The sequence below is a fragment of the Xiphophorus maculatus genome, chromosome 9, assembly GCF_002775205.1.
Source record: "Xiphophorus maculatus strain JP 163 A chromosome 9, X_maculatus-5.0-male, whole genome shotgun sequence".
Classification (NCBI taxonomy): Eukaryota; Metazoa; Chordata; class Actinopteri; order Cyprinodontiformes; family Poeciliidae; genus Xiphophorus; species Xiphophorus maculatus.
Window position 1 is genome coordinate 7,503,050 of NC_036451.1, and position 72,089 is coordinate 7,575,138.

The following is a 72,089-nucleotide window of genomic DNA, read 5'->3' on the forward strand; positions in this document are numbered from 1 at the left end:
GATAAACCTAGGGTAGGAATTGTTTTCCATCAAGCTGTAGACTTTCTTCTGTGCAGCATGGAAGCTCGTGGCAGTGGGTGCATGTAAGCATTGCTCAATAGCATTTCTTGTGTTGAAATCCAGATTTATCTGTGGCAAAAAACCCCAAAATATTAAACATTTGATATTCTCAAAACCACAGAGAAAATAATATAAGGTTAAAATAACTTCCCAAAGAGCAAATGTTCTTACCTCCTTTGGAGCTTCACTTTTAATGAACTCCTCATAGATGCGGTTGGCCTTGGATGTCAGCGCTTTTTGTGACGTGAGGGACTTGAAGTTCTCACAAGCCGTCCAAAACTCGACGTTTTCCTCACAGAACTCGGACTTCAAAAAGATATGGAAGGCAGCTTTCCCATCTGTGGGAGGAAGAAACAGAGCATGAGGATTGCGAGATGTTCCCTTGCGTCCTTCTCAGGCTCTTTGCCCATTAATGGAAGGTAAAGTGAGTGCAAAGCTATTACGAGCTTTGGTTTATTGAGGCCAATAAAATTCCTTTATTCAGCTCCCAGTTACAGTGTGACCTTTGAGACGCTTTTATGTAAGACTGCTGCAGCAGCGGGATGAATGATACTTACATTTATGGCCGAGTAGTTTGTCAAGTGACTGTGCCCATTGATTCACGTCATCAACACTTGGCCTGAGGGTAGAGAACAGAGCTCTCGTAAGAGGTAATTATAGCTGAGACAACTACCACTTTTTACGCCACTGTAAATCCTTGCAATTGATTACAGCTAAAATAGTATTACAATCGACTGGCTAGCTTTTCACTAGACTTGACTACATAGCCTTACTTTCTTTTTGCAGTTTGTTCTGCTACACTGCTTTCACTTTGACTATATTCAGTCCTTTTGACAGTAGGCTGTATCAAAATATAGTTATGCGGATAAAAGTCCTCAAACCTAATTTAATACAATGTATCAACCACATACATATACAGTATGTGCATATATAAAAATTGCCATCCTACCTGTATGACTTATTTTTCATTGGATGCAGAATCGACTTGGAAGAGTTTGTCCACAGAAATCTTATTCTGTTTCTCCAGTTCTTTCTCCTGTTAAAAAGTATAAGATCCATTAATCACTTCTTATTTTAAGTAAAATTTCATTAAGAACATCAAAAGATCTTTGAATAAGACTTACTTTATCCCCCTTTTCTCTGCAGACAGGTCACTGGGTTTCATGCAGTCAGGAAGAGCCATGTTTTGTGACGACATGCTGCTGAGGTTCTCTCTCATGGTTTAGTCTAGTCTCTTTCTCCCTCTTGGCTTGTGAGGCTGCTTTATACTTTTTGCTCTGGAAGTCATGGATGACGTATAGGAGGGCGGTCCAACCAGACTCTGAATGGACTCTGGTATGCCTCTGCCTGTGACTTTGCCTGAGGCAGAAGAGAGGCTGTCACTGCATAAACATTCCCTCCCTGAAAATGCTGCTGGTTTTCAAAATTAAGAGTGAGGTGAAATATATGGCAAACATTGTTTATATGTTTTATAAAGTTTACATGCACTCCTGCTAACTCCTGTTTCCAGGTTGATTTTAGTTTTTTATCTCAGTGTATCTTTTTTCAACTGATTTTGAAAGGAAAAACAAAACCTGAAATGTTAGCAGGTTTTGTCAAAAATAAATAATTTTTTCTGGTTCCTTTGTGTCGTTCTTCTTCATTCTCTATTTGTCCTGAACAATAGAGTCATTCTAACACCGGAAACATGGCTGGATGTTTAATGTTTATTAAATTAGTCATAAAGGGTGTGTGAGCATGAAGCATCTTGACACTTTTGTCATCATGGCATGTTTGTCATCATGGCATGTTGGCACAGATATGATGATGTAATATCCACTCACCTTTCAAGGTGGGATGGATAAAAAAAAGACAGGTCAGCTTTAGGCAGGAGACAACTTCACATTTCTTAGATCACATCAGAACATCAGATAAGATCAGACTCTTATGTTAAGGAATTCTCTATTTTTAGAAGGTTACACAGTTTGATTTAGTGGATAAGGTTTCAGCCTACTCTGCAAGCTCTCAGGAGGATCTCATCTGAACTGTGAAGCTTCTCTAGGAACTGATACTCCTTTGGCAAACACAAACTCAAATATTACAACCCATTTAAGTCAACATTGAAAATTTAAACCCAACAGGATTAGGAGTGGTTCATGCTTGTTTAAAAAAACATAACCCACCACACACACCAGCGAGCCTACGGTTATCTGGGAATATATCTGGCTGTCAGTGGTCAGCTGACGGAAGATGATAGAGATAGTGTCGGATGTGGTTGATAGAAATCAAATTATGCAAGTTCTAAATTTGAGATGTGAAGTTATTTTGGAGCTCAAGCTATATCAATGCCTCTTTCATCAATAAACTGATAAAAACCTTGCCTGCTTTGAATATGATTAAATTAGTCTTGGTTAATTAGGGATTAGAAAAAAGGAGCATGTTGTTTTGACTTGGATTTGCTCTTTTTAGTCATAAAACATGCTGTTCTATAGCTGCTCAGCTGTTCAGTATTGTTTATGAGCTAAATGTTGATTTTCTCCTCTGTTTCTCCTTCTGTGTATTTTTCTGTGCCTTTTGATAGTCATGGAGACTACAATAATGTGGTACAAGTAATTTTCTAAATTGCAGTGGGTAAATGAGATATTTTTTTTAACTGAGAGCCAGGCTTATTACATTGTTAGAGAGATGTTAGAGAAACATGGGCGATCTGAAGACCTGACAATGGCCTAAATGAAAGGATAGTGGATGCTGTGGGTTTAAACGTAAACATACATTTCCACATTTTGTCACGTTAAATCCACAAGCTTGAATGTATTTTATTTGAATTTTAAGTGAGATTTTGACCAATATAATAATGGCAAAGTGTACAGAAAATGATACATACTGTAGTCTCGATGTACAAATAAAACTTTACCTAATCTAGAGTAAGACTTTTCCTCTTTGCAGTGTGTTACTAACACTTTTGCACATGTGATGACTCATCAGATGTGCTGAAGAAAAGCATGTTTCAAAGTAGAGATGGTGTGTACAACTCTTATACAGACTAAACAATGCTCTGTGAGATGTTCAAAGTGTGGGGTATTGTTTTATACAATCTTTATGCAGTCTTACTAAAACACATTCAAATTTTGCTGTTGTGCTATGACACAATGTAGAAAGGTTCAACGCATTTGAGTACATTTGCAAGTTACTCCATACATATAATGAACAGCGTTTCCTCAGCTTTTCAGTGTCCATTCATTGTTTATAGTCGCTTGTCTTTGCAGGGTGACCTGGGCTGGTACCAAAACCTAACAGTCATTAGGCGAGAGGCGGGGTACACCCTGGACAGGTCGCCAGTCCATTAGAGAAAACCAGAGATACACACACTCATACCAGACAGTATCCCAGAGAGAACCCGCACACAGGGAAAACATGCAAACTCCACACAGAAAGATCTCAGGCTGTGTGGAGTTTGCATCTTGTTGCAAATCTTGCATCTTGTTTTCTCAACTAGATGACAAAAAAGACTTACAATGATGATGCAGCTTCAAGTGAGGGAATGAATTATGTTTATATTACATATCTTTTCAAGGGCTTATTAACTTAAATTGTATGTTTTTGTATAACTTCCCAACTTGCACATATGGACCTGCAACATTTCATAGTAACATTAAAAACAGGTTAACTGAGTTCACTGTAGCAAGGAATGGGACAAATCATGTCAAATTTAACCTGCAGGTACTGCATGTATACACAGCTGGTGAATAACCCACATCATCTTTGTTAAACACAAACTGCTGTCTTTTTATTCCATTTATGCCTTTCTTTAAAACTCTGGTCCTTAAATCTCTTTTTCATAAAAACAGAAGATGGAAAAAGTTAATCAGAACTGAAATTATTTTTTATGATCTTAAACAGTAAAGATTTAGAGCAATGTTATTAGCAAGAAGAGGGACTTAACAGGCACAGTAAAACCTTTGCCAGTAAGATTATGGGATTCTTTATGACATCACATCCCCACAGAACTGAAAGGTCAAATCCACTTTGGAGCACAACATGCTTATATGTAGAATTATCGCATTTTGTTCTATGTTATCAGTGCAATAGTGTATCTGCGTCACCTGTTGTACACTGTTGCGGTTAGCCTTGGCCTCCCCCCTGCTTTCGCACGGGTTTAAAGCTATGCTTTGTGAAAACATGGTGTTCACCTCTTCTGCTTATTATGATGTGCAGACTGTGTGTAAGCAGATGTCTGTTTATAAGTGGATGGAGAGCAGAGCCAAGTTTCCACTAAAGCACTCGTTTTATCTGCAGTCTTAAACAGAAGGCAATTCCCATCATTGCTTTGCACCACGTGTCCTTTTTGTGTTTTTGGAAGTTGCAGAAAGGACGTGTGCACTCTAAATCTTCATTTGGGGGTTTCTGCTCAGACTGATAGCACAGAGCAACAAAATAAAAGGTCAACGTTCAGCATGACGCTTCAAAGGCTTAAAAGATGTGCTCTGGTCCATGAGCACAGCAATCAGTACAACACATTCTCTTTTTGTTTCAAACAACCTGGCAGTCAAACAATATAAAATAATAATAATAATAATAATAATAATAATAATAATAATAATAATAATAATAATAATAATAATAAAACAAGAATTAGTATTGAACTGACTTTCTATTTTGTCTATAGCTTACAAAATAGACAACCTGTTCAACCAACAGGTTGGTAATGAAATCAGCTGAGTTACATTTTCTCTTTTGCTGGAACTTTGGGCAAAACAAACACAACATTTAACACCACAAAAACAGGCTTATTAAGTAAGAGTAAATAACTTAAACAGAGTTTTGCTTGTTTGTCTTTGCTTAAAAATATCATAAACTGTCTATAGATTCAGGCTAAGTTTACAAAGCATTTTTAGGTAAAGTTAAACTTGACAGAATTGTTTTCTTTTTCCTGTGATAGGATGTAATTTAAAATTACCATAGTTTTTACAAAATATTGTGTTGCATTATGTTTTATTTTTGCATTGCTGCTTAAGTACATTTTTGTAAACATTAACAGTTTTACCAACAGAACAAACATTTTATGGGTTCCTTCGACTACATAAAGTAGGATTGTTTGACAGGTGAGACACACACCTTCACGTACAAGTGCTTCAGCGATGACTTATCTCTCTTGGCTTCTAAATAGAGATTTCATTATTAGGAACATTTTAGTTGGACATGCCTGAACATTTGCCCTAATGAATGTAAATAGTGTTTACTTATGGCAGTGGCCCTTTTATGACATAAGAATGATTCGAAATGTCAATTACTGTGTCTTATAAGCCATATATTGTGATTCTATAATGTTTTCTTTTTAGCTGTATTTGGGCCTGTAGATCATGATATTCATTTATTTAATTTCTCATTCGAAGTGGAGGGGAAAAACAAACAAAAAAAACAACAGATAGTTACACAAAACACATGTAGACCAGAGAAGCATATTGACATGTGAGGGTAAAAAACTTCTCCATTATTTCACAGCCAGGATGAAAGTCACATCGCTTCTCATCAATCCGAGGTTCGACAATCAGTTGGAGCCTCTTCTCCAACACCTGAGAGGCTGAGAAGGATGTAAATGTCTGAGGCTTAAATAGGGAACACCTACTTCAAAATGCTGAGCAGGAATGTTGTCTTAATTTTAAATTGATCTGATTTACCTAAGTGGGCAATTCCAAATGTATTTTTCATCAGAAATTGCTTGTATTATATTTTAGAAACATTTTATGTGGTTTCTTTTTTTTTAGATTTACATAGACCTCTTATTGTTAAAAGTTTCACTGAATATCAAATTGTTGAAATGTGTTTAAGAAAAGGAAAATGTAGAAAAACTCAGCATTAGGTGGGTGGTTAACATTCATAGATGATAATTTTTTTTATTCCAGCAAAAGTTTTGCCTTTAAATGGTAAATGAGTCCAAGCTTAATACCTGGCCATGCTGAGGTGTTGGGAAATAGTGTGGTGACAGTTTATGACTTAATTGTGACATTTTTCTTGCATATTGTAATGTTGAACAGGTCACAACCAGCACAGAGGTCTGTGTTTTTGTTTTTCGCAACAATAGGTACTCAGTTGGCAACACGTCTCCATGGCGCTGATCGTCCTTTGTTTTGGCATCATAACTAGACAAACGGGTTGAAGAATTACTTCGGTGTGACTTAAAGAAAGATACACTGGCAGACTGTGATGACACCAATTAAAAAAAATACCTACAGTCTAAACAAGGACAATGTAAAATGTAAATTAGTCTTTTACATCAAATTTTATCTATGCTACTTGAATTAAAAGATTATTCCTGTAGCTTACACTGGTTTATAGTTAGCAAGGAGGCAGCTGGTATAGTACTTTAAAGACGTTACTGGAGAGCTGGAGAAAGGAGTCTATTCATCTGCTTATTTCAGCGAGGATGTTAGAAATAGCTATACTTTTTTGTAAAGACGGCACCTTTATAAAGTGGGAGTTATTTCTGGCAACAAATTTATGACACACAGTTCCACAACTTCTTCTTCCATAGGTATGTAGATGCTATGTACTTAACCAACTGTTCGTCATTCCAGTTGGAATCTGCGGTCATTAATGTGTTCGTACACACTGTACACATTTTTCAAGTAGGGGTGTTTTGTCAAAACACCCCTGCCTATTTGCAAAAACACACACAAATTTTATGACAAATAATATTTGATGCAATATTTATTGCAGTTTAATTCACTTGACTTGCATACAAGTTTAACAATGTTTTCTGTATTAAGTACTATGGTATATGTATGCCTTGTGTTTCAGCACTTGAACCACACAGCAACAGAAGCAACGTTTTCTTGTCTATGTCTCAATGACGCAGCAATATTTGTGTATGTATAAACATAATAGTTTGTACCAATGTCTGTAGGATTAAAAAAAAAGGAAACAAACCCACGAGAACAATCTATCTGCTTATATTAACACAAATTTGAAGTTTTCTTTAACCAGAAGAAGTGAGAGACAAAAGTGCCTCCAAGGGATTTGATCCTACTCTTCACTTGGTTTCACTTCAATAGGCACACCTTTGCAAAAGGACAAAAATAGGTTGTGAGTGTTAAAAAAGGTCAAACATGTGACACTCGGCATGTGCCGATTGATTGAAGTCTATCTGGTTTGAGGGACAGGAAAGTCACAGACATCAAAACACTTCTGAAAGCACTCCCTTCCTTTCAAGTTCTCCAACATCCTATCTGACAGAATTTGTTCCTATTTTTACTCACATGATAAAGGATTGATTGGTTGCTTCTTTTACTGCTTCTCTGACAAAAAAATAGAGGCATATATTTGTGTAGTGGTCTTGTAGCAGACCATAGTGTCGAATAACCATGTAAAATAAGTATAACATTAATAATAAAACATTCATAATAAGTTTTTATTTAGTGTGGATCAGTGGAACAATTTTGGTTTGGAAAAACAGAAAATTTTGATCTGTCAGTAAAGCTTCCTTTTTCGCACTACCTTAACTTAAGACAAGTGACAAAGTAGCTCTTATTTGTTAAATGGTTGCAAACTTAAAACTTGCCATGTCTCTAATTTTTACATTAAGAAGTCAAAACCTTTAAAGTGATCATGTGGATTTTTCTCATTTGGGGTTTTGTAGAGTTGTTATCAGCAGTTAGTATCTTGCGTGCAGCTGAAAGCCTTTTGAGTGGGCTCAGTTTGAGGAAACCGAGCTTCTCATAGTATGGTTGAGCTAGCAGTTTGTCAGAATGAGGCGACTCCACAAGCAGATTAACCACAAGTGAAATATTTCACAATGAGTCAGGCAATGAGTGTCAACACTATCATGGAATTTTGCATTTCAGTTACTTAGTCTGTAAAGCTTGTTGTTATATAAGCTGAAAATAGGGAAGGTCAGAGGTCCATTATCAGTGGTGCTTTTTATAAAACATGTTCCCGAATGCAAAATGACTTCTTAGAAATAATTGCAAAAGCGTTTTACCCAGTTAAAACTGCAAACTTCAATGTATTTTAACAGGGTTTTAAATGATATAGCAACATATAGTTACATAATTGTCATGTTAATGCAAAATAAAATGTAAACATTTTTTAAATTATGTTTTGCAAATAAAATTCAAAACAATGTGGAATTTTCAGTCAGCCTTCGAGAGTCAGTTACAACTTCTTTGTGTAAAGACAGTTGCAGGACCTTTGGTGTATGTTTTCACCAGCCTGTAAAGTGATTGAAATGTTTGTCAATTCTTCCTTTTAAAGTCTAGATAAATAGTCTAGAAATATTTTCAATTGGACTTATGTCTGCACTATGGCGTTGCCTGTTATTATTAAAGTTGTTTGTGTTTTTTTTGTGTGTTTTCCTTTCTGATCATTTCTTGGTTATTATTACCATTTAGGTTATGCCATGTGCAGTTTGTTCATTGATGTTCTTATTGTCTTATTAGTTCATTAGATATTTCATTTTTGTTTAGTTTCTTACTTATTCCAGGTGTTATTTTCTTTATGCCTTTTAATGTATTTCCTTATGTTAGTTTTAAGACTTTTCCTTTTTATGCATATCCTTTTGGGTCTTGATACAGCTCCTTTTTTAAAAATTATTCCACCTCTCTCAGTTTCCCTGCTTTCATCCTACCGCTCACCTGGATCTTTGTCATTTTCCTCTCCTTCCTCAGTATTTAAGCTCCTGGTTTTTTCATAGCTCCTTGGTGGACTCCTCTATTACTCTCATGTCAGTTCCATGTCCTGTTCTCCTCATGCCAGAGTCCTCAGTTGAGGTCTTCATTTGTCATCATTAAAATTCAACTGACCTCTGCTTATACCTGTGTCTTGGTTAAATTGACAACAAACATAACAATGCCTCCCATCTGAATATATTTCAAACAATTGAATTGATAGGGCCATAATGTAAAATTCTGGTCTTCATATTTTCTTGTTATGTCTCCCTTAACTTTTACTCTTGTAAGTATCGATAGTTTTACTTGAGTAAAAATCCTCACCACTGTGAGTAACTTCACTGAATGAAAAACAAACTTGTAAAAATGCACAGAATACAGTAAGTCAGAGCTATTGTTTACACACGTTTTGTTTTGTTGTTTTAATGTTATTGCAGCCTTTATCCGATTGCTATATCTATATTATGACGTGAATGCAATATTATGTCTCCACATTCTCCCATTTGATTTATGAAACTATGCAGCTCCTCCACAGTTAGCATTAGTGTTTTGGCTGCTTCTCTCATTTGTTTCTTTTTTTTTTTCAAAACAGATATTTTCCAGTTCAAGTGGCCTTTGTTTTACAGTGGTCTGACAGGAAAGTAGGTTATGAGAGAGGGGGAAGACATGTGGCAAGTGTCAACCCGTACGCCACAGCCACGCCCCAGGCTGCTTCCCTTATTAATGCGTTCCTCGCTTGGTGTTTCAGTTTATCTTGGCAGCCAGGCGTTGCTAAGGTTACAGTTGCACCATATGTTCTCTATTCTCATATAAAACTAACTTGTGAGATATTCAAAGCTTGGAATATTGTGATATAACCTAACACTGCTTTGACTTTCCCTATTTTTTTTTCTTAAAACGTTCTGAAGATTAAAGAGATTTAACTGGCCCTGACGGGTCTTTGTAAAATTCAGATGGAAAAATTGTCACATTTCTTGTTTATTTTCAAGGAGTGCAAATAAAAATTCTATGAAAATGTGTCCACGTTTTCCAGCCACATTTGCAACTTGCAAAGCAAAATGTTCAAATAACCCATAAGGAAGAGTTCAGTCTTGTAAAACAGGAAAGAAATAATGTAGATGATGGCAATTTGAATGAATGAAAACATAGATGCAAATAAACATGGCTGCATGTGTAGATTACATATGAGCATGCAATATTTTCCATCTGTCCTGTTGTCACCACTTTTTTTTTCTTCCTGTATTTTTTGAAGTACTTTATCCTCAATATTTGCATGGTGGCTGTGAGTGGAAAGCACACAAATTTGCATTTTCCATTTACAATTGTCTTTAATCCTGGATGGAAAAATCTGCCATTGACACAGAATGTAAACACGGATGTTCCTGGTATGTTTAATCAAAAAAGGAATATTTTTAAAATCATTACACAAACTTTCAAGATTAATGTTAAAGTTGTCTTAAGATTTTAAGCCTTCTAAATATTTTTGGTGTTTCTGTGGAAAAATGAAGTGATGTAGTCAATTATGAGGCCAAAATTACTCAATGTTAACTTGCAACTTGAACAGTGAGTGTGCGTGGTGGTAGGCACAATGAGCGCATTGAAGAGGGAAACTTGCACCTCCCACTTCTACAGACAGCTACTTTAAACCATAATTACCAGTGAAAAATATGAAAGAAGATTAAAACACATTAGGGAGGATTTATCTGTGGCCATCTTGGCCACACCTCCATAAGTGACAAAGAGTAAAGAATGTAGAGCTTTTTCTTTTTAAAATGGAATTTATGTGCAACATTTGCAGCACTTTTACTTTATAGTTTGATCTGATACTGGAAGTATTGTCCCTGTTTAATGACAAACCTGTATGAAGTCAAAAGATCGATTTGTCTACTTGTAAAATAAGAACACGAAAGAGACAAGACTGTTGGACGGGGTCAGTTTAATAATTCACAACCCATAAAGCATACTGCTGCAGAGTCAAACATTTTTTTGAGGCAATCAGCAAGCACCAGGATGATTACCTCCTGCAATTTATCTTTCAGAAGTAAAAGAAAAAGTCAAGTGGGTAATGTCTCATCACTTTTTCCAATATTCCAATGTTAGGATTCTGTCACAGCAGTCTCTTTAGAATAACAAAAAGCTTCAGTGTCTTGTGCTTTTGCTGGTACATTTTGTATTGCTTGAACTTCCGGCATCGGGTTTACACACGAGATGTAAGATCTCATCAAATGTACCTTATTTTGTGAGTTTTCTGTGCCATCATTGCCTCATTGAGAAGTTTTGAGTGGCTGTTACCCTGTAGACTAACTTCAAATATGTCAGCTTCACCTTTTCTCTTGTGCTTCGATGTCCTCTGTTTGTAGAGATGATCATATCTTTATGGGAACTTCAGAAGCAGTTACTGTGCGCTACAAATGATTCACAACCTTTGAACCTTCTTACATTTTGTCACCTTAATGTATTTAATGTATTTTATTACTTATTATAGTTTACGTGATACAACATCACAAAATGGCATATAATTGTGGAGTGATGCGTAATTTATGAAGGCCAAAATAACTTTTTAACTGGTTGTCATCTGACCAGAGGACACACCTTCTACCGTTTGCTGCACTCTGAGATGTTTAAAGCTGCAAAACATTGTTTTCCAACCTAATTGTCCTTTATAACAGACCTGTTTGCCATGTTTCTTGGTCTTCATGGTGCTGCAGAGTTAGTACTAGCAGGACTGTGCCAGGTATGGCACCAAAGTGATTTGATAGACAGCCGGGTGGATTCATTGATTGGCTCGTGATTTACATCACTGAAGACTCCAAACAACATTAGAGTTTAGCTGTGGACTGTGGACATGCTGTCTGCTATCAGAGAGCTGTTCAGTATGGAGGAGCAATTATGAGTTATTTTAGCATGAATGATTTAGCAATGCTGATGGGGCTGCAGTTTTGAGCCGACAGTAGGAAACACCGGAGCTGCATAATATTAGCTCGTGATGTGAATTTTATTTTTCCTTTGGTTTTAGAGAAATAAATAAACAATAAAAAAGTTCCAACGTGGCTATTTGTTTACATCTTTTTACTGCACTAGCTAAATTGAAAAGGTTGGACATTTAAAAAATTATAAAAATTATATTTATATAAATAAATACTCAGCTGATCTGAGTCTATATTGCTATGTTTGGGCAAGCAATGAATTTCTATGAGACAAAATTAAGTATCTGGGTTTGAGAACCAGAACCTTGAAATTCTCCATTGTTGAGTGTTGCTGCAAACATAAGCAGAGCGTTGACCACATCTGCTGAGTGATCAAGTCCTGCCCATAATAGCGAAGAACAGAGCACATAATGGAAAAGCTCACTACACGGGGCAAAACCGAACAAATTTTAGGTTTTTTTTTAAACATTGTCTTATCATTTATGGTTTTCCTTGCAATTCTTACGTATGTATTACATTATAAGTTACATAAAATCTGTGACAGTGATTGAAAACAAATTGTGAAAATTCTCAGAACACTCGAAGTGTAGTAAAATCTGTTGTTTCTACTACAAGCTGAATAACAAAGTTTGGTGAACTCGCAATAGTTTGTTTACCCAAGGTCAAATCTCTGTTGCACTTAGACACATTTGGGCCTGCAGATAAAAGGATGGCACAAAATAAAATGGAGGAGATCTCATTTCTCTCACCTCTTGATTTCTCAAGAAACTGGAAGTCCAAGCCTTCCGGTTTGTCAAATCCACATGTCACTTGTGTGTCAAAAATGCTTTTCATTGACTTCAGACCACAAAGCAGTAGGGGAACACTAACCACCCCTGTTGGATTTATTGAAAAGGTAATGTTCTTGGTCATTATTTTTAAAAAAACAAGGAAACAAAAAAACTGTAATATCTGTGCTCATTTGAAAGAAGTTGGATTTTTAAACTACCACTACTTCTTTCGATTTCTTATTATAATTTTCATAATTTCCAACATAAACAATGCGTGACACTTTAAATAAAATGAATTAAATATTTAAATTAAAGAGACTCAGAAGCATTTAGCACATGTTCATAAAAACTGCTGACTTTTTTTTAATGCTTCTAGGACGTATTATTGTGCAATACCACAGACTGTTACGTGCCAACATCACTTGAGCTTATGGCGCAATCTTTTAAGATCAGCCTTTTTCCAAAAGTGTGCTGTCTTCTTTAAACATATTTAGGACTGAGAAAGGTCAGGATGACGAGATTAAATCCATGTGATACAGGAAAATAAAGTCTTCTCTTTTTTTGAAGCGGTTCAAATAATTTAATATCATTTAAATCCACCAGCAGTTAAAGAAGCACTTCAACTCTACAACAAACTTTGCACTCAAATTGTGACAGAACAGTAAGCAATAAATAATACAATGTTAAAATTTTAAGTTAATTTAACTATTAAACTCCTAACAAGCGTTTATTCACTCTTATTCATGCTTTGACAATCAGTAATAAGGCCCAGTCCCAGAATATATAGGTTTAACCACATTTTCATGCTGTGTAATAGTAGTCCTAATTCTATTATCAAATGCAAAACTCATTATGCTTCAGTGCTGTAAGATGTCGGTTTGAGTTTTGGCAAGCCATTGGCCAAGTGACGAATTAAATGTGACGTAGGCTGTCTCAAAATGGGAAGTTCTTGGTTTCAGTTATGCAACTATTTGTCAAGATTCCACAAAGAAGTTTAGAAAGTGTGCATGATTTTGTTTTCTTTGTACATATCAGTTTAAAGACAATACTTGCAAAAGATATTCTGACAATAATCAATGCTAAAGAAGTTCAAAGAAAAGGGGAAAAAAGGGGACAAAAAACTTCTCTATGGGCCACCATTGAATAAAAAATATACATGCATTTCTAACCCAATTTAGATTAAAGAAATAAAGATGCTTTAAAATAGTTCTCTATTTTAAGGACAGATCATTATTAAATCCTCAGCCTGCGATGGATTTTCTGTCTCTTAGTGCTCTGATTTATTGACCAGCTCTTTGGCTACAGCTTATTCTGAGTAAATTATATTTAAGTGCCATCATAAAATTCTACTTTTTTTATTTCACTTTGTGTCTCTTTTTTTCCCCTCTCTAACACACACAAGTGAGAGAGTGGGAGTTAAGCAGTTGTGACTGTTGTATCTTTTATCTTCTATCTGCACAGGAAACACCTCTCCAAAGAAGGCCAGAAGGCAACTAGTGCATTCTTTGCATATGTTGCAGCTTTACTGTTGCAGAAGTCCGTCACCTTACTAATTCGTTCACCGCGAAAGGCGTCCAGTTGTCCTGTACAGTCTTCATCCTGTGACAACGGGGTCTACGGGGTCATTATTGGGAAAATTTGCTTCAGAAAAAGTCTTCAGGTGTGTGGTGCTAAATGTAGGGATCCGCTCCTTTATTAGTGTAGAGCAGGAGTGGCATCGCCGATGTGCGCGGGCCGCTGATTGTGTCCTAGTTCCACACTGGATGACCCTCCTTCCTTTTCGTTTTCAGTTCCTCCGCCTGAAGGAGCCTCAAAGATTCCAGTTATGGGTTTTCTTCTCCTTCCTCTCTCCTCCTGACCGTGCTTTCATCCCGTTGTGGCGTCAGTAGCGAGGCTTTCCAGGAGTGTTCTATAAATGTCCGAGCGGAGGAACCGCGGGTACGAGTCTCTTTCCATCAGCCCGTAAACTATCTTCTGAGCTTCGTCAAAGCAGTGCATGGTGGGAGTCTTGACGTTTCTTTTGATCTGCTCTCGAGTGTGATAGTCAATGTTGATCTGGAATGAGGCACACAGATAGGTATGAGGGGGATTTGAGCCAAGAGTGAGAGATGGGAGATTCAACATTTGAGCTGCTGTTTTTTTCACTAACACATAGAGCTTAAAATGTAAAACAGAAACTGTATGGGTGCGTGTGGGCGTGTGTGTCTGAATGGAAAGACATCTCCCAACTTGCTTTACCTCTTTAGGTGATTCTGCTTTGATGAACTGCTCATATATCTTCTTAGCTCTCGAGGACAATTTAAATGAAGACTTAATCTTCTTGTAGTCCTCACAAGTGAGCCAAAATTCAATATTCTCATCACTATATTCTGATTTGAGGAAGTTACGAAAGGTGGCCAGTCCATCTGACGGAGGAACAAACAACAGCAGGCTTAGCCACACTTAAGGCACAAATAGCATTTCTTTTGAACTGTTCTGTAAGTCAGTTATTGCATGCAAACTTTCATTTTCTTTAACCTAATTTACTGCCTTAGCAGCATTTTAATTCTGAAGAGGAAAACAACTTACATTTAGATTCAAGAAGCCTTTCCAGAGACTGTGACCATTGTTGGGTGTCTTCTAAACTTAGCCCGCTGGGAGAGAAAACAAGTTGGATTACTTAACCAGAATCAAATTTGAGTGAAGTAAATCTACAAGGACAGAAAAGGCTCTGAGGCATTTAGGCCAAGAAGGCCTTTGCAGATGTGATCAAGTTCATACAGAAATGTTGAACCCTGGGATTAGCTGGCACTAGCATGTATCGTTCCAAAGCAAACACTGTGCTGCTAGATCATTTGAATCCTTTCGTGATGCCATAGATGGAGATGATTGTAGCAGGCCGGCTCTTTTAAAACTGAAATGTATGCAAAACAGTATATAAGATTCCTCACCTCTCTGAGCATTGAGGCGTCTGTGAGAACATGCACTGGAGTCGACACATAAAGTTCTTTCCACTGTGTAGAAATAAGAAATACATGAGTTCATCCTTCACTGATTTGCTGTTCTTAAATAATTCTCTAGTGAGTGTGTGTGAAAGCATGAAGAGAATGTAAGTAAATAAAAAGGAAGAACTTAACATTCAAAATGTAATCACAATGTTATTTTGTCCTCCAAAAAGACATATTTTATTACCATTCCCTGTTTTTCTAAAATTTCATATTTTTCCAGCGTTAACAAGTTAATCAAGAGTTAAAACAAATCAAAATCTTTCAGATAAATCATGTGGTTAACAAATATCTTAAAATATTACCAAGGCAGCATATCTACAACACATCCCATTTTAAAAGTACTTACAGCGTGTTGTTTCTGTTCCTGTCATCTCGGTCCATGATGAAGTGATGAGTGCTGGGTGGTTTGGCTTTTATGCTGGGCATTGTTTTGTTAGGTCCACACTCTCAGGCTCTTGGTCCTGGTCATGCTGTGTCTAAGAGGTACTCAGGAGGGTTCCCCCTGCGATGCAGCTTTTTATACGAAGGTTTCCTGTCGCCACAGCCTGGGGCTGCTGGGATACCTCAGCAGCTCTACTCAGACTAAAGAGGAAGTACCCCTTCCTCCTCCTCCCGCCTGCTGAGCTTCTCCTCCTACTTCACAGTTCGAAACAACACATGCAGTGCCTGAATGCCTTCCTCCTCCTGATGCCTTCCTCCCTATTATGTCTCGCTGATTCTTCTCCTTTCCCGTCTGCTGTTGCTTTTCAGACTCTCCTCCTTGCTGGTCTAACCAAACAAACAGCAGTCTCTTAGGCTGAAAGCATGCAGTGTTTGAATTATTTTTAGTCTGGCTGCGCAGATGCAAATGACAGCAACAGAGAGTGTGATAGGCAAATTTCCAACCATCTCGTGCAGTATGTTAAGCAGCTCATGAGATGAGACTAACTTCTGATCTCATGATAACGCAAATGGAAAGGCTGTTCTTCACAACAAATTACACAGCAAGAAACTTACATCTTCGTTTATCCCACAAAAAAGAAAGAATTTGCAAAAAAACAAAACAAAAAAACATGCAATGTGAGGTCACAGCCTTTTGTAAGAAAGAGGAAACACCAGAGTGATTGCAACAGAGACCGAGCAAAGGGACAGGAAGTAAGAGAGACGGCCAGGACGTCACATTGTGACCAGTCTCATTTGGAAACCACCAAGTTGGTGTCTAAAATGTTTAGCTTGGACAAACTGAAATCTTTAAAATTGTGGTGAGAATAGAAAAAATACTCGTGGACCAACACGGCAGAGACCAACAAAAAAACAGAGCACCAACAAAACAGAAAACAATAGCACTAGCATAAAATAACAGAGCAATAAAAAACATTCATACAACAAAATGCACCAACAGCCTTATCTGTAATAATGATATCCTTCAAAGCAAAGAAACTTTAGCATCTAAATATCTAGACAAGCATGAATGATTTTGCCAAAGGAAGCAGATTCTTTTTTACTTGAAGGAGCACAGATATTTATCAGTTCACCCTGTTAGCAATTCAACAAATTGGGAGCTGACAGGAGTAAAGAGACTCAGAGTCAGTGCCAGAAATCCACTTGCTGTGTGGGAACTTGAAGTGAACTGGACAGTGTCTTGGCATGAGGCTAGCTATAACTGATATTAGCATTTGTGGTGCTGACCGCTGACGTTTGAGGTTGTCTTCAGATCAGCTGTGATCAGTCCCAGACACTTTGGCTTGTGCCTTAGCAGATACTGAAAACTGAAACACAGTGTTGGGAATTTACGTGTCGACATTTCATCATGAACTGCATGTTGTCCTGTAGAAATACAGACGTTATCCTGGAAAGCATTTAAGTACAATGCATCAAACATCCGATTGCTGTGTATTTGATTTAGTTTGAGAAAGTAAAGAGGTTTTCTGGAAAATGGAAACCACTTTAATATGTGTTTGGTTAGTGATACATTTCTCGTGTGCAAATAGCAATGTAGTGAAATAAAAAAGGATAGTTTCACAGCTAATATGTTACTTAATTTTCACATGAAAAGCATTCATCTTTTCTCAGTGTAAAAATACTGCTGCAGGATGTCCACAAATCTCTCTGGAGATGACATTAAATGCATTATGACCTCTAAAACCTTTTCCTGACCTAGTGCAGGATGATGACTGGTTGTAAACCATTTTGCATTTGCCATAACCCTTTGAGTTTTGGCTACTGAATGTCATCCATGAGCTAACAAGTAGTAATTTCTCAGCCTCCAATAAAGCCATTGTTGTCAACACCAGTACTGTTAGAAAAGTATTTGCCACTTTTTAGAGTTGTTTATGTGTTTCCTTTATTTAACATGATTCTATATTTTAAATCATTGACCATTTTTACATTTTAAACAACTATAACCAGAGTAAGCACAAAAAGCAAGCAAATTATGATTTAATTTATCATGGGAAAATAATTCTCAAACTAGCCAGTCCCTATGTGAACACACAACAGGCCAAGCCCCCTTCGTTATATCAAAACCAGTGGTCTACCACATTTTTAAACCACATTTTCAATAAAAAAATTTCTAGTGGTGAGACTTGATAAAAAACATTTCATTGAATTAATAGCAAGATCTGTACTTAAAAACCATTAACCATATTTAATCAACAACAATATATATTCAAAATAAGCAACATTTTCAATTGAAAAACCCTTCCAACCCTTTCAAGTGTTTCAGGAACCCATACAACTCGCTACATGGAACACCTTTGAAAAACTACTTCTTTAGAAATGTGGACTGTGAATGCTGGCATTCTAGATGAGTTAGGTGATTGGCTGATTCACTCTTTTGTTGAAAAGAAATTGAGCACGTGTCCAGTATAAAGTGGACAATAAGTCTATATAATGAGGAAAGAACTTCCACTGATACAACTGTGAAATTTTGAGATTTTAGGCTTGCTCAGTGAACGACAACCAGTTCTGCTTGCTTGAGACTCAGTGGAGAGTAGTGTTGCAACCTGTCATACCGCTATTGACTAAAAATCTCTACAGTAAAGAGATAAAGCAAACAACTTTCAAATTTTAGAAACTCAGTTTATTCAGCCCACAATTTTAGAGATTAGAAATATATATTTTTTTAAATAATTTCTTTTGAGACATGCTAAAACGAATTTTAGCATGTTTGAGGTTGCATGACTGCTTGCTAAGCTCTGCTATTACATAACCTAAGAATGAGATTGGGTTTGCTAGTGGCCACAGCACTTACCGCTTCCTGAATGCTAGCACACACTGAACATGCCAATTTATGCCTGCAGCATAGGAGATAGAGTGATGGGGTTTTGGTAGTTTCTCTGAACAATCGACACTCCCACCTTAGGGTGAATTGATCGAGCTATTCACTCTTTGGAATATCGGCATGATAGTACTTCAAGCTTTTTGGGAACTACCTTACAAGTCTCAGGTTCACATGCTGCAATAATTGCTTTTCTCTTTTTTGGATTGTATTCACACAAATGTGCATGTGCCTGACCAACAAATTGACAAATAGTCTATTTTTATAAAAGTTTTCACAGTTACTGATGATAAATTAATCAAATGCACTTGAAGGCACCTGGCTACTAATTCCCTCATTCGTCTTGTGAAATCAAGGAGGTAATACTTAGTTTTTCTAATGAGTAAATTAGTCGTCCATTTGTTCATGAAATTCTTGTAAGTTAAAACATCTGCTTCAGTCCATTTCATTCTATTGCTTGAAAGAAAACAGGAAGTTGTGCATTCAGCCTTTGACTTCCCTGATGAAATTTTACACAAGAAGATTAAGTTGTTTTTTCTGGTATTAATATTAATTCTCATCCATTACATTTATTGGTATGTAGTCCATTTGTAAATGTGCTTTTTTTTTCTTTTTTTTACATTTTGAAGGCAATTACCATTGAAAAAGCCCTATTGAAATATGTGCTCTATTACAGCCTGTCCTTTAGTTTGGCTTCACTGATGCTGCTTTCCCTCTTTTGCCCAAACATGGCTGTAAGCAGTGAGCCGTTACATAGAGATGCTAAATATTGAATTGATTGCACATTTACACAAAAGTGTTGCACCTCATGTGGATATAGATTCATTTAGGATTTCTAGCACTTTGATAAGTCACAATTGGGACAACTGTAACACAATGCCATTGACACTACTCACTTCCTTTTAGCTACCATGGTAACAGAACTGGGCAAAGAGAAAACAGTGGCAGCTTGTGTGTGAGGAACAGCAAGCCGTGTAATGGAGATCCGAGAACTGTGTGATTTAGCAGGAACAACCCCTGACACCCCAGTGCACTCACGTTTACTGACGTAGAGCTTTGAAATAAATTCTGCCGCTCATAAATAACTGTCCATTAAAACACTTATTTATTTTGGTCATTGCCAGTTTTTAATCCAGTAGTCATAAATGGAATGAATGTCCTACAAACTTTCAGCATGCAGCAGACAAGAACACTGAGTTTGTGATTTCAGATTGGACCAGTTTCACTTCAGCCATGAAACACAATGTTTTTTTTTTTTTGTAAACTATGATTTTAACAAAGCTGCATGTTTTGTCATAATCAATAATGTCTCATGAATGTATAAACCTTAGCACGCATGCAATTCAGGATAGAAAAAAGTCTTGTCTCGAATGACATTCAAACATTACTGGCAATACGGTGCGTAAACAGTGATGCAAATGTCGAAACTCCACTGGCTGTGTTGGGACAGAGGTGTGTTTTTCTTTTTCCAAAATCGAAAACATACTATTAGTTTCTGGTGTAATGACAGAGAGAGAAACTCTTAAAACAAAGGTCTTGTCTTCTAGTGCATTTCTGGGCTTGTGGTAGATTTTATGGATTTTATGCTTTATGCTGAAATAGTTAAGATTTTGCACCAAAATCAGTATAAATAATATGTAGCTTGTCTTTAAAACTTTCTTTTCAGAGAGAACTTGCTGGTTCTCATGATACTGGACTGTTAAAGTTAGCAAATAACATTATTTTTTACCAGGACAGCAGTATGTCTCCTCTCATCTAAGAGCCTAAAATGCAACCAAGCGTCATTTCTAAAGAGTCAGACTCTCTGGTTTTGTTAAAGCAGGTACAACTTACAGATTGCCTTTAGAGCAGGCTTTAATGTTTGCTGTTGCAATGTTTGATGCTTTTACTTGCAAAAAGTGAGTTTGCACTCACTCTTTGCAATCTTAATAAGCAAAACTGATGCAGTGTTCAAAATAAATAAGTTGAGTTGGGACATATTATATAAAATAAATATATTTAGTTAGGTTTAGCTCAGAATACAGTTATATATGTCTTTCAAATAAGAGAAAAATATTTTAATATGGATGTTAAATAAGCGGACTTCTTTTTCCAAGGCAAATATGCATATTTTATTTTAATGTTAAGCTGTAACTGTAAAATAAATAATGTTAAGTGGTGTTTTTTTAAATATATTTTACAATCAAATCCTCTAACTAACTGCCATTTCTTGCCTTCATTCTATGCTGACATTTTAAGTATTTTAGCTTTTTGAATTATTTATGAGAATGAAAAGTTATCTCACTTTGAGTTAGAGGGTAAACAGAACATTTAAGATAAATGTGTGCAGCTGATAAGTTATATAAAAGCAAATTCTTTAAGTATTCTGAGTTTTTTAAAAACTTGTTTAAACCAAAGACCCTTTATTTCTTCCTAACTCCCGCCACTGTCTCTTTTTCTAAGTTAAGCACTTGTATTTCTGACCCATCATTGTCTGTGCGGTGATGAGATTATTCCCCTAACAAGGCAGTATATTCTGACTGTTACGCTTCAGGTTGTCTGATGACTCCAGCAGTGTTGTCGTTTAAGCTGCTGACTTATTTTTAGCTGCCTCAGTATTCCTTTTTAGGCTCATTTTTTCGGAAGAAAGCCTTGTTCAGAACGGAGTATGATTAAAGGTCACAGAAGGATTGCTTTTTTTTCCAGTTTGGTAAACCCTGTAACTTGTGTATGGAATCATCCCTGAACCTAATTAGAGAACGTATCAGGCATAAGACCAAAGACAGAATCTTTGTTCTGAGAAGTGGAAACTCTTCTCCTATTTTGTGGTTCCTGAGCATCTCTAAGTCTGCACTTAGTCATTTATTCATATAGAAATTATGACCACTGGGGAAATATGCAAAAGCAGACACTCATAGAGAATAAATAAAAATCAACACAATAGTGTAGTTACAGAATGTAACAAGTGATTTCAAGTTGAAGTCAAATCGCAAGTTTCTATTATTTATAGTTAACATTTTAACTTTAAATGGATACTGTCTAGCTGCCTGAACCTTGGCTTGATTATCAACTCTAATCATCATCAATACAATTAATGTAGAAGACAAACATTTAACTTTTTCATGTTTTGAGGATTCAATTTGACATGTAAAAAAGACAACCGGTTGTGAACTCCCTCTTAGCTTACCAGTAAATGTCAAGTTTCTGGATTAATATAACAGGAAGTTTTTTCACTTTGAAAGAACATTATTGTTTTTATATTTACATAGTGGACACACATTAATCCTTATATTCAAAGTATCCACTAGTTTACAGAGCATCAAAACTTGTTTAAAGGTTCTTTTCTCCTCACTGTAATTCAATAGATTAGCAAAAAATATTTGGAAATCATTTACTAAATCTACACTTAAAGGTGTTGTTTTCATGTCTGCACAGTAGTTATAATAGGACATCATAAAAAATATTAAGAACAAGGTCCAAGATTGTGAATGAATAAAGAGAGAATATTTAATTTCTGGAATAGAATCAGTTTTATTTTTGAAGAACTTGGAGGCTTTTGTTTTTTTAAATTACTCTCCCTTACTTGCAAAAGAATAAAATGAAAGTAAGTTAAATTATTATTTTTTAAAGATGCAAAGTGATCTACTTTAAAGTTTAGTTTGAATTATTAATCTCCCACAGCCCAGTACTTTCTGCCTAACAAATCAAACTCACCCTTTTATACAAAAATGAGCGCATCTTAGCCAAAGTTATCTTACTGTGAACATTGAATTAAAACAAATTAACTTAGAAGCTGCAACTAACTACTTTAGATTTTATGTATTGTTAACAATACATAATTATGCTTAATCTGTCCTTAAATACATTCAGAAAACTGCAAAACAGCTGAAACACTGAGTTCCTCTAAATCCAGACTAAACACTCACCTGTTTAGAGTTGCCTATGAATCATAATAACTGGAAGATATATCAATATGATGGCATTGGAGATGTTGAGTTGACTAAATGTAATTTTTATTGCTGTTTTATAATTAGTTACTGTATTATGTTTTTATGGTATAAAGCTGATTGAACTTCCTCGTTGCTGAAATGTGCTATAAAATAAACTTGACTTGACTTGACTATTGAGCTCATGCTCATTGTGTAACATTACCATGACAACCATGTTTTTGTATGCACCATGACAACAGCGAGGAGCAGGAACCATCTATTGAAAGGTACATTTTCTGAAATATTTTCACTAGTAATTATGAAATAAATATTAATTATAAGACTGAAATCCCAGATCATTGTTTCAGGTCAGTCTTAAGTTCTTGTGCTTACAACTTCATGCCATTTGACTGAAACTCAAGTCCCAATCTCTGTTGGAATTTCAATAGTCTGTGTCCAAAAAAAGGGAAAAAAAATCAACATTAAGAAATAAACTGTAAAAGTAAACAGTCCCTCATTTAAAAAAACAAAGGAATGTCGTGCCATTGTTTACAGTTGTTCATCTTTTATTATTCTCCATAATCTCTCCTGACATACTTAGACTTTCAAGCAACACATGCGGCACTTCAAGCAACCCTGAACAAGCATAAACATGCACGTCGTTGTCCTTCAATGCACATCACCATCACACAACTCCTCTCTCTTTCAGCTGTTCTTTTCAATGACTTTATATTCTTATAAACATAAAACATTTTTAGGTTGTACACACTTCTTGTTAATGTACCCTGACACTTGAGTTGTAGTGTTTTCACCTGAAATGGGAACAGTACCCATTTTTTTCCTAAATATACCAATGGGTCCTAGATTTGCGCTTCAAACTCAGGTAAGCATCTGAGTGAAGGAATCTGGGACAAGAGTCTCTTAACATCAGGAGGTAGACATGTTTCTGGGCCTCATCAAAGCAGCAATGACTTGGCTTCTCCAACGACTCCTGGATCTTCTCTCTGACTCTGTGGTCTACATTAATCTAATAGAGAAAAGAGGAAGAAAGTTTAAATTTTGAATGTGCAATTGATAAGTGCAGCTATGATAAGGTGGTAAAATGATCAATGACTTAATCTGGCAGTAAAAAAAAATGTCTCATGAATAAAAGCTCTATGAAGGGTTAAAGAAAAGCTCTTTATCTTTATTCCCAACAAAATTATACAGAAATCTGAGTGGCCCTAAAATTTTCTGAGAAAGGTGTGTCTTTTTAAGCATTGTTTTTATTTAGAACTAACAACACTGAGCAAATTATTGTCAGAATTTTTCAACTGCGCTGTGAACATATACTAAAGCGAGTATTTGTCTAATTGTTTGATGTGAAGACACTGCTTCTTTTTATTTGTCTCAACTAAAATGTGTGACTGTTTTTACCATTTTATTTCTTTTGTTTTCAGTTTATAAAACAAGAAATGTACATAAAAGCTGATTCTAAAAGACAAATGCCTAAAATGTGAAGCATAAAAAACTAACCATTTGGCTCAGAAGTAAAAGATTGTGAATAGAATCACAAATAAATGACAGCCAAGACATATGCTGGGAAATATATCTAAACATTTTCTAACATTTAAAATGTAATGTAAGATTTATTTAAATGGCAATGAAAATGACTGTGAGCCCACTCCTGGCCAGGAAGGTCACTCCTCTTCTTGTCGTACAGTATGAAACTGACCTCTCTGCATGCTGTAGGTTTGACAAACTCCTCATAGATCTCCTCAGCTCTCCATTTCAGGTTATCTGAAGATGACCTAAAGTCTTCACATGCGAGCCAGAAATCAATGTTTTCCTCACTGAACTCAGACTCCAGGAAAGACCGGAATGCTGCTCTGTACCCTTTGGAAAAGTACAGGTTAAACTCAAAAATTGTTCAGTATCTTATGTAATTCCTTAATTTTTGAAAGTGTTTGGGAGGTTTGTAATGGTACATTTTGTGAAAAGTTAGAATGTCTTACTTTTATCTTTTAGCCATTTTTCCAGAGATAGTTCAAGTTTATGGTCAGTCTTCCAGCTGAAGCAAACATATTTATTATAGATCTTTACTGCCATGAACACAAACTATGTTACTAACAGAAATAATAAATAACTAGAAAACCACTACCTGAGGTTTGAAGGACAAGCTTCATCATTTGATTTTTGACCTGAGGACCATGTGTTGTAGTTTCTCCCCCTTCGACTCAGAACAATATCAATCCTGTCACACAAATCAAATTAAATCTATGCAAAATAATAACTAACAATGAGAAAAACATTATCATAGTCAGTATCATACTGTCTGGCTTACCTTCTCGGTCGTTGTACATTTGGAAATAAATCCTTTATATCGCTAAACCGAATCTTGGAAAACAGAAGCTTGGGCATTATAACATCACTGGTATTGTCTTAGGATAAGATCAGATGGTCTGATGTGGTATAAGTAAATGGTGCTTAGTTTCCCCTGAGCTGGGTTTTAACTCGACAGCTGTAATGAAACACCTGTGACGTTGAGGGCCTGCTGGTGCAAGTAAAAAATACCTTTCAGATAACTGGACGACTACGGATTCGACTTAGCGGCTGTTGTTACTGAGTCACGGCTGTAAAATTCCAGTAAGGAAAGATTAATATTTGACTCAGATATTTGAGAAAATAATGAGAACAAAGAACCAAGACGAGGCTCGAAATGTCTAAATTTAAAAGAAAATTGATATAGACAAGATACATAAATCACTTTTAGAAGGTTTATGAAGTGTGTTCATAAGAGCGAGATGTTCCTGCTAGGGAAGCCTCATTTCCAGTTCCAGTGCATGAAGCAGTAACCATATGGCTGGGACTATGACAGTGTGAAAGGTGGTGAATCTCATGATTGTGATTAGTGGGAGGATCAGATCAAATTAGAATTTTTACCTTCTGATGTCTTTGTCATCGAAGCGTGACATCTGGCTGGCACTGATGGCCAGAAGTGAGACAGGGAGTAATTACAGAGGAGTTTCAGTCTTCCTGCTGAATCCTGGATGGAAGTTGATTGAAAATGTTTGTAGCTATGCTGCACTATGTTCTGTGTAAAAGTTGGTTTTTGGTGTAGATTGGAGAATCTTTCTCAAACAGTACAAAATGCAGATTTTACATTTTATTTGTAATAGAGTTTAATAGTGTCATGATCTTTGGGTGTTTGTGTTTTGGTTCTCTCTTATGTTTTGTGTAGGTTATTTTAGTGTTACCAATGTCTCATTTTGAGTGAATTTTCTCATTTTATTTTTGTGTGATTAATAGTTCATTATGTGCCAAAGTTCAACTTTCTTTATTAATTGATTTCCCCGTGTCCCCCTGGCCTCATTAAGTGTATTTTTCAGTATTCATTGTTGTATTTTTCAGATTAGTTAAGATTCCTTCTGTGTTTCTTAGTTATTCTGCCTTTCCTTTCTCACTTGCAATCTCCCCCAGATCCTCTGCCTTTTGTTATCCTTAATCACATTTAAACTAATTGGCTTCATTCACTCACTGCTGGATACTTAAGTTATATTGATGCTGTCACCTTGAATCCTGTCTTTTCCGTCAAGTTCTGTGAGTTTTTCATAAAATGCATCATTCTTTACTACTCAATGCATGAGCTGTTGTCTTCCTCCTCAAAGCCTCAAAGCCTCAAAGCATGACCTAAAGAGTTGTAATCATAAAAAATGCTTACTTTAGTTTGGTAAAGATTTCTGCACCAAGGGACACTTAATCAGTTTTTATAATTATCTGATTTTATTGGCTTTGTGAGAAAGACTAAATCTCCAAAATCAAATAAGTAATCCATTAGTTCAATGTAGGACAGGTGCTGTTCATATGCTTGAAATGATTAAAACTCTGCACTGGATCAAGATTACAGATCCCATCTTCTGTTGCTTTATGACACAAAAACTTTATTTCTGAAAAATTTGAGTTTGTGTTTTTTGGTGGGTGTTTTGTGTGTGTGTGTGGCCTTGTATTTGATACAGTTTAAGAACCATAAAGCATAAGGACCATTTTCCTAGCATATACTATGTTGTGGAGACTGACTGCTCCTTATAGGGTAGTCACATAAGCCTACACAAGAAAAGGAAGCAGAAAAGAAAAGAAAAGAAAAGAAAAGAAAAGAAAAGAAAAGAAAAGAAAAGAAAAGAAAAGAAAAGAAAAAGAAAAAGTGCTGTTTTTGGGTTAGGTTTAGGGTTAGAGTGTGAACTGAGATTATCTTAGGTTAGGACAAGTGAAAATTGAAAGACACACGGTGTGTGTGTGTGTTTAGTTTTTAAGAATACCCTCAGGGGGCTTTACGGCCAGGTATAGTAAGTTTGTGGTTAGAGGAAGGCTGGTGGGTTTATTTCAAATTTTCCCCTCTAGAGAAACAGGAGCAACAGCGGATGCATACATGAGACTGTGGACTGCACATTTCATGAACCAACGCCCTTTATTTTGCACGCTTGACAGAACAGTACTTTTACACATGTACATGGGAAAATTCAGAGAATGCAAATCACTTAGGGCACATGATGTCATTGTGAAAACGTTCATTGAGCTCATGTTTTTGTTTTAAACTTAAATTATATCTTATTTTTACATCATCTAAAAAATGAGATGATAGTCTATTGAGGCTGACCTAACATTCATTATTTCCTAAAACAGGAAATGTGTAACTGTGCTCATGCATACATACATTGGTAGTTCTTGTAGAATACAAACTACACCAACCACTTGGTTACGCCATCCTATATATTCCTTTCTGTGAGACACTGGATTGTTCCTGGAGGCTTTTTGCAAAGCCAGAACCTGGGATCTTATCTGGTGTGATAGATCCATCCATCTAACACCCTTGTCCCTAGTGGGATCAGGAGGAATGCTGGTGCCTATCTCCAGCTAACGTTCCGGGCAAGAGGCGGGGTACACCCTGGACAGGTCGCCAGTTTGTCCCAGGGCACAGACAGGACAAACAACCATGCACACACTCACACCTAGGGACCAATTAACCTAACAGTCATGTTTTTGGACTCTGGGAGGAGTACCCGGAGTACCACACATGCACAGGGAGAACATGCAAACTCCATGCAGAAAGACCCTGGGCTGGGAATCGAACCCAGGACCTTCTCACTGCAAGGCAACTCTACCAACTGCGCCACTGTGCAGCCCTGGTGTGATAGATCTCAGGGTTTATTACTCTGGTGCTCCAGGTCTATCTTGTGCTGTTGTGATCTGTGATGTCCTTCTGATCTGCTCTCTCTACATGTTAGTTTGGTCATGTCATCTATCTGACTCTTCCATGATTCATATCATGGAAGAATTTTTCCTCCTTTGATGCTTCCTCCACCTTCTTCCCTTCCAGTTTTCATTATTTGAAACATTCACTCTTTGAGCCATCTCCCTGATGTATTCCTGAATTCTTGAACATTCAAGATCCACTTGTCCCCTGCCTCCATCTGTACACTTAATGTACAGGTTGCGGAAAGTGGATTTGGAGTGGAATCCACCATACATGGTAAGCAGCTTTTGTGTTTAAACATCTGTGGGTTGAATTTCTCATATCCAACTTATTATCCCAGCAAGGATATCTGATTAGTGTCAAGTGATTTAAATATAAATTAATATAATGATCTATTTATGCAGATAATACAACTAGTTCTCTATTTGGCACAGATCTTCAGAATTGATGTGGCATTCAGACTTGCTTAAAAACAGTGTGTTGAAGGCTTCATGAGCAGCAGCATCCAAGTCTTACACCACAAACTGTAATTAGGACTGTCTGTCACAATCACAGAAATAAATATTCTAAAGTCCTTTGAAATTGGAAAGAAAAGTCAATTTATTCTATTTTCCTGATTTGCTATTTATTTTTCATTCAATTTTTTGGTGCAATTTTTAAAATTTCTATTTGGCCTTAGGAGAAAGTAATGCTTCTTGTTTCCAGGGATAGAAGTTGATTTGTCTTGAATAAATTTAATTGCACAAAGGTTTTATTTCTTGCACTAGGCCTGGCATTTTTATAGTCTCTAGATCTGAGAAAAAATGTTATATGGAGAGACTGAACAAAGAGCTGTGCCATGAGATCAACAATTTGTGGCCATTTTAGCTGCTGATCCTAGCACCAAAAGTTAGTATGGCGCCTGTTGCTATGTTGTGCACCCTCTGAAACACCATCTCTGATATTTGCATGAAATATTCAGACAAGGAAATGTGTGTAACAAGGAAAAGAAATACAAAAATAAATGAATTAATATGAGAAAATGACAGCCAAATTCATACAAAATAATGCATATATTTTAAAGTCCCTACACTGGCTCCCTGTAGCTCAAAGAATAGACTTTAAAATACTGTTGTTAGTTTATAAATCACTGAACGGCTTAGCACCACAATACATTAAAGATCTGCTGTTGTTGTATGAACCTTCCAGACCTCTCAGGTCTTCCGGTTCTGGTCTGCTCTGCATCCCCAGAACCAGAACCAAACGAGGAGAAGCAGCTTTCAGCATCTATGCACCACAAATTTGGAACAAACTTCCAGAAAACTGTAAAACAGCTGAAACACTGACTTCTTTTAAATCTCAACTAAAAACCCACCTGTTTAGAATTGTATTTGAAATGTAATCAATTACAAATTTATGGATGGAACTTGACTTAATGCTTTGTTTTGATTATTGATTCTATATTGCATTGTGTTTCTGTGTTTGTAATGATGTAAAGCACTTTGAAATGTCTTGCTGCTGAAATGTGCTATACAAATAAAATTTGATTGATTGATTGATTGATATATCAAAGAACAGGTTCTAAGCTGAAAAACACAAACAGGCTTTTCTCCTGTCAATCTTCCAACCAAATGGTCAACTGATATTGCAGATGGGATGTTCCTGTCGTAGTTGGGAGTCCAGACAAACTTCTTTTGATGTGTCAGTTAGTCTGAGTCTTTAAAGAATTGAAGATTATTCAATAGAAAAACACAAAATTTCACAAATGACACTATGCATGACCAAAAAAGGGCATCCTGTCGCATTTTGGAGCTCTTCATACTCTGGTTTAGATTAACAATGTGACAGTTTTTTTCTATATCTTGTTCTAAGACCTGTTTGTACCAATTATTCTAAAAACATCTGGTTTTCAGTCAGCTTTCCTGAGTCCAGTTTCCTTTGACTTAGGCCTGTTGTGATAGATATGCCAAAGATGGTTGAGAATATACACAAGCATACTTTAAGCAGCATCCACTTACCAAGTTTGCAGAAATCTTTTCAATTTTCAACACCTGGCGTTTAAAGGAAACAGGCTCACCAAGGTAACTTAAGGACAATCCAAAGCTGATAACTTTTGCAGGAAGTTAAAAGCTAAAATTCCACAATGCATGTGTCAGAGGCCTAAAAAAAGACTTCAAGGAATGGAACAAACCCTTCACTTTTTGTCTAAAAATAGCAACTAAGATGTTATAATTTTTTAAATTCTTATTAAAAGTTTGGGTCACATGACTGAATTGTGACTTATGTGGATCACAAGTTGCGGTCATAATTTTGTAAAACCTTCATAAATCTTCATTGATTAAAACAGAATCCATATAATACATAAGTGAAAGTCAGGCAACGGCAATGAATGACAAACACTGCAATCAAGGTTGATGAACTGGTTTTCTGGATTCAGATCCTCATTGACAAGATAAACGTGACATAATGCTGTGGCACTATGCATAGCGCACATGCTGTGAAAAGAGCAAACCAGTTATGTTTGTTTTTATAGAACCAATTAGAAACCTGCTCTACCTCCAGCTCCAAAACATGTAAAAGATAAAAAAGGACAGTAACAGTAAGCCTATTTGCTGAGTCAGTCTATATTTTGAAGTAAAATCCCTATTTCTGTCACATTCATTTTATATGTAAAACTTTTATGTGAATAATTGACTGCAGAAATTCCAAATATCAAAGCTTTACCTTGTTATCATATATTTTCATCCACATTTTCTGTATCTGCCTTTTAGTCACAGAATTATGGGGACTCTGGTGCCAATTCCCATTGGTCAGTGGGAAAACAGGTGAGATACATCTAAGAACCACTAACAATCCAGACATTTATGCCTCAAGGCTATTTAGAGTGGCCAGTTAATATAGAAATTTAAAGATCTTTGCACTGTACCACAATGACAAGGATGATAACTTTGTTTTAAAAAGATGTGCACGTTCATTCATTGTCAATCCAGTGTCAACTACTCATCTAGCTTGAAAATTTCAACATTTATCGGCAATATGCAGAAAGCTGAGAAGCTTCTATGAATGCTGATCCAGTAGTGGAAAACAGTGACGACAACTGATAGCAGAACAATGAGATCAGAACAAGTATCTACAGATATCAGAAAACAGAAATAGTGCATCTTGTACCTTCCGCATGAATTCCCTAGTGTAATGAATGGCATTGAACGACATGTTTCCAAAACATAAGAGTGGATGATGTCATCACAAATATTTTCCTTAAGAAACAAAGCCAACATGTATTTTATGGTTCATGATGTACAGGACTGTTGTTGCAAATTCATGGGTTTACAGCTAATGACAAGACAAACGTAAAGTCTGGCAAGATCAAGAGGATCACAGATCCCCAATTACTGAATAAGGTAGATCAGTATCTGCTCCCTTTCTGATTGCTTCTGTGTCTGATCCTTTCTGTTTTGTTTCATATCTTCCAACAAATCATAACATCAACATTTTTAAACCTACTTAATGTTGTCATCAGAGTTGACAACATTAGATACATTAACTCATTAATACATTAACTCAATAAATAGATACATTTACTCAGTTACTTTTACTTGAGTAACTTTTTGGAGAAAAAATATGCTTTTAGGAGTAATTTCTTGGAGGAATTTTTATTTTTAGTTGAATGAAAACATGCTGGAGCTACATTTACTTGAGTACAATTTGTGGCTACACTCCCCACCTCAGGTTGTCATACAGGTTCTAGCAGGACTCTAGACTAACTTATTCTACTAGTTCCACTGGTGGGCCTAACTTCTTTTCCTAAGTGCACCAGGACAAAATTTAAGTGCACCTAAACTGTCTCATGACTTATAATAATGTTAAACGTGACAGGGTTTAACTATCACGTTAAACCCTGTCACGTTTAACATTATTATAAGTATTCAAATGCCTTAAACCTTAATGTGCTCATAATTTACAAGTAATGCTGCTTTGCAAAACATTTAATTACATGCCACTTAACATTTAATTAAGTGTCATTATGGTTGTTTGTGTACCTAAAAATAAATGCAATAATTAGTTTTCAAAGAGTTGCCCAACTGCTACTAATAATAGAAACTTCCGAATAACTTCTCCCAAATAAGGATCATTTACAAAATAAAGAACATGAAACCATTTTGAACTTCTGGTCCATTAAGTGTTATTATGGTTGCTTGTGTACCTGAAAAATGCAATAATGAGTCTTAAAAAATTTGCCAGTAGTACTAAAAATAGAAACTCGTTTCACAAGAATAAGAGTATGAAGTAACTTTGAATAAGTTCTCCACAAAAGATTTTGAAGAATGTCCTATAAAACGTCTGTTCACAGGTTTTCAGGCACGTTGAACTTCTTAGAATTTCAAGTAACAATTTCCCTGCCAATGACAGCACGAAGGAACAAAGATAGGCATCTGACATGCTCAAGCTCATGAGCAGATGATAATTTAGTGCCTTAGCGAGATTATTCTTTCATTTTGAGGTCAGATATGCGGTTATTTTTAGACTAGTACTTTATGTACATCAGACAACACTTTAACTTCTAAAACAATGCTAGAACTTTAAAATCAAAATTTTATTTTAAAAGTAACTGTTAATTAATGATGTATGCTTTGAATTTAAATGAACTTACAACCAATCGATGATTTAACCTCAGAGTTAGCCTGTTGAGTGATATTTTAATTCATGAACAACTTTTGAGATTTTGGTCCCGTTATAAAATAATACATCTACACCCTAACCAACAAACTTATTTGTTAATTGGTTAGGGTTATATACACCTATTTCCAAAGCCTTGCAAAATAACTTTCCATTTTGTCAAAAAAAGAAGAAAGTACCTGAAAGCTTTTTGTCACAAACAACATCGGAGAGACAAAAAACGTGGAAGAAGGTACACTAGTCATTCCAGACTTTTAGCCATTATGTAAAATTCTGTGTTGAGGAGAACTAATAGTGCAACTCTCTCTTTAAATCATGCTGTGGGAATATCTTTCTTCAGAAACCCATTTAGCAATAGATCTGTCTGCTACTTGGAGGACATACCAAGACCTCATGGACATTAAACATGAGCCAATGATATGTCTCTTCATAGGTCTTATTTTGACCCAGATAGGTTTAGACAAAGCAAAACTACTTTGTCCAATAGCAGACTAAGTTGAACTTAAAACTAAAAATTTAAAAGGTGCACAAAAATGACTTTTCTAGTCACAAAGCAAGAACCAAAAGTCAAAGGCAGCTTGATTCAACTTATCACTCTAAACTAATTTAATAGATTTTTCTCTTGCTATGTTATGGTAATAATATTTAGTGAGAAAAGTAAAGAGAATGATAAGATATTTGCATATTTAGATCGTACTGCCGGATGGAAACAAACATTTTAATATTGCGCCGGATCTCAGCCGACAGTAAGGCGCTTCCTCTGTATCACTAAAAATTTCAGTTTTGTTGCCATAAAAAAATTTCTCTTGTGAAGCTAGAATTGCAACATCCACAAAGAACTACTTCACTCAGTACTACTGTGAGAGAGTTGATTATTACACAGAGAGGATGCAGCTCTGAAAGAATATTGCAGAGGCAAATAATGACTAACAGGGTTTAATTTGCATAAAGAATTATTTTTCACAAGTCTGTCTCAACTTAAACTGGTCCATGTTGAGACTTCCACACCATCACATCACAAGAATGCAACAGCAAAAATATAACTGTAAATACAGAAATAATATAGTAAATCTAACAATCGTTAGATTTAATTGTTTAATGCAAAATTAGTCAAGTCAAGATCAAATACACGAATAAATACCCACTAAAACCATATTTAAGCTACGTGACCTAATCTTAATGTCTTCTTAGCATCTATTTCCTGTTTTATTGCAAAATATTTTTTTACCTTCCCTTTGTGTTTCAGTGTGAGGTCATGAATTCCAGCAGAGTAAAATACATAAACTAGACATTTATGAACTGACAGTGTTTTTGTAACAGACAGGTCTGGGCATGTTCATCAAACAAAATATTGAGGTCAGACAAGAAATCAAAAGGATCTCATTGTGAGCTTTAAAGTGTCGAGAAAAAAAAAAAGTGATTCTCTATTCTTTCATAAAATGGTAACTAACCCGTGGCATATTTACAAAATCTTTAAGCGCTTCTCTCACGATAAAATGAGGAAGAGGATCCTTGTGGTATAAGGGTGTGACGTGGTTGTTAAGAAAATCAGTTTCCTGATGTTGTCATGAGGTTCATAAAGAAAAGTTTGAGGCAATGTCTCGGAAGAATCATTCATATCTGAGAGGAGAGCAGTAAGTCAACCGAGAGAAAGGTGTATTGACCCAGAAAAAATTTCTATTTCCAAGTCATTGACCTGAAAATGTTCTGCAATGAATTTTGAAACTGGCAAAACCCACCTCCTTTCAACAACTTTATATAGTGACTGTACAACCTTACACTCTATTCTGCTCCCCGAATGTGTCAAAAACTGAAAATAGGAAACCCCCTTGATTTCCTGTAAAAAGCTTTCATTACCAATTAGAAATTAAAAGAATTCTGTGGTAATATTTGTTTCACTCAGTGATTTTCTAAGAAGCAACTTCTGCATCCTGTCAATATGTCCCTAACATGAAAATTTCCCTTGAGTCTGAGCAACATCCTCCTTTTATCAGTCAGCTGTATAGCATCAACTTTTGTATCTTTTCAGAAAAGCTATTGTGCCATTAGCCTTACATAATAATGGAAAGTCATGATATATTTCAACAGTAGATGTTTGAGGGACTGACAGGATGTGGGTTTTGAGAGATATTTAACACTCATAACAGATGAACAGAAGGAGCACCACAGGCTGTTGAAGAAGAGCAGTTTCACTTTTGTTTACACAAATAACTTGAAAAAATATTTGTGAAAAGCCAGAAAATGCATTATTTACAGGAATATGCAGATAGGTTGATGGTTTCTGTTTTGCAAAAAAAAAAATTCTTATAGTCTTTTTGAAAAGGAGTAAAGATTATTTTCACTTAACATGTGCATACCCTTACTAGACAAGTCTGAAGAAACCCTAAGAAACAGAGTTATGTTGATAAAATATGAGCAGACTTTAGCATATAATTATGTAAACGTAAAAACAGAAAATTAAATGTTATAATGTATTTGTACATAATAAAAGCAAAAGAAAACTGGGCCCCAATAGTCCATGGTCTTTTTTCAAAATTTACAGAATGGATAATTGCAATTTTACTCAAATTGGAATTATTGTCTGTCTGCTCATGCATCTGTGTGCTCTGCTCTTGCTTGTCAGGGCAAAGTGGTGGCTCAGCTGAAACACTTGGCTTATCTTTCATCAAAGATAACACAGAGTTAGCTAAAATTGGCGCCACGTCTCTGTGGATGACTCAGATAAATTGAAACTTACTGGTATCTGAATCATCAGACAACATTATCATCCACTTGAAGAGACAGTTGTACGTTTTTTGTTTTTTTTACCTGGTAAAGTTTATTCATACAGTTTTCTGCCACTTTATTAAGAAGCCATGTGCAATTACTTATTAACAACAATAGGATCAGAATTTGGTGCAAATAACATAAAAGCAGTGGCTGCTAGTTTTGGTTTATTATCGTGGGAGATATTACATTTTGGGTCTTTTGCAACTAACTGAAAATCATTTCTGTGCCACTGCCCAACTGAGGATTGCTGCATGCTTACAAGTATTAGCTAACAGGATGATGCACCAAGTCACAAAGCTTGGATCTTCTCATGCTGTTTTATTGAATGTGACATTGAGTTTATTGTACACCAAAAGATTTCAGTCCAATAAGAAAAGCTTCGGGGTATGTAGGTGAGGCTGACAGCTTCCTTATGCAATGGTATCATTCTACACTAAAGTCTTTTAAAGAGTGTTCCCAACACGTTAACAGTGTCGCTACTAAAGTGGTCATTTAGTGTGTAGCACAAGTTCACCCGAATTCTCCTACAAACAGGTCCAATTCATACCCTGATGTATTTCAGTTCCAAATAAATCAATTTAATCCAGTTTATTGCAATGCAATTCGATTGTCAAATTCAGTTGATCATAAGTTGCCAGAGTAAACAGTTTTCCATTTAAAAAAACAGCAGATGGCATCAAAGTTACTCAAGCAAGGCAAAGGGACCTTGAGTTAAAATAAAAAATTATCTGAAATCTGTTACATCAACAATTTTATAATCTTAAGAAATGTATTAATGTATTTATTATCTCTGAAATGTTTTAACATTTAGAATGCAAGAAAAAAACAGTGTTTAGCAGCTATCTGTCATATAGTCAGATGAATCATCTGCCAAGTAGTGTTCATTGTTGAAAAGAGACATGATGGGGGAAGCTGAGACACAGATAGCTTTTTTTCACACCATAGTGGAAGTGAACAAAGGATATAAATTTCGGGAGTAAACAATCAAAAATAAACACTGAATCATCACATTTATGCTACTTCTTTTCAAAAGATGAGGCTGTTTTCTCATAGTTATGTCCTATGGTTGTTGACATTACATTGCTTTATGGTGCGTGCGTCTTTGTGATCGTCCGTTGATAATGTTAGAGAGAAGCAGGGCTGTTCCAGACTGGCAGGGGTAGAAAATGTGTGTTGCAAATGTTTCAGCAGAAGACATTGTGGAAGTGAAACAGCTTTTGGTAGCTGAGGGACGTCAGGCCGTGTCAGATTCAGGGGAAGTCAGAATGTCATGTTGTCCTTGAATAAAAGTCCCTGTTCTGAGCGTTACATCCCTCGATGTCTTTCACTTTGTTTCTAACCCCTGACACACCAGTCAGAGAATTTGCTTTGTCAGTGAAACACATTTTAATTACATTGTAATGACATTTCATTAATGACTGGTAATTTGCTTTTTAGTGTAACACAACTGCGTCTTTACAATCAAATGTGGTTTTCTTTTCAATTTTAAGCCTCAGTCCCAAATGTACAATAAGAACTAATTTCTTTGAATTTTCCACATAAATACAAACAAATCAAGGGATTGAACACCTAATCTTATTATGTTTAAGGTTACAAAACAAATCAAACTATGTGACATGTGCTGGTGAAATTCAGATTTTAGAAAAAAACTATTAACCCACACCTGTTCTCCACCAGAAACTTAAATTTTCTTGCCTGCTTCTTTCTTGAAGGCTAGTGGTTGTCTCCATCTAGTGGTGAAATATATTGTCTTAGAGACAAAAATAAAAGTATTTTCCCTCAATTCCAATTCTTTTGTACCAAAGACTTACTGACAAATCAGAGAAAAAAATACAAATTGTTTTCAGAACATGTAACAAGTAAATAATATTAATGTAATTTGCATATCTAGCAGAGTTAAGCTATGTAAGTTTATTATTAAACTTTTTGTATGCTACCAGAGGATTAAATGTAATAAATGGAATTAAAGAGCAAATAGATAAAGTAAAGATTTTTGTTTAAAATTTTTATCTTTTAAAGAAGATAATTCTTACATTGCAGACATGTTATTTAAATTTTTGATTTTCTTTCTTTACCACAGTGAGTTAACATTGCTCTGAGTCTGAGCACTGAAACCACAGAAAACAACATGAAGGCAGTCATTTTTATTTTATGGTTTTTGCACCAAACCACCTTATGGAAAAATGTCAACTAGAATGAAATTATTGTTGGATTATTACTAATGCTATTAAAATCTAATCACATTTTTCTGTTTTGCTAACTTTTTCGCTCAACAAATAATATTTTCATATATCATGTACAGTGCAGCCACACAGATGTGTGATATTGCATACTGATTAAATAGACAGACAACTTTATTAATCCCATTATTTCAATGCAATTTTGTGTTTTGGTTTATTTGGATTGTCCTTTTCCCATAAATGCAACTAATACTGCAACTAATAATACAACTACACAAACATACCCATGACAATACCGCACTCTAATGGTACTAATGAGTAACGCATATAGGTGCGTTGGGTTGGACGTTGTAAGAAACATACTCTGATTGGCTAAGTGGTGTTCATTTTTTCAAACCCATTTAAATGCAGTCCTGACTACACAATACTCAGACAGCAAAACACACCAGTGGTGTCATCTCTTATACGTCTGAGCAGTTCTGCCCACACGAGACAAAACTGAGCTGAGCAGCAGACCTATATTGCAGGTGGTTTAATGTTATTGCTGACCTCGAGTTATTTTAAATCTTGCTTACCTTATAAGTTATCAGTCCCATAAGCTTCTTATAACAGTAGAGTGATACTCTATAGTACTTTGCCCCTTTGCACCAAAAATTGATCAGGGGAAAATTGAAAACACAACACAGATTGCTTTAAGCGTCTAAGCCATGTGTTCATTATAAAGATTAAAACTATGAAGCCTAAAATTGTTTCAGTTCTTGTATTAAATGGTATAGTGCAAGAGTCAAAAGTTGAGAAAATTGGCAAACATTTACATGTTACCAGTAAAAGCTTTGATTTCAGTGCTCAAGGTAGCATAAAATATTTATTCCGAAAGTTGTAGGAAGGCTGTATGACTTTCCTCCTTTATCTGCACGTAAATGCTTGCAGCACACAGACTTGAAGATAGCTGCAACAGAATGACTGCTGGGTCCTTAGATTCTCTAGAGATAATAGAGAGAAAAATCTCCATCAATTCTCCTATATCTTTAAAGCTGGTGTATTAAAGCACCACAATTCTGCCTCTGGAGGAGTAAATCTTTAGTATTCTCTGTAGCTCAGACAGTGTAAAGTTTCCTCCTCCCCAGCAGGAAAGAAAGAACAGTTTGTGGCAGTCAGCAAAGACTTGGTTGCCTTATCATGGACTCTCTGCAGGCTGCACCTCTACATGTCCCTGAGCCCAGAGTCCAGGGGCATTATCTCCACCTCAGCAACTCCCACTGTCGACATGCTGGGGTTTTGCTCCATCTGAGCTCCTTTTCTCTGACCCATTCATTCATCTATACTTCCTCTGGTTTTTATCCTGCTGTGCTTCTTCCTTCACCTGGTTGTTGCTCCTGTGCCGCTTTCCTCCTCTTAAGCTTTTTAATCCAAGGTTTTTTTTCTATCACACTTCTCCCATTTCTTAATGTTCTTATGATGCATTTTGTTGTAAACTCTTCATATTCTTTCCCTTATAATTGACTCTGACATTCCTGCAATTTATTATCCATTTTCTACTATTTTCATAAATTTTCTTTACTAGTCTGATAATCATTGTCTCAGTTCTGTCTTTAGCTATGGTTCCCTCTATCCTCTTGTATCCTGTCCTGTCTCCCTTGAGTAAAAAAAACACGCTCAGTTTAGCCAAGGACAAAAACACAACCAGACAATGCTGGACCAATTAAACAGAGAGTGCAGGGTATTTCACAGAAAACCTTGGCCAGGATGAAGACACTCTGTGGTTTTGCAAATTCTCTGTATATTCAGATATTATTTTAAGGATGCATTATGGAGTAGTTTGTCTTCTTAAAATATTAAAACTTCCACTGTCTTGAAAATACAAGAAATATGTGGAATACAGGAACTAATGTGTTTTAGATGTGATGGCAACAGCAATTTTGTTAAAATTTATTGAGTTGGCAGAAGATCTTGGAACTAGTTGTAGCATCATAAGGCAAACAAGGTTTCTGATTGTAAAACTGATGTAATTTTGGAGAGATCACCACAGGTATTGATACAATTTGGAGGAAAGTCTACACAAAAAACAAGAAAACATTCACTGTTTTTTTGTGAAATATACACACCACCTTGGAAATTCATTTATAGTTTTGTAAATTTTTCCAACTACAAATTTCAATGCATCTTTTTCCAATTTTATAACATAGTCCAACAATAAAGTTCTAAAAGAGCTGAATAAAAAGGAAATAATACATGTTTTAAAAAACAAATACATCTGAAAGTGTGACATGAATATCTGGGTCCATTACCATCATTTGTTTAATGTATTTTGACACAAGTACAGGCTGCACAGTGATACAGTTGGTAGAACTGTTGCCGTGCAGCAAGAAGGTCCTGGGTTCGATTCCTAGCTTGGGGTCTTTCTGCATGGAGTTTGCATGTTCTCCCTGTGCATGCGTGGGTTCTCTCTAGGTACTCCAGCTTCCTCCCACAGTCCAAAAACATGACTGTCAGGTTAATTGGTCTCTCCAAATTCTCCCTAGGTTTGAGTGTGTGTGTGCATGGTTGTCTGTCTCTGTGTTGCCCTGCGACAGACTGGTGACCACACTAGTAGAAAATCGATATTTTGGTATGTTTCTACTACTTTTGTACACAGATTAAATGTATCTTTGCTTAATAGTCTTTGTAAAATAATAGCCTAGTTTGTGCCATGCTCTTGCTCTTGATGAGTCAAGGTTAAAACCTTGAGTTAGGGAGATAGTCCAAACTTGAGATACTGTTTTACAACCTAACTTTATCCCTGAGCTGGCACAACTTAAATGCTCTTTGTTGTCTAATGGTCAGCAGCAAAGCACTGAGGCATTGCGAATACAGTTGTATTCATACTGAGATTTAATGACACACAGGTGGACTCTGTACTGATTAAGTGACTTGAAAGGACATTTTTTTACTCATATTTTTATTTATGAACTATATTGTTTGTGCAGATGCAGTATTTTCAGATTTTATTTGAAAAGTATATATCCTATTCTTTCTGTATCCCAGTCATGCTACTTTATGTTGGTTTAAGAAAAACTTACATGATCTTGACAAAAGTGGTCATATTCTAATGTTTTTCAAAATCAATATGCATAATAGTTTAATTTAAAACCTTCTGCTATTTTGAAGTGTTGATTTTCTGAAAGATTATATTTCGATTGGCCAGTATGGGGATTGAACCCATGACCTTGGCGTTATCAGCACCACACTCTGACCAGCTGAGCTAACTGGCCATACACAATGTTGAGTTTTTGTAGATTTATGAAAAATTTACATGATCTTACCAGAATGAAGATTTAACAGAAGTGCTCATATTCTAATGATTTTCATAATCAACATGCGTAAAGGTATATTTTCCAGCCTTTTTCTGTTTTGAAGTGTTGATTTTCTGAAGACTTTAGATTTCAATTGGCCAGTACTGGGATGAACCCATGACCTTGGCGTTATTAGCACCATGCTCTGACGAGCTGAGCTAACTGGCCATACACAATGTTGAGTTTTCATAGATTTAAATTAAAATATGAAAGAATAATAATGGTGGCTGTAGCACCACAAAGCGTGAATAAGGTTCAGGGCTCTGAATGCTTTTCAAATGTGCTTTTTCGCTACATTTTGAACCAATTTATACGTTGGAAACTGAAACAAATGCACCATTGTGCAGATTCTGACATCTCTAACCTCTCTGGGCATTGTATGGCCTTTTCTTTCCACATTTAGACATTTTGCTTGATCCTTATTGTTTAAGCACTTTGTCTTTAAGCTTTTCTTTTTTCTCTTGTGCTTTTTATACAGAAATTATGAGTTCTGTCTTTAAGAAATATTATAATCTTTAATCACTTAAAGCAGGGAACCTTTGCGGGAGCAGGTTAGTTTGAATAACAAATCTATATTTTAGACAATTTTTAAAGCAAAGAGCAAGTATCTAACCTCTGTTGTTAAAATTCTTGACTTTTCATAAGAACGTGAGGCGTACTGATTGGGAGAGGTGTTCAAAGCTGAATCTATAATCTTAAAGCACACTTCACAATATTACTTTTTTCTCTTTGAAGTAGAACTTACATTCTCAATATCATCCAAATACTTAAGCATTAAGCCTTTTATGAGACATTTACAATTCATGAGCTTTGCATTTATGATGACTTTTGTGCATTCATCTCTGTTTGCATAGCTTAAATATTGGAGACGTCTACCAGCTCTTGTGAAAAGCTTCAGAATCCTTGAGTTCCTTCTGAGTTTTGTTTGTTATTTTTGCCTTTTGTAGAATGTAAGATTAAAGTTTAAAGAATGGGAATAAGTAAGGTATGGGATTCTGTTTGGAATGCTTTATACATCAGTAAGAAATGCAAGGTAGTCGGAACACAGAAAATATTTGACAAAAAACAGGCAGATTTTCAAACACACTCAAGATTTAAAACTTGCATACTGATGGTACCATGATATTGTGTTTCCTACGTCTGACACATCACTTGCAGTTTCTCTTGTACTTCTGTGTGGCATAAAATAAAATACAACAGGGCGTCAAAAAAATCTAATGGAAGGATCTAGCTTATAAGAACTATGGTAAAGTTTGAAAAAAAAAAAAAAATCTGTTGATGAATACCCTGCTCAATATATTGTCTTAAAATAGGCAGACCTACATATATTTTTTTAACAGAATTGCACAGGAAGGCAGTGACCAGGCTACTAGAACATAAAAGTGTAATGAATAAATATTTTTTTCTTATTTTAGGTGTTACTCATTTGAATATTGGGCTACTGTGTTTTTCAAACTGGGGGAAAAAAATCCAAAAAGTTACTGTCTGTGGTTTTATCAACTACATTCCCGGTGACCTTTGTTTCAACCTAATGCAGCAAGTTTTTAAAATACGCAGCCTGCATAATCAGTAAAACTGCATTATAAGAATTATTTACTGATTTAACAATTTACACATTTTTCACTCCTAATGTTGCCTGTGTCATGTGACCTTCATTTTTTCTCAGGTCACATGGTCCATATTTCCAGCACCTTGGGAGAAGTGCATACAGCAGACTCTTTTTGTTTTAAGCTTTTGAAGCAAGATAGCAGCTTTTTCAGAAAATGTTCTCATTTGAAGTACACTGAAACGTAAAATAATGAGTCATTATCAACAATTCATATCAAAACAGAGTAAGCACTGGGGAGTAAGCAATGATGTTTAGTAATCTGCTCTGGATCAAAACAGCAAGACCTCAAAAGGATCAACATCAGATGTTTCTTTTAAAAACTGTATCTTGTGTTGTCTCACATATTAGAAACAATTTATAAGATTTGTTCCTTTCATGCAAGACGCCAAAAAATTATCCTTTAACTCCCTGAATTTTTTTGTAAACCTATATGTAAATAGTAACTGTTTTGAGTTTTGCAGAAAAATGCATGTTTAACCAAGCTCACATAATTATTTTGAACTTAAGATGTAATATAAATCTAAATGTGGGGATTTTGTTTATAAACTAGCCAAATTAGGCCCATTGTGGTAAAACTGACCACTAGATGGCAACAAAATGCTGTAAGGTGTTTTGAACCAAATTCAGAACAATTGTTAAAAAAAGTTAAAGTAATTTTCTTATCTAAGTCAACCCTGTTTTGTGACTGGTTTCTCAATTGATTACTATGTTGATTACTATGAGTTTTTATTTTTGTGTTTTTATGATGTAAAGCACTTGCTGATGAAATGTTCTATACACATAAACTTGATTGATTGATTGAGTGATTATTATTGCAGTATGGGCATAGGATTCTCTAGACAGATGCCTATTGTCAAATAATTCAGATCAGTATAGGAGGCAAAGATTAAGATATATTTGGTACAATATTGTAAGAAAAGATGACTGAAGATTGTAGCTTCACGTAATTTTGAAAAGAGCTAAAAAGAGACTGTTGGCAAGTACCAAGGAGGAAAGAAGTAAATTGTTTTTTTGCAATTTCTGTTTACTCTACCTACTGATTGAAATATATGCCTAAATAATTTTCTATGTATTTGAAAGGAATTCAGGATGTGAAACTGAATTTTTTTTTTATGATATAACCCTATTATTGCTATTTTCTTCCCCTAATTGCTATGATACAAATCAACTGTCAATATGTGTCATTACTGAATAGTGACAGTTGCACTTTTCTTTCTACGGATGTTAGCAGATAATTTACAATGAGGTAATATGCATGAAAAAGGGAAAGTTCAATTCTTTGTAATCCTTTGGTAACTCTGTGTGTGTTTCTCTGGTGAAGTTGTGTGGTAGTGATGGGGGTTGGGGACTCACAGCTCTGGGGAAAAAAGCTGTCTCGCAATTTGGTGGTTTGTGTTTTTATGTTACCTTTTCTGCTTTCTGGAAGCAAACAGCATAAACAGTCCATTTCCACGTGGGCTAAGTCTACAGCAATTTTTCTGGCCTTCCTCTGGATCTGCCCAGCTTCTACCGTCCACAGATGTGAAAATGGACTTCCCACTATCCCCTGTGTTGAATCACTAGCAAGGCCAAGGTCTTTCTGTCTCATGCTGTGCAGTTTCTGTACAACATTGTCACTAAGACAGATTACTCTTTCTGCTGTGGCCCTGTAAAAGTTTTCAAGCAGAACTGAAGTGAGACTGGTCCCTTTTACCTTCCTGAGAAAGAAGAGCCTTTGGTGAGCCGTTTTTACCAGTGACAAAATCAATCAATCAATCAATCAATCAATCAATCAATCAATCAATCAATCAATCAATCAATCAATAGGGGCAAAGTCAGGTCAGCGCTTACGTGAATATACCCATGATCTTGATGTTGTCCACGCACTCTACAGCTTACTCATCTTTGGGAAGAGGAACATGTTCTATCCTTCTGTCTGGTCATCCCCCAATGACCACTTTGGTCTTGCTGATGTTCAGTACAAGGTTGTAGTTTAGTGCATCAGGTGATGGATGTCTTCTATTTAATGAGTCTCATCATTGTCTGATGTGAGATCAACCATGGTGATATGTGCTAGCTACACATAATTGTTGGTGAAGCTAGTAGAGTAAGGCGTGGCTGAGCACACAGGCCTGTGGTGTGGCTGTGTTCAGGAACAGTGTAAAAGATGCCCTTCTACTAGTTGTGGTCTGTTGGAGAGAAAAAAAATATCTAAATTCACAGCAATAGTGACCAAGTTGGGTTATGAATCTTCAGAGCCAACTTATCTGGGATCATAGTGTTGAAAGCCGAACTGAATCAGCAAACAGCATTTAAATGTTGTGATGTCCATTGTGAGTCAAGCTTGAGTGCACGCTATTGAGACTGCCTCCGCTGGACATCCAGACCAACAGGAATTAAGTCATTGATGTCCAACCTACCTTTCCTTTTTAATTGTGGCAATTCTGCTGGTTAGAGATGTCCACTGTAACAAAATGGACTCTTAAAATGGTTAAATCTTTATGCAATATCTGTTAATCATCCATTTTAGTTAACTTAAAAACACTAGGTGACCCTCACAGATATTTTTATTCCCAATATCATTTTTGTTGAAGACACCGAAGCACAGCAAGATTTTGTTTAGCAGCTTATTTTAGATGAGAGGTTTATTTTCTAACACTTAGAGATTGATGTTCATCACAGTTAATCTGCTGTGCTGAATTTCACATCTGGTCATGCATAAAATACAGTTAGTCTGCAGTATATAAACAAGCTAATGGCACAGATGTTTGTATGACAGCTGTCTAGTTATCCACCTGTAAGGGAATATTTAACCTGAAGATTTCGACATGACTTTGCTCGGTTGGTGAACACAAATGTTCTTCACAGCTTATGTTTTACAAAAGGTACTTGTGTCAAATCTTCTGTTTTCTGTTTTTCTTTGATGAACACACATGGAAGTTGAAATGATGATGTATGGAGGCTGTTTTCTCCGTCTAGAGATCATTGAGGGGGAAGCAGGTCACCAACAAATAACCATTCATCCACACAGGAGCCAGAGGGTAACTTAGCCAACAATCATGTTTTTGGACTGTGGGAGGAAGCTGGAGTACCTGGAGAGAAAATATTCACAAATTCTGAATAATTATTCTCTTTTAATCAGTGCTTTTATTATTGTCTCTTCATAAATTACAACAAACACACACAAAATTGTATGAATGGAAACATCACACCACAGTCAATATAATCAGCCACTGCAGCTGGTTTTTCAAAGAAAGAGAAAGCAAACAACACAATACTTTGACAAATAAGTACAAAACAGATCCTAAGGCATTTTGAGAGGGCTGCATTTACTGGTTGAAAAAATAATGATTATCCTCCTGAACATTTGGAAACATTTTCATTAATTGACTCCCAGCTGGATATGGCATAACCTGGTATTGATGGTAAAATGAGAGAATGGGACAAAAATGTCAACCGCTGACATAATCTGAATAACAAATAATTTATCCACACATAAATTATCTGTGCTTGTACAATGCAACAAGTTAAAAAATATAAAAAAAAGTTATCGTCATGTATTGCTCAGGTTGATGATAAAACCAAAGCATCTCCATATTAGTTAGCAAAAGGTCATGACAGTAATCAGTAAGCTGTTTACATGAACAACACTTTTTTTTAGTAATAAATTAATTATGCTTAAAAAAAATAAAAGGATGATTAGCTTTCCTAATTCAATTTTTGCCACTTTTCAGTTTTCTTGTTCCAAACATTCAAAAGAACAACAACAACAAAAATCCTTCCAAGGAGACTTGTTTGCCTTTTAGGTCCAGTCACTGCTCAAACAAACTGTTCTTTTACCCCTGCTTCCTTTGACAAGCAGATTTAGTTTAAACTGAGAGCTTCTTCTAAAGTGCAGAATCAATCATTCAAAGAGCCCTTGATCCAGCCATTTTCTAGATGTTGCTTTCATTGTCCTTCAGAATGTTCCAGGAGAGTTTTGTAAATCTCTGATTTCAGAAGTCGAGAATAAAAGTCATTTTCCATCAAGCTGTATATCAGCATGTGCACCCTGTCAAAGCAAGTTGACCCCAGTTGAGAAATGTTCTCCCTTATATCTTATGTTGTCTCACAGTCAATCTTTATCTGTGCCGAGAAAGGAGTAAGTTACTTCTGTTCTGCATGTATGCTCACATTAAAGTGAACTGCAAGGCAACACCATAAAAGCTCTACTGTATGTTTTAGTGAGGGATCAAAAAGAGAGGAATGGTCTAAAATGTTTCTCATTGTAAATGTATAAATGTGAACAGAAATGCAGACTACTGACAGACCAGTAGTAGGGCTGATTTGAAGTTACACAAGTCTGAGATCATTGACATATCTATTCAAAAGATGTACCTGTCTTAGTGCATTAACTTGGACAAAGTATTTGTAAATCCTTTGGGCAGCAACTTTTATTTCTGTCTCACTTGAAATGTCTTTGTAGGCCAGTAAATATAGTTTTTTACTCACTGTACTAAGTGTATATAGTCTTTGAATGCCACTTATCCTGCTACACAAAGACATAACAATTTAGATTTCATTTAGTCCATTATTCAAAGGCCCCTGTTGGGATTCAAACCCAGACCTCACTTACTGCAAGTCAACCTTTTATTTAAAACTACTTTTTTAATTCTTTAATAGTCTTGTAAAATTGATCCTAAAATGCAACTTCATGACTATGCTATCCATCAAAATTATTAGAGCAATAAATGGCAACAAACTTAATATATATTTATATAAACTTAATGTATATTTCTATAAAATATACTTTAAACTATGCTTCAAATATTATTCTTGATGGCAAGTCAGCAAGTATAGACCATCAGTGTGCTGCATCTATTCATGAGTGGTGGTAGCCAAGTTTCCATTCGCCACTCGCTACATGCGCTTCAAAGCAGGGCTGTTCATTTACAATTTTTCATTGTGACAAGAATAATTTTCAATTATTTATCAAAGGCAGCTGATTTTGTGTTATGAGCTGTCTGAGTGAGCACAAGAACGAAACCCGTGGAATGCATTTGACCAGTATGAACTCCATCAATGCTTTTTATTGATAATGTTTGTTCCCTGAATGACAGGATTTATTATTTAAAGCTGCAGGGACACACACTATATTCACCTAAAAATAGAAGACTGTTGTGCTTTTATTTTTGACTGATTCTAGACCAATTTCTCAAAATCTGTCTGCACATACTGGTATTGCCTGTATGTAACATCCCTTCATCTAGACAGTACAAGCACTGGATATGCTACAAAATGTCCTATGTTACTGCTATTCTTTGGCAAGTAACTGTTGATTATAACAGAACAAATGCAGGCTGGAGAAGAAATATTGCTAGCCAAAAAGTCGGTCAGGTCTTGATAATCCTCTGCTGCCTTCATGTCAAAATACACCACATTTTGTTTTACTAGATATGTGCTTGTGCTTTTATGCATTCAATAACAATACATTCCTTGTGACATCTGTTTTTTTTCAATGTGGAATGTTTCTACTTAACATTTTAATATATGGATAGTTCTTAACAATTAGCAAAAACCTAAAGTTGAAACTTCAAGTTTTTAGTGTGATAAATTGTTGAGTCTCCTGTACTCAGTGCTAAATGCCCAATCTATCACTTTTCCAAATGAACTGGCAAGGCTTTCTGTGGTTATTATTTTGTTCTGCTGTTCTGCTGCTGTGCTTCTTTCAAGTTGCCTGTATTTGATTTACTCTGTTGTTTAGAGTTTGGCAACAAAATTCTATTCTTTAAACCATGTGGACAAAGAAAGACACAAATTTATAAGTTTAACAAAACACAATACAAAAATAACTTCATTATGACAATCCAAAGGGCATCAAACCTTCACTAAAAATTAGGGCTTTCTGTTATCACTAACATTCTCAGCTCCTTACAGCAATACTTGAAAGCTCAAAGAAGTCACTGAACAAAGAAAATGCACACAACTGCTAGACAATGCTGTGGAAGCCTGCAGGGCAGTTTTACTTTTAAACCCTGAAAACCAAACCTGCGTCTCGAGGTTCACCGCCTAGGGATCAGACCATTGAACTTACCTAGACATTTTTTTGTCAGCTCTTTCCACCCATTACCTTTGTTGTTGGTCTTGTCATAGAGCTAGGATTTAAAGACAGTTGTGAAACACTTAGTGTGTCTATAGGGAGCAAATACAAGCAGCTAACTGTGAATACTTTGGTTGCTATACATACAAAGTCACGGCTGATGCTCTAAAAGTAATTGACAGAAAAACAGTTACTATGAAAGATAATTTTGCTGTGTTGATTTAAAATTAGCACATTGTAATTGAATGGAAATTGCTTTTTTGACACATTTATTGTGAATTGGTGTAACATAAAAACTGATTTGAATTAAACAAAGAACAACTGTCATATGTAGAGCTCTTTGCTCTTCACATTGTCACTTCTCATATTTCTTTGAAGGCAAAAGGAGTAATAGAGGTCTAGAACTAAATTTACCTTCAAGAGGCAGTAAAGACAAAAATATTACAGTTCAGTCAAATTCTTTTTGCCAAAGTACTAAGAGTAAGAGCAAAGCCGAATGAGATAGGGAGAGTTATCTGTCTTTTTCAAATGCATGCCATGAATAAGGTCAGGTGACAGCCTGAGAATGAACATCATCTGGAATCATCTTATCTACATTGGCAGCCCCGATTCCACCTCTTTTTGCTTCTAGTGTCATCTCCTTTCAAATATATCTTCAAATAGGTTTGATGAACTTCAGGCAGGAATGGATCCTTCGCCGTCCAAAAGAGGCTTGAGGGGAAATCAAAATGATGCGCCAGGCCAATCGGCCAAGCAGTGAAAGCGTGGAATGAGAACATAGAGCATTAAGAGAAAATGTGAGTCTAAATCCACACATTGTGTCACTTTTGCACTGTAGAAGATGGCAGAGTGACTCTCCTCAAGCTTCAGGTCAACTTTCATGGACAGTTGAAGAAATTCATATCTTTCAAACAATGACAATTTGTAAATATAAATAGAATATCAAATGCCCATTGTAAAGTTTTTAATTTTCTGTCATTTAGATTAACTTCCTTTGAATTGAGACTTACAGTGAGTTTTATTATGTTGTACTCCTGTTTTAACACTATAAAGCGTTTGGTAAACTGCAAAGTGCCTGATTACACCTAAAGGCATGGAAAAAGAAAATTATTCATGGGTGTGTTGCAGATTTGTGCGAGTGAGTTTTCTCTCAGTTTTGCAAAATGAGCGCTTTCATTATTCACAAAAAGCTTTTAATGTAATATATTGGCAGCAAAATATACATTTTCATGGAAATATTATAGTTTTGACATTTCATCTTTATGAACTGCTTTTCTCCTGGTCTCTCCTAAACATACTTCCTAGACTTTAGGTATGTTGCATCCTGATGTGTTAAAAGGACTCTTATGTTCAAAAGCTTGTCTTAATAGGTTTTGCTGATTCAGAAATCACACACAATAATAATAATAATAATAAAATTTATTATTTTCCCAACAAAAAAATAAAAATACTTCAACAGAGGTATGTCATGTGGCAACAAAGCAAAATAATATGTGCATGAACTCAATGATAGAGGGAGGATTTTTCACCACCCAGCAAAAACAACCCATTGGAAACGTGTTTTGCTCTTGGATTTTAAAACAGCTGGAATATTTCATTTAAAGAAAGAAATGCCCCCAGCTGGATTAATTAAAATAGAACATGGTCTAGATAGTCAATTCAAAAAGGCAGCTACAGCTAAGCATGAAATTTATGGCATAAAAATGTTTTCGTTTAAAGATAATTACAGGAGCATCAATGTTTTTTCTTGATATCTGACCAAAATAACTAAAGAGATTGTTGATCTTTAAAACAAGAAAGATCTTCATTAACACTTCCCACTGAGAAACTCACTGAATGTAATAAAGTATTGACTAGAGATCAGTTATGCAAATGTATTTCATGATTATGTTCACAAATGACTAAATAAATGCCTGAAGTACAAACAAGGCATTTCAGGCTAAAGGGTTTAAGACGTTGAAACTCTGCTCCCATTTTGGATGTACAGCTAGCTCACTGTACAATGCTAAACAATAATGATGAAATAATGGACTCATATGTGCTCTTAAGTTAACAGATTAATCCATTTTGAAATGTGTGCTACTGAATTAAGTAATTTCATTGATATTAATCATTTCATTAGAAATAAGAGTGCCCCGTCACTTTAATCTTATCTTAGCTGATAATGTCTCTTAATTGGATGGCAACTATCAGATCAGTTGTATAACCCAATAGATAAGAGTTCTTTCCTCACATAACTACATAAAAATGATTAATTGGAATAACAGTTTAAAAGTTTAAAACTCCTTTATTTTTGACTGAATGTGGTTTAAGATGGAATTTCTTTATATCTTTTCCTTTCTGTTTCTTTCTTTTCATTTATATTTCAATACAATCATTGCAGTTATTTACCCTTTTAAGTTTTCCAGCTAAATTATTTTGTGACCCAAAATAATAAATCATTGTTTTTGTTTGATTTGGTGTAGCTCCTTAAAAAAAAAAAAAAAAAAAAAAAAAAAAGGATCTCATAGCAGGTTATGTGGGCGTAAGAGTCTGAAAATCAGCCCAGAATTTTAAATATTGGCATGTGAATAAGGCAAGATGACACATCTTGCAACATTGTGTCATCTTAAACTTAATCTCATTCGGTGCTTTGCGGCCAGGGAGAAGTGATTTATGGTTTCGGTTTTTTATTATTATCATTATTGGCAAAGCTTTATTACAATGTACAAAATGTGTCCTAATCTTTCAGCTGTGGAGGAAGAGGCCCTGACAGTAACATAACGCCCCTAATCGGAAAGGAACAATAACAAATGTAAATTTGTGAAGGTTCACAGGTGATCTGGACAACTTTATGCACTCTGTTCAAAGTCGTTCAGTTCTTTGGCTTTATACAGAAATTTGTCTCATTGGAAGTAATAAGGACTATCTGTTAGAAATAAATAGTTAAGTGTTCAGCAGCTTCCTATAGATTCCTGTTTGACTTACCTGGTTTACTCTAAAGTTACAAGCCTTTGCAGGTAGAGTTGCATTATAGGTGCGCACAGTACCAGTGATCCTCTGAAGCGCATCACGCACTGGGAGGGGAGTACCAAACAATCAAGCTTACGTAAAATCTTCATAATTATGGCAATCATGATACAGTAATACAATAAAATAAAAACACATAAAGCATGTTCATGGTTAAAAGTAACACAAGCGTAACATTTTGCTCAAGAAAAAAGTGAATTTCCTATGCGGTTCTTGTCCCTTCTTTCTCGTGATGTTACCTTCCACTGGTCTGTTCAATTATGCCTCAATCTCAAGTTTGGCAGACACCTGTCAAACTTCAGATGTCTACTTGGCTCTGCTTGTGAACTGTTTGAGAACGCTTGGAGCAGGAGTGGTGTTTTGCGTTTTTTGACAGCAACTCTGATGCTATTCAGTAGCAGCTGGGAGGGAAAGAAAAAGGAAGAAACTTAGGAAATAATTTACTGATGTAGACCAAACAAAATATTTTGCAAAGCATTATTCTACATGAAGTTGTAGCACAGAATTTTAGCAACTCTAAAATGCTTTGAACAAATGAGATTTATGACAACTTATAAATAGAAAAATAAAAATGCTGAAGAAATTATCTCTCATTCAGTTATATCTGTCCTGTATCAAACGTTATACTGGGAACAACAGTGTTAAAGTCTGTTAATCAACAAACTTCAACACTCTTACATATCATCGAAAACAATACATAACTTATTGCGAAGAGGTTCTGCAGATTTTGAAGATAATTGGTTTTACAGTTTTTCTTTGTCACTATGATGTGTTTTCTCACTGTTATGCAAATGAGCATTTGCACATTAGTGCATTCTTCTAAACAATTTGTGAAACCTGCAAAAGCATGTCACTTGCTCAAAATGGATAGTCAATGAAAGTGTCAGTGCCATCAATATGAAAAGTCCTGAAATAATTGTTTGTTAGCAACATAGCCAAATCGCTTTGCCATGTTTTCATTATGCCAGAAACATTTAGTCAGCACTGTAATGGAATAGATTTAGAATCAAACCCGCTTTTTGATGGAACAACCTAGTTAATTCCAGAAGAAAAATGCTGTCCATCGATTTATTCTGGTTAGACTTGATTTATCTTGCAGAAAGAATGGTAAACATTACAGTCTGCAGCCGTATTTTATGACTCACTCTGCTATAACTGCAGTGGAAAGTGGTTTGACAAAGTATTTTCAAAGAGGTGTAAAATACAAACTTTTCAGATTTGTATTAATAGGAAATATTTAAAAGCATAATTTGCCTTACCCAGTTCTTCTTCACAATTATCCACTGCCTTGTGTTGGTCTATCCCAATAAAATACACTCAGCCCAAAACACTGTTTTGTTACACTGTTACAGTTTTGGGCTGTAACTTACAAAGAAAATAGGTCAAAGGGGATGAATACTTTTGCAGTGGAATGTACATGCATGTAGTAGACATGATATGCTTACTAAGATATATATTTGTCACGTTGAAAAATAAATATAAATTCCGCATTTACCCAGTTCCACAGGCTGCAGAGCCTGCAGTATATGTGATGCATGTCATATGTCATGGCACAATACTTTGGCACAAGCGCACAAACACCTGGGCCCAAAGCTTCTTCCATTCATTTTCTGATGGAGTTCAGAAAGGGAATGTCTTTTTCCCATGACACCATAGAACCTAATTTTAGTTTTTGTTTCTTTCTAAAACATACCACCTTAGCCCTGAAGTTTTCACTCATGCAAACACAAAGGACTGACTAATTACAACAGACTGATAAAGGAAAAAAGTTAAAAATAAACAAGCTTTTAGAACTTCATGTTGACATAGTTTTGAGCTGTACTTCATAAACATGCATTAATCATAAAGCTGAAATTGATTGACTGAATATGTCATGTTTTCTTGGAAAAAATAAAAAAAAGACTGATAAAAACCCTATAAACTTAGTACTGATACCTCATTCAAACTGCAAGGCAGTTTATTTAAGAAATAATTAATGCTTTTTAATCTCTTTACACTGTGTTTCTTTATTTTCTTCTTGTACCACGATGAAAGCAAACATTAAAAAGTAATTATGCTTCAAAGACATTCATGGTTTGATCAGGAATAGTTTACAAAAACTATCACGTAAAATTGTTGATATTGGAAAGGTTACATTAGCTTTTCTATTTACTGTGCAAGATAAATGTAAGTGAAACATTTAATTTCTAACATTCCAAATAAATAATGCTAAAGGTATCTGTCAAACAAGTTGTTTGAAAAATCTTGTCATGCTGGAGAATTGATAATACAGGCATTTTATTATTTTTAAGTTTACCATGTGCAATTAACCAAGAAGAAAGGATAATCAAAATTGCACTGACATTAAATGGTGCCTGTTTCCAACAGTCATTGGATGAGAGGTGGGGTACATACTGGACACGTCACCACAGGACAAACAACCATGCATGCAGCTTAAGCACAACTTAGAGACCAACTAACCTAACAGTTCTGCTTTTGGACTTTAAGAGAGAACTCACACACACACAGGGAAATGTAGCATAGGGGCCGGAGTGAGGCCAATGTTTTTAGTGGACATAATACAAAAGAATAAAACAACAACAAAAAACACTTCTCTGGAACTGCAGGTTGCAGATCCTTGATCTAGCAGGTGAAAACTGTGGTTATATTTCAATATAGCTGAGGCTAAACGTGCAACACATTCTTTTCTAATTCACTGAAAGTAAAAATGTAAAGATAAAAAATTAAACTGGCCCAAGGGACCAATTAGTTATGATTCCTGTACCAGCGAATATCCTCATTAGACATTTATTCATATTACCTCTTCAGTACAGGGGCCCAGACCAGATGTACTAATTGTCTAGAACCCCCCACAAGTAGAACATGAGAACCATTTTCATAAAAATCCCAGACTGGGATTCAAACTCAGGACCTTCTTTCTACAGTGATACCAATATTGCCATTGTGTGTGAGTAACTAGACCACCAAAGTTATTCCAGGAGCACATCAGCAACTCATCTATAAAGTCACAAGATACCTCACAAAAACATGTAAAGTACTGCAGGCCTCACTATGCATCAGTGTTCATGATTAAGGGGTCATCAGGGGTCAAAGAGGCCGAACATGTTTTCTTTGGGAACGTTCCAAGACTATAGCCACTGTTGACTAAACAGAAGACGAAGGTCTCACATTTCCCAAATAATATATTGAACATCTCCAAGACTTTTGGGAAAATATTCTTTGAAATGGCAAGAGGCATTTCAAAGAATGCCCTGATGCCCAGATTTAACAGGGCAGTAAGCTATATTGTAACCTAGGACAGCCTGACAGAAGCGATGCTGCCATGTAATCAGCGCCAAATGTATCATATAAAATCTGCTTTAGTATCTTCTCAATCTATATTTTATTGTATTAAAAAAGTGCAATGACCAGCTGCTTCACAAGTAAGTCCTTCCCTCACTTGAGATTAGAACAAAAGATACACTGTGTTATTTAGACCTATTTCCATTTCAGGAACCAGACATCTGTACAAGAAAACAGATGCTTTTTGACCCAGTTCACACAGAAACTCCTGAGAGCATCTAATTCCCCAGAGAGGGGCATCGTCAGGAAGAGGCAGATGCTCAAGTATCAGACAGAGGTGGGGTGCTCTGTCCTTATCTAACGCATGGAGAGATATGCTGTGAGAGATGAGGCTATGAAAATGACTGATGGGGGAACAAATGGCGTAGCTCTGATCAGAGAAAAAAAAGAAGGGGGAGAGAGGGAGAAAAGGCAGACGAGGCATAATAGCGACAGCAGAGCGAGCCTACCTGTCCACCCATCTCTCGTTTTCTGTCTTGATTTGCGGGTCCTCGACGGAATGCTTTTCATTGGTTGTCCTAGAACACAAGAATAGGTGACATAAAACACCTCCAGAATGGGATTTGCATCTATAATGACCTCACAAGACATGCTGAGACTATTATGTTTCCAACAAAAACCTGTCAGATATGCTCTTTGAGTAGTATTCATCACCAGCTAAGCCACAACCTTTTTGCTGTCCTATCACTTAACAATGATGGAAGACATCATTTTTTTCTACACTGTAATGTAGCTTATCTCAGCACTTTTCTCATGGTCCATCTTTGTATTAATTTGTGGCATAATCAATCATAATCAAAGCAGATTAACATACACAGTTTAGATGGGACAGATTTCACCATCCCACCGCATGACTGGGTTTTAGATTAAATAAACCCCAGAATGATTGACTCGTATGTTTTAGCCATCCTGATAATGTCAAAAAAATTTTTTCACATTTATGTCTAGGCATTTCCATTCAATGAATCTTTTGTTGTGAGAGATCAGGGCTTTAGATCTACAGCTAGACAGACTAACTTCGAGGACTCAGGGCACGGTTAGTGAAGATATATTTGGTGAAAGTGTGACCCAGATCCAGGTTTATAAAAGAGGGCTGTACTTCTCATTTTTACAAGTCCAATGACAAACAGTTTTGGACAAGACACAGCGGTGATTTAAGGGACATTTTGAGCAGGCATGGTGTGACCCTCTCAGCAGGGTGTTTGAGTTATAATCACCACCAAGAATAATTCTTTCTCCTTTGGTTTTCTTGTTGTCCATCCCCTTATGCCTCCCTTGGTCACCCATTTTTATCTGTTTTTTTGTGTTGTGACATGAGCATGTCACCTTCTTCAACACCTTCTTCCACTTCCTGTGAAATCATCTCACCCCATTCTCATCACACCTTCTCCTCTATCCCTCATCATTTCTAGCACAGTACTTTATTTACACTGAAATATCACCCATTCCTTTGCCAAGTAGAGCAGCCAAAAGCCGTTCTTTTTCAGAACTACCTTTTGACCAATCCTCCTTTATGTCTTTTATTTCCTCTCTTAGCTACTCTCTCTATAAAAAAAACAGCTTTTATTTTGTTTTTTTTTCCCCGTCAAATTTCAATTTCATGTAAATGCATATAAATATAGGAAAATTACCAAATGTATTGAAACATAAGAAAGATTATTGAATTTTACAATTAATTTGCTTTAAAATACATTTGAGTGCACTAGTAATAATTTAAGTTTTTTTAAAATTTGTTTATAGGCATTTATATTTTTGTTAAACCCTTCAAATAAATTTAAATCATGAAATCTGTTGAAATAACTTTTTTGTAATTATGAAAATTGTGTATATACTGAATGGCCACCTTATTAGGTACACCTCTGCGATTATAATAAATTATAACAGATGATGGCCAGTCATGTGCCATCATCTCAATCCATGTAGTCATCAAGACATGATGAAGATGACTTAATGAAGATCAAACTGATCATCAGAACAGGAGGTAAACAGGACTTTTAGTGTCTTTTAATTGTGCTAAGATGTTGATCTACTGGGATTTTCACTCTCATCATCTCTTTGGTTCTCTACAAGGAAATGTTCTAATGGCTACTTCCAGCAGGACAATACACCATGTCGCAATAGTTAAATCACTTTAATCAAGTTTTCAGTAAAATTACAATAAGTTTACTTTTCCCCAGTGGTCTGTGAAATTATTAGATCTCAATCCAAGATAGCACTTTAGAGATGCTATTTTTGATACAATTACATTTGTGCAGTTAACAAATCTACAACTCCGTGATCCTAACCTGTCAACATATCAAACAAATGTTTCACACACTTTACGCCACAGCTTTTCTGAAGTCAAAATTTTAAATTTATTCTCAATTTTTTTTAAAATTAAAAATCAAGTTTTGATTAAATTCACATTTCTACTTTATTCTTTAGTGGACAAGAGCTAAAAAATAATAAAGATAACATTTTATTTAAAAAAAATCTAAGCACTCTCTTCAAGTTTTGAACTCAGGTCAATACTTTTATTTTTTGAATGTTTTCCCCTTTACTAAAATATACTAAAAATATACTTATTGTGAATGTGGAAAACTTCACATATTTTATCGGGGCAATTTAAATTAGTCATTTGTTTGGGTTTATGAAGAAGAATTCTACTTTGCTTGCTTATAACTTCCATGACAGATTAGTTTATCTCTTGAAAAAAAAAAAACGTCTGTTTAGACATTATGCATTCATGCATGTCTTGCATAACATAACCTTCTGTATGAGTTCTCAATATTTAAACTTTATAAAGTAATGCTCATTTGCAAAACTTTTAATGTAAAAAAAAATAGCATTTTCTATTTGAAAGCCATTCTGCTTGTTGACAACCTTCTCTTTCAGTTTTTTAAAATAAAAATCATGTGTATTTTCACCTTGCTATTCATGAAGACCCAACATTTTCTTTGATGAGAAAAGAGAAGGATGTATTGGTAGGACTGAATGTACCATTCACAATTAAAAATAAATCAAAGATTTCCATATTATTTCTCTGTTCTTTTTCTGATAAAAAATATTTATAAAGGACAGGGAGAATCAAAACGCTCATTCTTACAATGCATCACTAAAGATTATCAGTGAAGGATCAATAAAGGAAATGTTGTCTTTGGGGGGAACCCAGATATAATAATTAGCCCAAAATAGATTTATGGTAGTACTTTGAAAATCCCTAATAAACATATAAATATGGCCATTTTACAGTTAGCTCTTGCAGTATTATTTGAGTATCGTCTGTGCTTACAAATATCTAAAATGTGCCTGTAAATACCTAAAATCCAATTTTTCTGGCATGTGATTTTTTCAGTTCAGGCAAGAAAAACCTTAGTGCTCCAGCGAATGAATTACATACAACACACATTTCTAATGCAACAGCATGTCACTTCTATACACCACACACCATCCTAGCCTGCTTTATGCCCTGACCTCATCTCCATCCAGCACCTCAGGGATAGACGAGAAATGCAGACTGTAATCCTATCGCCTAACATCAGGGACTGACCTCGTAGATGTTCTTCTGGTTACATGGGAGAAAATCCCTTCCAGCCCAGCTTTGAAAGGTCTATGCAAAGTGCATACTGTGGCAACATAATGCTCATGAATTTACAGCGACATGCAGACAGTGTCAAGATGTGCATTTTTGTACATAATGTAAACCTCCTTGTTTTGCCAAAGATTATTCATAAATGAAGTGAAGAGGAAATTATGGTTGGGACTGGGAATATTCATGTTTGATCTAAATAAACGATAAATTTGACCACAGTTAACTTCTATTTGAACTTCAATGTTTGGGGATTTAAGTTTCTAATCATGTTAATTTCCTCTGTGCCTGTGTCTCTCTTGTTGTCCCTCTGATTGCAGATGGAAAGCGACTCAGAAAGTTGATTCGCCATCATCATCCGTGTTTGAACTGTGTCAACCCAATTCTCTAATTACATTATGTTTAACAGAGGACTCACAGGGCACATCCTATTCAAAGCTAAATTGCAAATATGCCACCCTAGTGCACAAATTACTTGATTTGATGAAAAAGTCAAGACAATTAAAAACGAACTGAAAATATGTGTAAGAAAATATTCAAAAATATAGCAACAAATTAGTGCAATGGAACATAGGCTGAAATGTTTTATTCTCTGACACTAATAAAATAATGTTATTATTTCACCATTCTCCAAAAAATTGTAAATCTAACTTTTTTGAATTGTAAATAAGCCTCTGTGCTGATGGATACCCCATTTAATTTTTCCCTTGGTAACATGGTACAATAGAGCTCCACTGTGTGGAGCTGTGTCTCTGTGCCTAGTTTCTCTCTCTCCACCTCTTATTCTTCCTTTCTTCCTCTCTACGCATCTCTTTCTTTTTCTGGCACATAACATCAAATGCAGAAGCTGTGGGCCGTTGTTGTCCATGTTAAAAGCTCAGATGGGAAGTCAGTATCCCTTGATCTGATGCTCTGTGGCCTCAGTGTCTCCCAGCTTGGACCAACCATCTGCTTTTGGGTGGGGGAGGTGGTGCCTGTACGTATGCTTATAATGTGGTTGGGGGTAGGTGTAGTTGGTGGACAGTCCACTATTTGAACAAACTGCATCCATGTTTCATTTAGTTTGGTTCAACAAATGTGTGATAGTTTGTTTCATCCAGCAGTGGGCTAAAACAACAATGAAATGGAGTCTAAAACACATGGGTGTGGTTGGAATATTTATCTCAACTCAGTGGGGAGTTCTTCCATTGAGATGAAAACTGTGCTGCGACTCCAAATTAGTCACAGCATGCAGCATTTACAGTTTTGCCCAACCTGAAAAGATAAATGACAAACAAGTGCAAGATAAGCAAAAAAAAAAATCATTTCAGACACACCTCTCTCCAAGATGAATGAGTCTTTGATTTGGTGCCCTTGACATTTCACATGTGATATGTCCTCCAACCAAGTTGGACTCAGTTCTTTAACAAAAAAAAAAATCCCTAATAAAAGTTGGATTGTGATCTGGACTTTGATTCTACCGTTGTAACAGATAAATATGCTTTGATTTAACCCACTACATTTTAACTCTAGATGTAAGTTTAGGTAGGAGTGAGTAGTAACTTTGTCCTGCTGAAAGGAGAACCTCCATCGCTGAATCAACTGTTTTGTTATCTCTCACAAGATTAGCCTATCTTGTGAGCGGGATAGGCTATTAAGGGAGTTTAGTTCCCTCAATTTTCCTATTAATCATGGTCCATGCCTCCACAGCATGCTGCTACCACCACCATGTGCAGCTATGTGGATGGTGTGTCCATGGCTATGCACAGTCAGTTTTCCTTCATGAAAAGTGTACTGCATACTAAATGGTGATAGCAGGAATCACTGCAAACAGGAATTATCATATAGCTTTTATGCAACAAGCATTTCAATGTTAGGCTAGCAAACTTGCGAATGTTTGATAGGAAAAATTGGTTTATCTAACTGACAACCCTTTCAAAATCTACATAGACCATTCTGAGGTTCAAAAATATTGATATTAAATCAATACAGTGTCAAGATGTCAAATTTTTCCCTAACATTTTTGTTGTTGGCAAAGGCTTTATGGGATTGCTAATATATATATAAAAAAAATGAAACAAAATGCCCTTCAAATGTTCAATATGTCTAAACACCCCAAATGTAAATATACGACCATAACGTTTAACATTAAATTCAACATTATGTGTGAAGTGTTGAGTCTTATACTTGAATATTTTGCCTAACTTCCTATAAACATCCTATAAATTGACTGTTTTCAAATACTTTCACATATAATTGACAACAAAGCTACACCTTTGAAACTTTTGATACAAAATCAAAACACCTATTCTTATTTATAATTAAATCCTAATACATATGTATTGAGCAACTGTGTTTGCAGTGACTGTTGATGGAATATGGCTTCAAGAAACCACATTAAAAAGACACTTATTGAATAACAGTGTGTCATATCAGTTAGCAAACATTTACTCTGATGTTCTATAATCATGACACTGTTATGAATTGGTAATAAAAAAATTGATTTAAAAGCACCTTTTAAAACACCCAAGATCACTATATTGTCAAAGCAATAAGACAACAGAGTAGCTTGTGATACTCAAAGGTTCTACTGACTAACTATTAACAAATGTAACAATGCAAATACAATATTCCTTTCCTACACAGCCTTCATTATGCCTCCCTGACAACTAATGATCTTCACTTTTTACATCCCAAGAAGTGCAACACCTTTCATGCAGGCAAAGTCTTATAGACCAAAACAACAAAGGACACAAGAACTGACTTTGATGTGCACTTCCACTTTTTTTCCCACAGACCAAAAGAGAACAAAGAGAATAAGTGGGCCAATGACAATTAAACTGGCAAATTTCAAGAATCGTCAAAGCTTAAGAAGTGCGCATGGGGAGGAACATGGAAGCAAAAACTGGAGGCAGAGCTCTTGCTTTTGAAACTCGTTTGCATCTTTTTGCATCTCTTGAGCCAGAAAATGCAGATCAAGACAACTTAATTATCATGTAATAGCGTATTCAGAAACAATTATGCAATTGTTTTGTCCTTAATGATGCAAATTACAACTAATTACTTCACATTAATGGATACAAAGAATGTCTATGAGCTGTGAAATAGTGCAATTAGGCAACTGTTTATCTAACAGTGCCATGTGTAAGTATTGATTGTAGGTGTCTATTTATAGTTAATTTAAGCATGACCATTTGTCATTTTCATCATCTGTATATGTTTGATGGATGTTTCACAGAAATAAGACTCTACATTAGAAAAACTAATTCCATTAGTTCTCACATGAATAATAGAGGAGCATAAATAGTAGGAAGCCCTTCCAAAAGCTTTGGAAAGAGACTAAAGAAAGGTTTTCAAATTGTTATGCTAAAAATAAAAGTTCACAAAAACCCATGAGTTTATGTAACAACTCTGTTGTTTCAGAAATTAGTTATCAAAAATGCTGTTTTCTCTAATTATAAACAAATAATTTGGTTGCCTTGATTAATTTTGTAACGTTTTCTTTGACTTTTTACTGTATTTTAAGCTGGTTGTTTTATCTGTCAAGGAGCGTCTTCGTAGCACCAGTGAGTCATGTTGCAATTTTCTGCTGTCACTTTCATCATTAAAACTTTTGTACCACCCTATGATCCAACAACTATCCTGTGATAAGAGTTTCTTTTGTATAAGGATAGAAAATTAGTTCTGTAACATCTGAATAAGGAGAGGAGACATTGCAGAACTATTATTCTGAAAGCTACAGCCAATCAAAGACCTACAGTGGGAGTGCAAAAGAAAAAAAAATCTTCAGACTGGAGAGAAATTAGCTGAGGACCCTTCATCTTGCGTTACAGCTATATTAATTAATGATGAAACCAGAATAAGCCATTTTTTTTAATACATGGGTGATTCAGCTGTTTGTGCCTTGAAAGCTTTGGCATACGTTGTCAGGAGGATAGAAGTTGGTTAAAGGCACTTTCTTTTCTTTTTTCATAGGCGTCTGTGAGCCAGGAGGCTACACTGACAAAATAACAACCAAAACAGAAACAAGTCAGAAAAAATACAACCACTTGTGAATTGACGTTTCAATGTCATAAAAAAGTAATAACAAAATGTTTCAGTCCCATTTTCAGCAAAATATAGCTTAGGAACAAACACCCCTAAAATCCTTAATGTTTTCCTTCACAGCATTTACACCAGATACATTCTTTCTACTCCACAGAGTGTCGCTTCCTTTAAATAACTTAGAAGAGATAAAGAGCTGCAGCTATTCCCTGTGGTTTATTTTTCAGAAACAACTTGTCCAACCTTTCTCCTAATCCACTTCTGGGATATCAGAAGTGTAAAATATCACACAGTTAAAATGTTAGTAATAACAAATGATAGATTACCATTAGTTTATTTCAAAATAAAAATGTTTTCCTTACTGGGCTTTTCTCCAGCAGTCATTTGGCAAGAAGCAGACTATCACTGGGTGACATGGGGACAGACAAGCATGCACACACTCACACCTTGGACAGTTAAGCCGACAGGGCTTTTCCATACAGAAAAGCAATGAAATTCTTATTTCTCAATTCAGAGTACAAACTAGTGAAAATCAATAAAACCTAATATTTTAGTTGATTCCATTAGATATTATTTAAAGCACTGCTAGAAAATGAATCAACAGTGTAATAGCAGGGAATCAGAAAACATTCATGGGATTCAATTGTATGTGATACAGTAATGGCATTTGTTGAGCATTTCTGCAGTGAGCCATGGGCAAGGTGAGCACAGCTTGGACAGGTCATGAGACTTTGTACAAATGTAAGAAATTAGAACTTTATAACTTAACATTTCGTCATTTGCGGCATTTAACGACTTACATGTGTTACAGGTGGCCTATTAGGCTTCCTTGCACGTGTGGGCTATGCAAAAAAACTTTCATTGCATTTTTTGCACAAAATCATTCTTAGATAATGAAATTTTAGTCTAGTCAGTTTTGACTATTCTGAGCTCCTTTCAGAACAATCTGTTTTAGGGCCTCTTGTCACTTTAAATCCAAATAAGTTGCTGCTGGCCACGTCCCCCAACTCAACCGTTACACTCACACATGAAAATGGGTGTTTTTATAACCATACATCTTTGAAAAGCAGAAGTGGAGCCTACTGAGCAACATACAACAATGCAGAAAATGGTTTCTAGATGGTAAGTCAATGACAAAACACTTGACTTGGAGCATTGTGTGGCACAGAGGTTGGAGTGAGTCTAGACCCCGACTCCTGTCCTTGATTCCTTTACTGCATGTTTCCCTTCTTCTTTCTCCCCCATTTATGCCAGATTATTCTCAAACAATCTGAGAACAATCTCAGATTATTTGAGATTAATCAAAAAATTTCAAATAATCTGGAACTTTTCTAGTTTCAGAAAAGGTCTTGGGGGGGGGGGGAGACCCTTGTCCTTTCAAGCAGTGATTGTTCAGCTCATAAAACAATGAAACGAGCTGACAAAACTTGTTAGAGCTCTGGTTGGGTTGCTAGGTGACGGGCAGTGCCCGTTGACTCATGAAGTTACATTTTGAACATTTTTGAAATGAGTGATTTTTGACACACCAAAAAACATCTGTTTTTATTGTTGTTGTTGTTGGTGTGCAAAATGGGAATTTTATTTAGAATCCCCCCTTTAATCCGATTCTGTGACACAGTTAAAGCCAAGTCACTCCACAGCTTCACTGATAAAACTATTTGCCTGTTTTGGCTCACGCTGATATTCTGTCCATGCTTGGGTGACTTTGATGCACTAATCATAATAATAAACAGTGTGACAGTATTTTCTGGATGCTTTATTCTTCTTGCGGCTGCTTGCCATCAAGCACATAAAAATATCAAATCTTGTGGCTTTCTCTTTAATGTTCAAGTGGTTTTTGGATTGCAACTTGTTGCTTTTTGACACAAGAATTATTTTGCAACAGTGAAATACATAACACTTAAACCATTTCAGTTTGACAGTCTCGATACCTAAATGATAGGATATACTTTAATCATGGGGTTTGACAACAAACATTATTTGTTTAAAACTCTAAGAGCTTTATATACATTTAATAACTCTAATGAAGATAATGAAGGAAATTTAGCATAATTACTCCTCTGAATTTATTGCGTTTTGCATTAGTGTAATGAAGCACAACCCTTTACTAAGCAATATATTTAGTCCATTCACCAGAATTAAATATTTGTGTTTCTGTACTTTATCCGTCTCCATTTTTGCATTGAAAAACATACTCCAAATTATGTACATAAGTGCTATTATTTTTAAATCAAATTGAAGAATACATTCTAACAATAAATTACCTTTGCATCAATATTTGTGCTTGATTATGTGCCTCCAAATGAACTGTTTTCATTTGTTATAACATGTTCATAAATCTGTTAGTATCTGTGGGAAGCCTTGTGGTCATTTCTGCCTATCAAACCTTAACACCAATAAATGAGTGCCACTGTCACAAAAACATTCTACCTTTCAGTGATAGAATAATTGGCCTGCTCAAACAGTTGTTAAAAATCCAGAAAACAAAAAAAAGAGGCTTTCCTCACATCCATGCTTGGGTAACCTAAAGTGTAATGGCTGGTTTTTATGACTTTGACAAATACCTTTTTTTTCCTTCTTTACAGTAATTAATGCATGCTCAGGATTTGTCTCCCTTCTTTCAGTTTTTTTGGTGTTTTTCTTTGTTTTTTACTTACCTAGCCCAGAAAAAGCCCTGTGATGGCAGCATCTGTCTCAGCGGATGAAAACGTAATGATGAGAGGTATTTTCTAGGTCTCTCTGGGAGTTTCATTCAGGCAAAATTACATGTCGTTGCAGCCCGGTTTCATCACATCTACTTGTTTTGTCATTTTTGATTTGTTTATTTGCCTAGCTGTTATAGTCTTGCATAAACCAAAATAAATTTGTATTGGGGCTACGTTATTTCTAATACTTACCTGGAATGATTCAACAAGGCAATTTTTTTATTCTTCTTTTTTCACTTGTGCACAGAACGGGGAATAGTTGGCACCCACGTAGATGTACCTAATGGTGTGTTTGAAAAACATATTTGATATTTGAATAGTTGAAACAATTTATGAAGAAAAAGAGAAAATTGTTCTTTAAAGGGATTTACATATATCCCTCTAAATCTGGTTAATACCAGTACCCTATGAGACATCAGATTTTACACTGTGATTATGGGAAATGCTGAAAATGTGTCCTTCCAAGTTTGAAAAAATAGCACATTGCTGCTGACCACAAGCTGCTGGCTAGCTAGATAATGAAGGAAAAAAATCTGTTTAAGTTCTACATCAAACTTTGCCCTCTATGAATTGCAGATGTAGCTCAGTCTCACTCATGTGGTGTGCCTGTTTGTCCTTATTATCTCCCCAGAATGCCATCGTGCAGGTTGCCCCTTATTTGCACTACATTTTGCTGACCCTTTTCTAAAAAAGCGGCATGTGCTAGATGAAGAATGAAACACATGGTGCCTAACGGCATGCATCAGTGACATGGCAGCAGGAGAGAGAGGAGCAGTTTTCCTTTCTGCCAAGCTTTGCTATCAAGCTGGAGTCCCAGCCTGAACAGACCAGTATAAGTTCTTAGATAGGGATTAGTGTGAGAGCAAACCACAACAGGAGAGTCCACAAATAAACAAACACATTCTGTTGGATCTGTTTTGGGCTGTATTTGGCACAAAGGCTAATAACTCATGCAAACACCCATGCATGATTACATCCACACACATGCAACTTACACACACACACACACACACACCCACAAAAAACAGAGCTGCATTCATTTATTTCCACATTTGTGTTGGACGCACTGAGGCAGAAAGTCATGTTTATGAATGTCCAGGGCTTATGCACTGCATTTGTTTGGTTTGTGAAATTTGTAAATTAGCCTACCTTTAGATTCTCGACTTGATTTGCTATTTTTATAATAACGCAGAACAGGTTCCCCATATAATCTTTGTGGAAAACAGTCCATGCTTGATTGACGGAGCTTGTTAGAGTGCTCTTATTTTTCCAATCAGAAAGTAATTATAAAGTGAGCCTCTCGGGTTCTCCTCATGTAATCTGGTCACAGTGGCTAGAGATCACCCCCTGATAGGAGAGTGATTGCTGAACTCCCTCTGATACATCGCCTGTGAGCTGCCTAACTTATGCCCTGCTGTCTTCATTAATGAATGTATCCTACAGTCATTTATGTATTATAACAACATTCATTTCCTGTGCAGCAAACCAACTAATAAGCTACAGGGAGTAAAAAAAACTGTGTAAATACCTTATGGGAAATGATAAAGCCTGAGGTAACTTCATCATACTTACACAATACTTCACAAGAAGGTCATGTTAGGGTGAAAAGCAATTACTGTGCCTGCATTTGTCAGCTATAAGAAAACAGTCTAGTTGGGAGCAGTTTGATTTGTGTTTTCAATGACATGAAATAATTGGCATGTCATATGCAGTGACCCAATACTGCACCTGTGTTCCGAGATATACTGTTATTCCAAATGAAAATTCTGTTTTTGTGTTATGTTAACCTTGCACACTGTATGGACCTGTTAATCTCTGGTATTTCAAGCTTTTGGTTGAGTAAGACCTCTTTTTTATGCCTGAAATAAACTATACAAGTATTCAATTGGAGTGGATTTATGCCTGTTTTAAACATGTTTTCTATTGAACCGTGGAATCTAAAATAGGTGTTTGTTTGGGGAACCACTGAATTCTTTGTGTTTTTATGTGATTTTGTTGGGGTGTTCAAGTCCTGGCCGTCACCATGCACATCAAAATGTGAAACTTCCAGGATAGATGGTTAAGTCCTCTAAGTCTAAGGCCATGGTTATAAAGCGGAAAAAGGAGAACTACCCCCTCTGAGTTGTGGGTCAATCGTTGCCTCAGGAGGAGGGATTCATGTCTCTTGACTGGTAATAGGATGGGTGTGAAGTGGAGAGACTGATTCCACATCTGCAATAATGTGGGCCTGCTTAAAGAAAAGGTCACCTTAAAGGGAGGGTGGGCAGAACCATCATCTACAGGGAGTTGAGGTGGTTAGGAGAACCGAGAAGGTTGAGTCCCCTTGGAGTTTGTCTGGGGACATCCTATTGCAACACTGGAGACCCAGAACATGCTGGAGATATTAGAGTGGGAAAAAAAACAGCAGAGATACTTTCCAAAACATCCATGTGATAAATAGTTTCAGTAAGAGCAAGTTGGTTTGCCAAAATATTCTCCCTATCTCAACTAACTTCTGGATCCTGAAAAAAAGGTCAAGGTGACCTTTGTTCCTCACTACATTTTAGTCGTTCACCCATTCAAACAGACATTTACAAGCTGATGGTAGCAGACTACTGGATAGTAGCCAAAGCTGCCCTGGGGCACCACTTGCTAGTGGTGGCCAGACCCTCAGACCACCTCCAGCAAGTGAAGTGCCTTGTCCAAGAAGACAACAACAGATGACGGCAACAACTCTTGCTAGCATCGCCACCATCGTCTATTGAAAAGAAAAAGAACTCACAAAAAGTTCATGACTATTTGTTTGTCCCTGTTTGTCTGAGTTTTGCTCCTTGACATGTCACACTGTTGATTCAGTTTTGAATAAACAGAAAACAATAAATGGAAAAATCCTACACATATATATGTGAAAATTCAAATTTCCCATAATTGTTATATTCCTTCATAATCTACTACTGACACGGGAAGCTGTGGGTTCTCTGTTAACATAAATGGATTAAGGGAACCTGCTTTTTAAAGCAGCTGTCAAGAGGCGCTACAGTCCCATCTTTTGTGGTAGAGGGTGCAAAGTTTCTGACAAGCATGAAGTCGGATGAACTTTTAATTAGATGTGTGGAAGTCCAGTTCCAGACTCAGGATGTGTCCAAATGAATGAGTACTGCTTTTTGTTCTAAAACTGCTTAGTATGCTTAGCCAGGCTCGCTTTTAAAGCCGTTCAAAAAGCTATTTTGTCACCTCTATCTCGTCACTGATAGAGTACCGATGATGCGTTGAGAGTGTAAGACCCCTTAAGCTTTGACAATTGAACCTATCATTCTCCGTAAAATACATAAGGGTCTACCCATAATGCGTCCCTTTGTCACGCATCACTTACTTAGCCATAGTACTATTATCAAAGCAATAGCCTCAGCTTTAAGAAATTAACAACAACAAAAAGACACATTGGTTCTAGTCTTTTAAATTGGATAGACTTCCGTACTGCACACTATCACAACTCCAGCTAATGTTTTGCTGCTCACCCAGAATGCATTTGAGGCAGACAAATGAGGCCATAGTTATCCACCCAGCATGCTGAGTTCAGAGGGAAGAACAGAAAAGCCATGTGATATGAATGCACACGTCATGGGAGAGACCCCAACGATAAACACAGAAATTCCCACAGATACATCAAAGCTGCTGCATAATAAGCCCCTGCATCTTAGGGCCATGCTGGCACAGACTCTTTGCCTCTAATGTGATATTTGCCATTTTGAAAAGCATTCAAATCATATGTCATCCACAAAACTCCCTGCATCTGTCAGGCTGCAGCTGACTCCCAGGGGGCAATGTTTGCACAGCAGCAGGTCTGGTCAAGAGCCAGGAATAACACAGGTACACCACATGCCCACACACATAATATCACAGGGCTAATGCTGCACCCAGAGCAATACCATGATACCATGACAATGAATGGAAATTAAAGAGGTTCACAGGTTGTTGTAGCAATTACCAGAGACTAACAGTGGCTGTGCTTTCACAGTGGCTCCTGAGCAGCAAAATGGATTCTAAATGTGCTGGCCTTTCTCCACAGTCCCTGACCTATGCTAAATTATGTCCTGGGGAAGCGTTTTAACAATGTTTTTTGCGCAGAGTTTACACCACGCTGCATGAGAGGCAGCAACATGAATAAGTGGCACACCACCTGGGTTCTGGGTCATTCTGGTTAATAGGGTGTGATATAGTCACTGTATGACTACAATAGCTGGTGGTGGTGGGTGAAGAGCCAGGTTACTGATTACATCTCCAAACATGTCTACCTCTTTCATTATTCCAGAGAAAATACTTGCAAAACCTTCCAAAGGTTTAAAACGGTATTGAGTTTTCTTTGTGACATCTAAAATGTGTTGAGATATGTTTTTATTTGTAATTTATGTTGAATACTTTGTAATTACTTCATTTAGCTAATGATATGCATTTTTAAATTGTATACTAAGGACCTACAGTAACACAACTCTGTTAGGTACAATAAAAATCCATCCATCTTCTTATTTGCCAGACAACGCTCACATTTAGCTGCTTATTATAGAACCTAAAGTTCTATGTTTGTGTTTAGTCATTAATTTGCTCCTAATTTCACAGTTATTTTTGTAGTTTCAATTGATAGAAAAATTTGGTAAGTGTCCAGTCAGCTGCAACTTAAATTGCTGCTGTTAAAAACATTTTTTATAAATGGCATTTAATGTTTTTCAGATTTATAACTGACAGCTGTTCTGAGAATGAAAACATTACGTAATTTGACAGCCTCTATTTCAACCATCTTATCTGTTGAGAAAGATTACTATCTGTTTAATGACAGCAGAATCTAATTAAACTTATTGTTATTTATGAAGACTTATTAAAAGCAAGAAACTTTAGATTGTACCATTTTAATTAACAGACTTGTTAACTATGCTTTAGGTGTAATTGTCTCCATTATCCCTCATCTGAAGAATTAACATTCTATGCCAATATCAATGTGATAAAACCTCACAATTATAATTAGATTATTCTTCACTTTGGGACAAAGTCAATTAAGACAAGCAGCAACAGTTGTTAAATGTTGTGCTACTGGAAGTAGTTTTATATGTACTCTATAAAGTCATCTTCTGCTCTGTTACATTCTTTATCCTATAAAAATTATAAAGCTTGAAAAACTGAGCTATGTGTTCTTTACTGCTCAAGTAACACGAATCCTTTCAATTTTTCACAAACTTGCTTGGCATTACAATTTCTCTGGTGGTAGAAAGGACTAGAATGGACGGTACAGTAACTCAGTCTATATATTCTCAAAATGATAACCATCAACTATCTTCCCATGATGCATAAACTCCCTACTGTTCCTTCAGCTATGTTTTGGTTTATAGCATTACATTATAGCGACTGCCAACAGCCAAGAATAATACAATCAATTTGTCTTGCTCGCCAGGGAGGGCAGAGGAACGACTCCGTCTCCTTTTTTCCCTCTTGTTTTCTGTTATTTCCTCTGCCTTTTCCGACTTGAAGCGGGATGAGCTCTGACTTGCACAGTCGCTGAAACATGAAACCCTAGCACTCTAATCAATTTTCAACGTCAACACTTGGATGCGAATCCTCATCGCATCTCAGCGGGATTCGACGGTTTCAGGCTGGAATGTTTGGCAACTCATCATTTTGATTTCCACATCCAAAAACTAAAAATAATGAGAAAATAATTACTTTCTCCTGATAAGTACTCATAGAGTCGGACTCGCGTGTCTATTTAATAGTATCAAGCAGAAATTTCTCAGCTATACATTCATTAATATGTTCACAATGCTGGTGGAAAAAAAAACAATAAAAAGTCTTTAATATGTTTTATCAGGTTGACAAGCTCCTGCTTTCAAGTGTTTCCCTTCTGAAGACAGAGCAGTGCTCCTGACAGCATATTTACAATATGAAAGTAAATTTGTAATAACTGCACTAATTACTTGTTTAAATATTAATGCATGTACAGTCCTTCATGTTTGTTTTTTTTGCTTCTGCAAGAACTGATTTCCCCTTGTGAATGTAACCATTTCCATTGCTGATGTTGTTTGAAGCAGTTTTAAAGCAAGTTTTTCATCACTGGGTCCACCTTTGTATTGGAATAGAGGATAGTTCTGCTATCACAATCACATATAGAACTAGCACTATATCATAAATAAAACTCTCTGTAGCCATGCACTAGGAAAGATTAGAGCATTACTTTGCTTACAAGCTTAATGGAGATGCTGAATTCATTTTGTGGCAGAAGTTGGCATCTATCCAGGCTTCAAAAAGTACCAATGTTCGTGTGGTTGGGGTTGTGAAGGAGAGCTGCAGAGGACAGGTGATTCAGTGGATTAGGGAACAATAGCAGGTGTGGGTGACTGGCACAAGCTGTGGTGTGCTTCTGATCAGTCTCCCTGTCTTTAATTACAATAGCATGCTAAGGCCCAAGAGAGCGGAGCAGATGAGCATGAGGTGTGGGCAGCAGGCATACACCATAGCCTTCAATGCACCCGTGTCTCCGGAAAGAACAAAAATGATAAATATTGACTCTGCCAGAAGCTGCCTGGGGTTATTTGTGGGAAGGACCCCAGTAGCACATGTTACAGTCTGGTTTAATGGTTGTTGTGTCACTGTTCTTACTTGGTCAGGAAGCTCCATGGATAATTTTTATTGTATTGTTAAGACAAACTTAGAGATAACAGATCTAAGAATGTCGACCAGATGAAGAGTAACTAAAACAATCTAGCCTCTTTGATTGATCTTGTATGTTATTTTATTTTTAGCAAATATGTTCAAAGTTTATAATAAACTGATATTTTCACCATCTGTAATCTACAATCATCAAAAATAAATACATGGATCATATTACTCTGTGTATAATGAATTTATACATTGTATGAATGCCACTTTTTGAGATTAATTTATTAAAAATTAGCATTGAATTACATTTTAGGTTATTGAGATGGAGTTATAAACTGGCCACTGGCTTAATAGAATTATTTGATTATGTTGTAAGGTTGACCTGGCTGTTCTCTACAGATTTTATATTTTTCATATTAGACTATTTTTGA

General features: G+C 36.0%; 3 protein-coding genes and 1 non-coding gene across 4 annotated transcripts in view; all 4 read right to left on the reverse strand.

Annotated features, from left to right (window-relative positions):
* The window catches only part of LOC102219737 (regulator of G-protein signaling 5-like), a 2,261-nt gene extending 777 nt beyond the window's left edge, over positions 1-1,484 (reverse strand). The window contains exons 1-5 of the mRNA XM_005800861.3: positions 1,185-1,484; positions 1,010-1,096; positions 618-679; positions 232-398; positions 1-129 (exon numbers count right to left, since the gene is read on the reverse strand). The exon at positions 1-129 is cut by the window's left edge and continues 777 nt beyond it. Of these exons, the coding sequence (XP_005800918.1) occupies positions 1-129; positions 232-398; positions 618-679; positions 1,010-1,096; positions 1,185-1,279 (540 nt within the window). The 5' untranslated portion in view covers positions 1,280-1,484. The remainder of the gene's footprint in view (positions 130-231; positions 399-617; positions 680-1,009; positions 1,097-1,184) is intronic.
* Positions 1,485-10,675: 9,191 nt separating this feature from the next.
* On the reverse strand, positions 10,676-16,406 carry LOC102227003 (regulator of G-protein signaling 21-like). Its single transcript, XM_005800888.2, has 5 exons — positions 15,733-16,406; positions 15,330-15,392; positions 14,968-15,032; positions 14,638-14,804; positions 10,676-14,454 (listed from the first exon to the last, which is right to left on the reverse strand). Exons 1-5 carry the CDS (start codon positions 15,810-15,812, stop codon positions 14,266-14,268), a joined length of 564 nt encoding a protein of 187 aa, XP_005800945.1. The 5' UTR covers positions 15,813-16,406; the 3' UTR covers positions 10,676-14,265.
* Positions 16,407-23,101: 6,695 nt separating this feature from the next.
* LOC102219996 (regulator of G-protein signaling 21-like) lies at positions 23,102-25,030 on the reverse strand. Its single transcript, XM_005800862.3, has 5 exons — positions 24,877-25,030; positions 24,694-24,786; positions 24,548-24,603; positions 24,268-24,428; positions 23,102-23,580 (listed from the first exon to the last, which is right to left on the reverse strand). The coding sequence occupies exons 1-5, from the start codon at positions 24,951-24,953 to the stop codon at positions 23,395-23,397; spliced, it is 573 nt and encodes a 190-aa protein (XP_005800919.1). The 5' UTR covers positions 24,954-25,030; the 3' UTR covers positions 23,102-23,394.
* Positions 25,031-40,565: 15,535 nt separating this feature from the next.
* Positions 40,566-40,639, reverse strand: trnai-gau. The gene has a single exon. It is a non-coding gene; the product is annotated as a tRNA-Ile (tRNA).
* Positions 40,640-72,089: the final 31,450 nt, after the last annotated feature.

Excerpts from the sequence above, each read along its gene's own strand:
- LOC102227003 (XM_005800888.2), bottom strand. The coding sequence starts at position 15,812 with ATGCCCAGCATAAAAGCCAAACCACCCAGCACTCATCACTTCATCATG. Across the intron at positions 15,033-15,329 it reads ACGCCTCAATGCTCAGAGAG|CGGGCTAAGTTTAGAAGACA; the intron begins GTGAGGAATCTT and ends TTTCTCTCCCAG. Across the intron at positions 14,455-14,637 it reads AAGCAGAATCACCTAAAGAG|ATCAACATTGACTATCACAC; the intron begins GTAAAGCAAGTT and ends GCCTCATTCCAG.
- LOC102219996 (XM_005800862.3), bottom strand. The coding sequence starts at position 24,953 with ATGCCCAAGCTTCTGTTTTCCAAGATTCGGTTTAGCGATATAAAGGAT. Across the intron at positions 24,787-24,876 it reads AATGTACAACGACCGAGAAG|GATTGATATTGTTCTGAGTC; the intron begins GTAAGCCAGACA and ends TTTGTGTGACAG. Across the intron at positions 24,429-24,547 it reads AAAATGGCTAAAAGATAAAA|GGTACAGAGCAGCATTCCGG; the intron begins GTAAGACATTCT and ends ACTTTTCCAAAG.